We start from the raw sequence: 60948 nt of genomic DNA, 5'->3' as shown, positions 1-60948 counted from the left end.
TCGAGGCAAATTCCGAGAAGATTCAGGCCCTGCTCAACATGAACTCACCGAAGACGATCAAAGACATCTAGAGACTGACTAGAAGAGTTGTTGCGCTCAACCGTTTCATGTCCCGAGCCATAGATAAATGCCTCTCCTTCTTTAAGTAGTTGAAGGGTCGACAAATGGTAAACTGAACAGAGGAATGCGAAGCAGCCCTCCAGTAGCTAAAAAAATTTAGGATCGCTGCCCTTGCTCTCTAAGCTCAAGTCAGGCGAGATGCTACTGATCTACTTAGCATTATCTGACGCAGTAGTAAGCTCGACCCTAATTCGCGAACACAAAGGAAAATAATTCCTAGTTTATTACGTTAGCAAAGCCCTCATTCCAACAGAAATGAGGTATCTAACCTTAGAAAAAATGATCGTAGCGCTAGTCATCTCTTTTCGATGCCGGCGGCCATACTTCCAGGCTCATTCGATCATCGTCCTGGTCGACCAACCACTGCGACAAATACTACAAAAACTGGAAGCGTCAGGATACCTCACTAAATGGGCGATCGAACTAAGCGAGTTCGACATCCAGTACAAGTCCAGAGCGATGATCAAAGGCCAAGCTGGGGCCAATTTCATCATTGAAGTCACACAGCAATCTGAGCTAGTCATATTCAACTCACCCGGAGAGTTAGGTCATTCACAAAATCAAGAAAAATCTGAGCTCGCTTCACTTCTCGCCCTACCTTGCTGGTGCCTTAATGTCAATGACTCATCCAACTCTACAACAAGCGGGGCAGGGGTCGTCCTAGAAACATCTGATCACACCTACATATAGTATGCATTGAGATCTGGATTTCAAGCCTCTAATAACATGGTAGAATATAAAACATTACTCCTCGGGCTTCGCTTGACAGCCAGTTTTGGAGTCACTCACCTCGACGTATAAGTGATTCACAGTCGAGCGTTGATGAGACCGACTCCATGGCCGTGCTCCCCATTGACTTGGGACCTACGTGGGTCGATCCTATCATTCGGTATATCGAGACTGGCGAGCTGCCTGAGTATCGAGCAAAAGCCCGATGATTGAAAATTTAAGCCGCTTGGTACACTATGCTCAATGGAATATTATACAAGAAAGGATTCTTTGCACCCCTCCTAAGATGTTTGTAACCCGACGAAGCTGAATATGTCCTAAGGGAGATTCACAAAGGTATCTGTGGAAACCACTCTAGAGGGCAATCCCTAGCTCATAAGGTGGTACGAAAAGGCTATTACTAGCCGACCATCTAGCATGATGCACGAAAGCTTATCCTGAGCTATGACAAATGCCAAAGGTTCATAACTATTCCTCGGCAACTACCAGAGGAGCTTACCCCTATGGCTGGCCCATGGCCCTTTGCGCAATGGGGATTGACATCATCGGACCTCTCCCCACAGGGAAAGGTCAATGGGGATTGACATCATCGAACCTCTCCCCATCCAGCATGATGCACGAAAGCTTGTCCTGAGCTGTGACAAATGCCAAAGGTTCACAACCATTCCTCGGCAACTACCAGAGGAGCTTACCCCTATGGCTGGCCCATAGCCCTTTGCGTAATGGAGATTGACATCATCGGACCTCTCCCCACAGGGAAAGGTCAGACCAAGTTCACCATCGTCGCTGTAGACTACTTCACCAAATAGGCTGAGGTCGAGCCATTGGTCAAGATAACCAAGCAAAAAATTACAGACTTTATTTGGAAGAATATTATCTGCCGTTTTGGGATGCCTCGGACTATCATCTCTGACAATGAGAAGTAGTTCGACAGCAAGCAATACCAAGAGATGTGCAAAAATCTTGGGATAAAAAATGTATACTCGTCTCCGTGCCATCCCCAGGTAAACGGACAAGTTGAGGCAGTCAATAAAATCATTAAGAAACATCTTCAAACCAAACTCGACAGAGTAAAAGGAGCTTGGGATGAGGAATTCCCCAAGGTTTTATGGGCTTACCGAACCATAGCCCAGACTGTGATAGGAGAAATCCCGTTCTCTCTAGCGTATGGATCGGAGGCAATCACCCCTGTGGAGATCAGATTGTCGACCGCCCGAGTAAGCTCATTCGACGAGAAAGACAACTAGGAGCTATTGGTGCCCAGCCTCAACCTTATAGAAGAACAGAAAGAACAAACTCGGCTCTGAACGATCGTCCGTCAGCAGCAAGTGTCTCGATTCTACAATGCTCGAGTCAAAGTAAGAAGATTCTGAGTGGGGGACTTAGTCCTCCGGAAGACATTTCAAAATACCAATGAGGTTAGCTGATATAGAGCAGGTCGCGAACAGTTACATGACCAAGATGGATCAGAAAAGTCCCAGTTGACGACAGAAGTGATCCAGACCATCGGACCTTAAATCGGGCGTATTTCGCAATCCGGAATGAGTTATCTGACATAAAATATATGATTTTGGGGTACTTTAGTCAATCAACTCTGCTACACCGGGTTACCCAAGATGGATTTGCAAAATACCACCAGATCGACGGTCGTTTCCCTATTTTAATTTCGTTTTTACTATAAATAGTAAGTGTTAGTTTGATTATAACTCTTCATCTGTTGGGCATTATGAGTTGCGTCCAACATAAAAAGAGCTTAGAAAAAAATTAAGAGAATAGCTTGGTAAAACCAAATAGGACACTTACTATTTTTGGCTGAAAACCTTGCGCATTAGTAGACATCACGACCGTCTATAAATAGTAAGTTTACTATTTATAGTAAGTCGCGAATTCTAGGAGTTTTAGTTGTAATTTGATTCTGATTTCTTTCCCATTGCTTGGTACCCCTATTTAAAGGGTTGTGAACTCGTTTTTATTTATTTCATTAATCAATTTTGAATTTATTAGACTTTATTTATATTTTCTGCTTCTTTTCTTGTGGATTCGAGAAGTCTCTGTGAGGAGTCCAGAGAAGTTCCGTGGATTCGAAATAGTTATCCTCTTGAGGAAGATGGTGCTTAACCTCACGTCCTTCCCTGCGTCATCGGCGCAGGTACATTAGGGCCCAACTGGGAAGGACCCTACGTGATAGCAAGCACCGTTCGACCTAATACATATCAATTGAAAGATCTAACCGGCCAACTATTGCCTCATCCTTGGAATGCCAAACATCTCAAAATCTACTATCCCTAAGTAGGCCGACGGACGATCACTGCACAACTTTCATAGATAAACATGCGCGGATAACTATGTAAATTAGACAATTGAATGCGAAAATTTCTTTAGGAATATGTTTTCATTGATCAGATTGAAAAGTTACATCAGCATTTACATTGATATTAAATTGACAAAAACAACAAAAGTACATAATGTCGAGGGTGGACGACGCTCGCTTCTACAGATGCTCTCGAGCTCGGCACTTGGCATGCTTGAAATGCCTGAAGTAGATGTGGGGAGTAAAAAGAAATTTTACACCACAAAGCTAACTTCAAGGCTCGGCCACCTCATCAAGAGCTAGCTCAGGAGCAACCGAAGAAGCCACCTTAGGAGTCACCTCGACAGCCTCCTCGTCGCCGGAACTGTCAGATCCCGACTCACTCTCGTTGAAGCAGGAAAGGTCGAACTTGGGAAAGCTCTCCTTCATCGCCTTCACGCACTCGGCATAACCTTGACGAAAGAGAGTATTCCTCTTGTCCTTGAATGCTTAGGACGATTGATATTTCGTCACAGCATCCCTCTGTGCGATGACAAGAGCAGCCTTGGTCTCCGCCCTTATCCGATTGGCCTTGTCACATGTTTTGACAAGCTCTGCCTGACATTTATTATATGCCGCTCTAACCTCTTCTAATCGCGAGGCTAGGCGGGCTCGCTCTATTGCAGACTCCTTGACGGCGACCCTTGTTGCCTCTAGCTTGACCTCCGAAGAAGCAGCCCTAGCCTCAGCTAACGGCAACCGAGCTTCAGCCTCTGTAGCCCATCTATTAACTTTGGCAAGCTTGACATGGGCCCTCAGCGTGCATGGCGTGAACTGCATAAGAAAAAAGAAAGATCAACATTAAGGAGATAGGGGCCGAATGAATAAAATATAAATATGGTCACTATCTTACTTCAAGGAGCATCGTCATTATCTTGGCGAGCGTCTGCTTCATGGGAGATCCGAAGAGGCCGACGAATTCCTCCTCAACCCCCTGACGACTCACCCAGGGGAGAATCCCTTCGACATAACGACGGAAGATCCCCCTCTCTTCCTTAGCTGCCTCCCTTCTTGGAGGCTCCTCTTCTTTCTTCCTCTGGGGGACCTGCTCTGCAATAGGTCCTAGCTTGGAAACCTCACGAGGCTTAGGAGGAACTGCCTTCACCACCTCCGTACCCTTGTCCACGACCTCTATGACGGTCGGGTACGGAGGGGCAGCCTTCCCCTTACTCTTGGAGGACGTCTTCTGCCTCTTTGAAGCCCGAGAGTCATCCCAAGGAGGAGCTCTAACCTTGGAGGACGGAAGACAGGCCGAGATTCAGACATCTCTGCATTAAAAGATATAACAGCATTAGCGACCAAAGAAAAAATTCTCTCAAGTTCAGATCGTCAGTCATGAGTCGTACCTGTCAAAGCTATGTCCAGGCCCGACTGAAGGAGACGCTCCAGTTGGAGAAGCCTTCTCCAAGATCTTCTCTCCGGGCTCAGAGCTCTCAAGTCTCTAATTTGAGCTAAAGAGTTAGAGCCGAGCTTCGCCGGTTGCTTTGGGACAACTGAAAAAGACGATGTTCAAACTGTCAGAAGACGTAAAAAGAAGACTTAGCTGACCGACGCGACGAAGAAATTAGTGTTAAGTCACCTGGCTGGGAGAAGGCTCGGGGGACGAAAGGCATGAATGGCCTTGGCTCGGCCATCTCCTAGCTTCCACAAGCCTAAAACCACCGATCGCTACAGTTTTTTTTGGAGGAAGGAGGGTTAGTTAGCAGCGCCCCGCCAGTATTCCGCCAAGAGTAGACATAGTACTAGTCGGGTTGCTAAGGATTCAGCCATACTTGGTACAGATGGAGGAGCTCGTCCATGGTCAGCTCGGGCTATTCCGTCTTAGCCTATAGAACCACGCAGCCGAACAAGTCCCTCCACCCGTTTGGGGTAATTTGCCTCAGGGCTAGGTCGAGGCTACCCAGGAGATGTCGAGTGTTGAGGGTCAAATATTGCATATCAGACCCAGTTATTACATGAATTTACAAGCATGATACCGTTTAAATAGCCTGATTTAATCGTGTTTGTGATGCAGAGTGTATTTACAAGCATGAACTGAAAATTGGTGCTCAAACTATGGATTTAACGCTCTGATGACACCCAAGGTAAGGGACGGACTCCAGGGGACCAAGATCGATGGAATTACACACTAGGGATCCGAGGAAATCAAGCCATTCACGTTAAAGAGGCCCGAAATTGGTGAAAAATGCAAGATCACATAGTTCTCATCATCTGATTGGCTCAAAACTTTATACATGGCCTGAGGGCCATAAATTAACCATACATATCAAATTTCAGCCCTCGGATCACTATGAAAGTGCCCCAACTGACAGATCAGCCCATAAACTGTTGATTCTGGGCCCACCTGATATCTGGAACTGTCTCAACTTTGGTCTCGGCGGTTTAAATAAGATGAGGAAACAAATGGATGGATCGGATCTTGCATATACATTACAGTGGGCCCCGTATAACCAGCGTGTGTACATGAGGTACACACGTGCCGAGCCGCACCAAACCACGTAAGGCGGGTCAGCGCTGCTGACCCGCATCTTCTTCCCAAAAACGGCAACTGCCGTTTCACGCTATATAACAGACGGACGCTGTTCATTTTTGCGGACGCTGGTGGGCCTCACAGAGAGTACGTACGGACAATCCAAACCGTCCATCGTGTAGAGGGCCTCGACTACTACAAAACCTTGCTGAACTTTTAGACCCATGCAAGCACACGTGCGCGATACAAAGGCCACAAACAGGCGGTCCTGCGACGTTCAAAATAATTTTTGGGGTGATTTCTTCTCTGGGCCGCGTCAATGGACGTTCAAAACCACCCATTCTTGACCGAAATTTCATCCTGAATCCAATGGACGGGGTGAATTTCTTAGAAAATACCTCTGTGGGGCCCACCGATCACGTCAGCGCCGGACGTGCGAAAGGCTACGCACGTCTACGAAATCGGATTTTCCAGGCAGTTGTGGCCCACCATCTTTGATTATATGGCAGATCTGAACCGTCCATCGTGTAGGCCAGCCAAAATACTTCCAAGAGACGCTGATTTTATAGGATAACGCAAGGAACACAAGAGTTATGAAGTCCCGAACTTGGCTGCGAAAAGGCTTTCGCTGCGCGTGCGATAACTTCCCAAATCCGATTTCCACCACTCCAAAAGCTATAAAAAGAGTTCCAAACGTGGAGAAGAGGGTATGCTTGAATAGGGGACGTCAGATAGAGAAAGAGAGGCGGAGAGAGAAGTGTTTAAAATTTTTATGTATTTTTTCTTTATTTTTTTTCTTTTTCCTATGATTATGTTAGGCTAAATCTCTTAGCTAGGGCTAAGAGGTGAAGCTTGTGGCATGATGGGAGCTTCTACAGGTTTGATTTAAACTGAACTGATTGACTCTGTTTTGATTTAAGAAATTCTTTTAGTCATTAATGGTTTGTTGTGATTTAAATTACAGTAGATCTGTGATGGCTTGAATAATTCCTTTCCTTTTATTTTGATGTTCGGAAACTCTGTTGTTCGCCATCATCTCATAGACATGGTTGGATGATGGAATCCTTCTTAACACTCATACATCTTTTAGTTGGTTATGGATTGGTCTAAGTTCTGTTGTTTACCTTGTCTCTTAGGCATGGATTTGTGATGGAATCATACCTAATTCTTATACCTTTCATCTCTTGAAAACTGTATCAAGTAAGTTCAGTATAATATCCATGAAGCAGGCATAAGATCTCCCTGATCTCTACAAGTGGATCCTCTGAATCCTTAGTTCCCTTTCTCTGAATTCTTTAAGTTTAGATTAATATTTTACCATTATTTCTCAAATCACAATTGGTTTAAATTTCATCTTAGCCTAGTTCTAGATCTGGTTATTTTCAGATAACGTACAGGTTTCAGTCCCTGTGGATTCGACCTCGGTCTTATCGAGTTTATTACTACATCACAACCCTGCACTTGGGGTGTGAATAAGTTTTTGGGTCGAGTGACTACCTGAAGTGGTAGACGAAGGTTGCATTGCATCGCGACCTAAAATATTGCAACTGCCCCATGAGGGGATTGCCGGGCAATTCGCTCGGCAGGGGAAGATGCAGGATGACGGAGTCATGAATGTGATACCCAAACCAGATTCGGACCAAGTCTTCCCCGAATAAGATCGAGGGCACTGGCCCCTTGGGTTCGTCCTCCGCCTCGACCTCATCGGCCTCGCCCTCGGCAGGAGAGTCATCCTTGCCCAGAGTAATTTCCATCACGGTCTCCCACCTGGAAAATGGATTCGACGCCCTGACGGGTGCCGCTGGCCTCTGTGCCAGAAATTCCATCACCCTTTGCAAATGCTGAAATGCGGCATCTGCATTCACTGCCATTGCTGCCAACAGCAAAGGTGAGCTCGAAGGCTGCTCGCCCCATCTTCGTCACCAGAAACTCCCTCCCGAGAGCTTTTGGAACCAAACATTGTTAAAATTACAAAAAAGGGAGGGAGAGAGGGCTCACCGAAGCTAGCGCAGGTGCCGAAAACCAACCCAGAGAGCAGAGAAGCAGAAGTAAAGAGAGCATAGGGCAGAGGAGAAGAGAAGATGCGGAAATGGAAAGGGAAAAGAGGTTAGGGCAACCCCTGTTATAGCAGTGCCACGTGGCACCTACATTTAAGAGGAAGCCAAACTAGCGCCCCCTTGGTCGCCTCGGCATGACATGTGGCAGCATGCCATGTGTTGCTCAGATTAGCCATCAAGTACCTTGCCATGCGTCCTCCTCCCATTCACCCCGCCTCTGCAACGGCGGCTCCCAGCCCATGTGATCTCGGGCGTCGAACCGATGCCTGTTGAAATGAGGTGGCGTGCTCCGGTATGCACACTGACCGTCGTACTTGCAATAAATGCTTCATCATAAGCTCGGTCTAGACACGATCCGACAAAACTTCAATCTACTCCTCAACCTTCTTGAGTCGGCACAAGGAGTAAGGGGGCTCACTGTTGGGGAGAAAATCTAAGTCAATAAGTCGGCTTATGAAATGAACCAATTCTACTGACAAGGCCCGGACTCACTAGGCATCGAGCCTAACCGAGGCCCACATGTCCCGATCCAAAAAGCAAGACCTCCAAGGAGGTCGATGCACCTTTAAGGACACTCAAAGAAACCATCAGGGGTCATTTCATACTGATCTAATCCCTAGGTCGGTTGTAGATCATGTATGGGCTGACCAGACCTTAGCCCGACCCAAAGCCGACCTACCCTCTCGGTCAGTTATCGGTTGGCATTCGGTCAGCAATAAGTTGATTACGGATCAACCATGTCCTACTTAAATAACTGGTTTAGGGCTGGCCATCCTTAGTTGGCCATAACATGGTGAGCGTCGGAATCGGTCAACATGAGCCATCCGGATATACCAACACTACATGGTCGGTTGACAATCGGGAAGTGAATTCTGACCCTTCCAAACCAAGCTTCGTCGGGTACACCTTTCTGAATATTTGCCATTAGAGCTAAGTCAGAACCGAGCTAGAAACTTGGCTCGATATTGAAAATCCACCTTCCGATATCCTCGGAAGATAACCTCCAATCTCGAAAATCTAGGAGATCAAAGGTCTTGGGATCTTCTCGGATGATGATCAATCCCCTCCAAGGAAGATCTTACAATCACGGGATCACATCTCCTCTATAAATAGGAGACGCCCAACGGTGAAAGGTACACAGACATCCTCACCCCTAAACCTCTAATACTATTCTTAGACCTAGATTTCAGGCTTGACTTAAGCATCGGAGGGTCCCCTGTATTAGCCAGGGTCTCCTGTTAAGGGACAAATATTGCATATTAGACCCCAGTTATTACCTGGATCTACAGGCATAATACTGTTTAATAGCTGATTTAATCGTGTTTGTGATGCAGAGTGTACTTACGAGCTTAGACTGAAAAAAAGGATGATAAAGCATAGATTTAACGCGCTGATGATACCAAGGGCAAGGGACGGACTCCAGGGGACCAAGATCAACGAAATTTCACACTAGAGGTTCACGAAAATTGAGAAACTGAAGCTCAAGCGGCTTGAAAGTTAGTCAAAATACAAGATCACTGGGTTTCCATCATCTGTTTGGCTCAAAAATTCATACATGGCTTGAGGGCCATAAATTAACCGTACACGTAAAATTTCAGCCATTGGATGCCTCTAGAAGTGGCACAACTGACAGATCAGTCACCAAAATAGCGATATGGGGCCCTCCTGATCTCTGGATACGCTTCAGTTTTGGACTCAACGTCTTAAATTAAAAGGGGAAGAAGATGGACGGAGAGGATTATACAGATACATCACGAGTGGACCCCATTGACATCGCCAATGCACAGTGCACAAGTGCACTCGATGTGCATTGAATCGAGACAATCGGTCAGCGCCGCTGACCCGATCCATCTCGCACATGGAGATAGCGGACGGACGCTGTCCGTCCATTTTTGTGTAGTGGGCCCCAACCATCAGCGATCTGGACAGTCCATTCGTCCTGTGGGGCGGAAAAATCCCATTCCTAGATGGTATAATTTCAAAATATTACGTAGATCGATTTTTCATTGTTCAAACGCAATTCGGACGGCAGTCTAAAAAGCTTAGTATGCCACACCAAATCTAGTAAAAAACTATCCATTTTCATCTAATTTTTCGAGCTGAATACAATGAACGAGGTGGATTCTTCCAAAAACATCTCTGTGGGGCCCACCGAACACGTCAGCGTGCTCTGTTTTTCGTAGGCCCTGCGTTCGTGAAAAACGGATGCTGTGGGCCGTTCTGTGATCAAGGGCACGGTCGGATCCATGATCCGGACCGTCCACACGCTCGATCAGGTGGTCCTGACCCCAGTCATGAAGTCAGAATGGAAGATGGGATGACCACCATCCTGAAAATTCAAACCAAACGCAATGAGTTTGCATTTTTCGCTGGCTGCTGCGTAACTTACTGACTGCATAAACCCCGTACATCGACTCCAGCCGACCGACTTCCACTCCTATAAAAGGAGAAGAGAAGAGAGAGAGAAGAGAGGATCAGTGCAGCTTTGGAGGCAAGGTAAACGTGAAGTGGGAAAGCAAGAGAGAAGAAGAATAGCGTGGAGAGGTTGGCCATCAATAAGATCTTCTTTCCTTTGCTTAATTTTTATTTATGATTTGTTTTTACTGAGATTTTAGCTAGATCATGTCTGGCTAAGCCTCTTAGCTAGGGCTAAGAGGTGAAGCTTGTAGTCTGATGAGAGAGACTTTGCTTGTGCCTCTTGTTTAGACTGACTGATGTTAATTTTAGTTCAATTAAAAGGAATACTTTCAGTTTTTTTTCAATGGTTTGTTGTGACTAAAATTACAATAAGTCTGCGATGATTTTGAGTATTTCTTCCTCCTTTTGATATTCCTAACAGTCAGGAAGCCCTGTTGTTCACCATCATCTCATGGGCATGGTTGGATGACGGTATCCTTCCTAACTTTTATGCATTATTGATTGGTTGGTAATTAGTTTAATTCTGTCATTTACTTTGTCTCCTGGGCATGGTTTGGTGATGGAATCCATCTAATTCATATACCTTTCATCTCATGAAAACTAGATCAAGTAAGTTCAGTTTAATTTTCATGATTCTTGATGTAGGCATAAGATCTCCCTGATCTCTACAAGTGGATCCTCTGAATCCCTAGTTTCCTTTCCTCTAAATTCATTAAGTTTTAGCTTAGTATTTCACAATTATTCCTCAAAAATCATTCGATTTAGATTTCATCTTAATCTGGTTCTCATTCTACTTAGTTTCAGATAACGTACAGGTATCAGTCCCTTGGGATTCGACCTCGGTCTCACTGACTTTATTACTACATCATAACCCTATACTTGGGGAGTGAACAAGTTTTTGGCGCCACTGCCGGGGACTTACGGTTGCGATTCTCTAAAATTAATTAGGTTTAGAATTAGTTTAAGATTAGAATTTGATTAACTTTAGTTTTAAGTTTTTATTTGATTTCTAGAACTAACTTGTTTTCCTATTTTGTAGGATTGTGACATAAGTTTCTAAATTAGTAATTCCTTCCTAATTTCTTTACTTTTTCTACTTTTAAAATTAGGGTTTAAATTTTAGAAATTTTCTAATTATAATATTCTCCTATTTGTAGGAAATAGTTTTTTTTTTTAAAACTTTCCTCTTTTGTTTTCAGAAACTTTCTAATTTTAACTCTTTTAGAATCTAACTTTGTTTCCTAATTTATTTTTAGAAATTTTCTACTTGTAGAATTTTTGTTTAGAAACTAACTTTCCTATTGTGTAGGCTTTTTAAGGTAGAAATTTCTAATTCGGTAAGCTTTCTCTCTACTTTCTATTTTTCAGTTCTCTTTTAATAATTTACTTTCTTTTAGGAATTCCTTCTTTTAGAAATCAGTTTACTGCTATCTTTCTTTTTAAAGGATTTTTCTTCTCTTTTTAGAATCTAACTTATTTTGTTTTATTTTACAGGTTTTTAACTTAGGGACTCCAATTTGGTAACTTCTTTCCAACCCTCTCTTTCTTTTTAAATTTTCTTTTTCTTTCTTAGGATTAGGTTTCGAATTTGATTGAGGGCTGCCAGTGTTTCATGCCCAAGTGGGCTCGTGACAACACTCGACGTCTCTTGACTGAAGGAGGATTGGTTGAGGGGTTGACTATCCATCGCAGGACTAGACACCACTCAAAATCCCCTGAGTTAATTGAAGTGATGGCTGAAAACCAACCTCTTCTACCCCAACCTAAGGTGGAGGACATTCAGGATGAAAATGAGGTGTATCAAGCACCCCCGCCACGTACTTTACGTGATTATTTACAACCAGCGGGGGTGAGTACGCCCTCATGCATGATTTTTTCTGAAAATACAGGACATATGGACATCAAGCCAAGGGTTATCCAACTCCTTCCTAAGTTCCACGGGCTTGAATCTGAAGAACCATACCTATATTTAAAAGAGTTTGATGAGATCAGAGCCACCTTAGCCACCTTATATTTTCAAAATGTGTCTGAGGACACAGTCAGGCTGAGACTCTTTCCTTTTTCCTTAAAAGAGAAGGCTAAGACGTGGTTACATTCACTGCGTCCTAGATCCATTGGCACATGGAATGATATGCAAAGGGAATTTATAAAGAAATTCTTTCCACATTATAAAACGATTATCCTTAGAAAAGCAATCATGAACTTCACCCAAAAGGAGGATGAAACATTTTACCAATGTTGGGAAAGGTTCAAGGATTTGGTCTGTTCATGCCCACAACACGGCTTTGAAACGTGGTGTATTACAAATTTTTTCTATGATGGACTGACATCTTCCATGCGTCAAATGGTTGAGACAATGTGTAATGGAGAATTTATTAATAAAAATGTTGACGAGGTATGAGATTACCTCGATAGTCTTGCGGAAAAAACACAATCATGGGACTATTACCCAAAGTCGAACACCACGTCTAGGTCGACTCAATTAAAGGAGAAAAGTGGATTGTATCTCTTGAAAGAAGAGGATGATCTCAAGTGTAAAGTGACTACGCTCATAAGGAAAGTTAAGGCCATGGAAGGAAAAAATGATAAGGTTAATGAAAGTGTTTGCGGCATCTGTGATTGCAATATTCATACAACTGAAAATTGCCCTACAATACCCGCCTTTCGAGAAGTATTGAATGAACAATCCAATGCCGTAAATAATTATCAAAGACCTTTCAATGGACCAACCTCTAATATGTACAATCCTGGTTGGAAAAATCATCCAAACTTTAGTTGGAGAAATGGACAAACGGCTACCCCTCAAGGTTTCTTCAATCAAAATCCAAATAAGGGGAAACCTCAAGAAGAACCGGTTTAAAATTCCATGCAAGAGCTGACCCATGCAATGCGAGACTTTATGCAAAAGATGGATTCACGTATGACGGCTATAGAAAAGGGGATGCTTCCTGCACAACTGCTCCCTAATCCTAAACCGCAATACGAGACAAGTGATCCCAGCTCTTCAAATCAAATGGGGCACGCTAAATCCATCATCACTCTTAGGAGTGGGAAGATCATTGATAAAACCCTTCCGGTTAGGCCCGAAAAGCCTCAAGAACTAGAAGAGGACAATGATAATGGATCTAGTGAGGCCCCACAAAAATTAGAACCGGAACTTCTAAAAAAGCCAGTTGCTCCATTTCCCCAATGGTTGGTCGTACCAAAACCTCTCTCTAACTCTCAGGATATCCTAGAGGTGTTGAAACAAGTGAAAGTCAACATTCCTTTACTTGATGTTGTAAAACAGATACCTTCATATGCCAAATTTCTGAAAGACTTGTGCACGACCAAACGACGGCAGAGTATTCAAAAGAAGATCTTCTTGACCGAGAAAGTGAGTGTCATCCTAAAGCAAGATGTGCCACAGAAATTTAAAGATCCCAGTAGCCCAACCATATCATGTGTAATCGGGGACCATTGAATTGATCATGCACTTCTTGACTTAGGAGCGAGCGTCAATCTGATTCCCTACTCGGTATACAAACAGTTAGGTTTGGGTGAATTAAAACCTACCCTAACCACACTACAACTTGCTGATCGCTCTGTTCGTGTACCAAGAGGGATAATTGAGGATGTGTTGGTCCAAGTTGATAGATTTTATTACCCTGTAGATTTTATCATCCTGGACACCGAACCCATCAATAACATGAGCACTCAGATCCCCGTCATTCTTGGTTGCCCATTCCTTACCACTTCAAACGCAATTATCAATTGCAGGAACGGTGTCATGACTATGTCTTTTAGGAATATGACATTGGAGTCAAACATTTTTTTCAATAACGGCAGAAACTTAGAGGATGATGACAATTTTCACGACATTAACATGATTGACTCTTTAGTGGAAGATACGACACCTCTGACCTTATCCTCTGACCCTCTAGAGAGGTGCCTGGCTCACTCCCATAATTTTGATGATGACATGATTAAGGAGACATGTGCCTTGCTTGATACTGCACCGATACTTGAAGTTAACCGGTGGAGGCCACAATTTGAAGAGTTGCCCCAACCTGATGTAGTGCCTCTACCGTCTAACCTCAAGCCGCCAAAGCTTGACCTAAAACCTTTGCCCTCTGATTTGAAATATGTCTATTTAGGTCAAGATGAGACATACCCGGTGGTGATTTCTGCCCACTTGGAGAAAGAACAAGAGAGTATGCTCATATCTACTCTTATTCAGCATAAGGGAGCCCTTGGATAGACGATAGCGGACCTCAAGGGAATCAACCCATCGATTTATACTCACCGCATTTATCTTGAGGATAACCACTCGGCAATCACAACGTAGACTAAATCCAAACATGAGGGAAGTGGTTAAGGCTGAGGTTCTTAAACTATTAGATGTGGGTATCATATACCTCATATCCGATAGTCAATGGGTGAGTCCAACTCAGGTGGTTCCTAAGAAGTCTGGGATCACCATCGTAGCCAATGCCAATAATGAATTCGTGCCAACTAGAGTTACTACTGGTTGGAGAATGTGCATTGACTATAGGAAACTGAATACTGTCACGAGGAAGGACCACTTTCCTTTGCCCTTCATTGATCGAATCTTGGAAAGGCTAGCTGGTCATTCCTATTACTGTTTCCTTGACGGGTATTCGGGCTACAATCAGATTGAAATCGCCCCTGAGTACCAGAAAAAGACTACATTTACATGTCCCTATGGCACCTTTGCCTACAGAAGGATGCCATTCGGATTATGTAATGCCCCTGCCACATTTCAACGATGTATGATGAGTATCTTTTCTGACATGGTGGGGAAATATTTAGAGGTCTTCATGGACGATTTCTCTATTTTCGGTTCATCTTTCAGTGAGTGCTCAGAAAGTCTTAAATGTGTGCTGAAAAGATGTGAAGAGAAGAACTTGGTACTTAATTGGGAGAAGTGCCATTTCATGGTTCATAAGGAAATTGTCCTTGTATATATTATCTCGTCCAAAGGAATCGAGGTGGATAAGGTAAAAATCGATCTTATCTCTAACCTACCTCCACCCAAGAACATCAGAGATGTGCGATCCTTTTTAGGACACGCAGGGTTTTATAAACGATTCGTAAAGGACTTTAGTCTCCTCTCTCGTCCCTTATGTAATCTTCTGCAAAAGGACACACCATACGAGTGGACTGAGCAATGTCAGGAAGCTTTCACCAAGCTTAAGGGCATGTTAACCATTGCACCTATCATGCAACCACCCGATTGGAGCCTTCCTTTTGAGCTTATGTGCGACGCTTCTAATTATGCTCTTGGAGCGGTTCTAGGCCAGAGAAAAGATAAGAGGCCCTACGTCATTCATTACGCAAGTAGAACTTTAAATTCTGCCCAAGTGAACTACTCGACTACGGAAAAAGAACTCCTAGCCGTAGTGTTCGCTTTGGATAAATTTAGGTCCTACTTGATCGAATCCAAGATCATTATCTACACGGATCATGCGACACTTAAGTATCTTCTTTCTAAGAATGATTCTAAGCCCCGCCTGATACGATGGATCCTTCTACTCCAAGAATTTGATTTGTAAATTAAAGATAAAAAGGGAGTAGAGAACGTAGTGGCCGATCATCTGTCTCACCTTAATACCTCTGATTCCCCTGAGACGACCCATATCAATGACATGTTCCCTGATGAACAATTATTCAGAGTCTCCCATTTACCTTGGTTCGCTGATATTGCTAATTATCTTACCACAGGTTCCATACCTACACATTGGATTGCGCAAGATAAGAAGAAATTTTTCACCAAGGTACGTAACTTTTTCTGGGATAATCCTTATTTGTTTAAATATTGCCCAGACCAAATCCTGAGGAGATGTGTGCTAGACGATGAGCATAAGAGTGTCATCTCCTTTTGTTACTCACAGGCCTGTGGTGGTCACTTTTCTGCTAAAAAGACCACGACTAAGATTTTACAGTGTGGCTTTTACTAGCCCACTATGTTCAGGGACACTCATGAGTTTTGCAAAGCTTGTGAGCGTTGTCAAAAATTGAGAGCATTATCCCGTCGAAATATGATGCCTTTGAATCCTATCCTTATTATAGAAGCATTTGACTGCTGGGGCATCGATTTCATGGGACCATTCCCCCAATCATTTGAAAATTTGTATATTTTGCTCGCCGTAGATTATGTTACTAAATGGGTCGAAGCAATTTCGTGTCGAAATAATGACCATTGCACGGTTATTAAATTTGTAAAAGAGAACATCCTTTCGCGGTTCGGGTTGCCTCGAGCCATCATTAGTGATGGGGGCTCACACTTTTCTAATAGACCATTCGAAAGCTTAATGAAGAAATACGGTATCTCTCATAAGGTGAACACCCCATACCATCCACAGACAAGTGGACAAGCTGAGATTTCCAATAGGGAGATCAAACATATCATAGAGAAAACGGTTAACCCTGATCGTAAGGATTGGTCAATCCGATTGACCGATGCCTTATGGGCATACCGTACTGCTTTTAAAACCCCTATTGGAACGTCTCCCTTTAGACTTGTCTATGGGAAAGCTTGTCATTTGCCTGTGGAGTTAGAACATAAAGCGTACTGGGCGATCAAAAATCTGAATTTCAATCTAGACAAGCTGGCTCGCTACGTAAACTTCAATTAAATGAACTTGAAGAAATCCAGAACGATGCGTACGAGAACTCAAGAATTTACAAAGACAAAATGAAGGCGTTTCATGACCAACGTATTCTACGAAAATTATTCACACCTGGTCAGAAAGTCCTTTTGTATAATTCTCGATTACATCTCTTTCCAAGTAAGCTTCGATCTCGTTGGACTGGCCCTGCCCTTACATTGTGGTCACTGCGTATCCTCATGGGGCCGTTGAGATAAGAGATCCTGACAATGGCAAGGAGTTTAAAGTAAATGGACATCGCTTAAAGCTATTTGTCGAGAAATTTGATTCAGAGGACATGTCTATACCTCTGACTGATCCTGTTTACCATGATTGATCTCCTAGTCTGATGGAGGTATAGGTAGGTTTCCTGTTTTCATAGGACTAGGGTAGTTTCCTTTATGCTGTTTTAGGATAGACAGTAAACTTAGCGCTCCTGGGAGCCAACCCAGCTTTTCATTCTGTTTCATTTTCCTAGTTCGTTAGTTCAATGTTTGTGGTTAACATTGCTGCAAACTCTCACGAGACTACAACTCGTCCACTAGGGGCAACCTAGGGGTTTAAAGGCTTGTTGCATACGCTAAATGCAATCGAGAGCACCTGCGAAAGTGGTGTAGGTAGGATTTTATTTTTGTTATTTCTATTTTGCTTCTGTTGGTTTCTCTCTTGTGCTGACCCGCTCTTACGTAGATATTTTTAGAAAGCTTCTTGATTTTTTTGCCCAGGTACTATCTTTCCATCACTCTTATATTTTCGTTGTCCCATGTATATTGTATGCTTATTTCTTTTACATTAAGGACAATGTAGATTTTAGGTTGGGGGTGGGAGATTAGGTTTACTAATCAGTGTTTCCTTGGTCTTGAGCAAAAATTATGAAAATTTTTAATTTTTTGTGAATTCCTTGTGAATTTCAAGATAAGTGATGTTGGTAATTTATGACTCTTTGATTCAGTATCTTTTAAAAGTTGTAAACATTGATTGAGTCATGATTTCACAAAACGCATCTCGCTTACACATTAAGAATTCAATTCGATATTAAAGGATTAACTTGGTAATCACTAAACATGAAAGGAACCAACTTGAAAAATTGAATGGATCGGGCGAACAGTCTTTACCATAGGTTTCCTCCTTATAGGTGAGGATTCGATTCCCCATAGATGATATTTGAAAAAAAGTGGGTGTGAAGTCTTTACCTTAGGTTTGCTCCCTATAGGTGAGGATTTGATTCCCCTTCTTGGCGTTACTTTTAATGAAAAAATCAAAAATTTAAAAAAAAGAAAAGAAAAAGATAATGTGTGAGACAAGTATGGGTTATTGTGAATTCTCTTATTGGTTAACAATGATATCCTTAAATAGATAGGTGAATCTTAATGTTAATAAGTCGAGATCAGACTATACATCCATGGAATTCAATGTTTAGAATTGTTCTAATTAACAGGTTAATATTTTGAACTTAATTATGAAGTTACCATGTGCTTGAGTCTAGGAAAGAATTATACCCAACATTCATGAATATTAGAATTTTCACATCTCGACTATGTGTTCACAAGTCACTCGGGTTTACAGGAATTGTTTTTTAGTTTTGAAAGTAATTTTTCACATATTTTGCTCGGGACTAGCAAAATGCTGGTTGGGGGTTATGTTGAGGGTCAAATATTGCATATTAGACCCCAGTTATTACCTGGATCTACAGGCATAATACTGTTTAATGGCTGATTTAATCGTGTTTGTGATTCAGAGTGTACTTACGAGCTTAGACTGAAAAAAGGATGATAAAGCATAGATTTAACGCACTGATGATACCAAGGGTAAGGGACGGACTCCAGGGGACCAAGATCAACGGAATTTCATACCAGGGGTCCGCGAAAATTGAGAAACTGAAGCTCAAGCGGCTTGAAAGTCAGCCAAAATGCAAGATCACTGGGTTTCCATCATCTGTTTGGCTCAAAAATTCATACATGGCTTGAGGACCATAAATTAACGGTACACGTAAAATTTCAGCCATTGGATGCCTCTAGAAGTGGCACAACTGACAGATCAGTCACCAAAATAGTGATATGGGGCTCACCTGATCTCTGGATACACTTCAATTTTGGACTCAACGTCTTAAATTAAAAGGGGAAGAAGATGGACGGAGAGGATTATACAGATACATCACGAGTGGACCCCATTGACATCGCCAGTGCACAGTGCACAAGTGCACTTGATGTGCACTGAATCGAGACAATCGGTCAGCGCCGCTGACCCGATCCATCTCGCACACGGAGACAGCGGACGGACGCTGTCTGTCCATTTTTGTGTAGTGGGCCCCACCCATCACCCGTATCAACGATCTGGACCGTCCATTTGTCCCGTGGGGCGGAAAAATTCCATTCCTAGGTAGTATAATTTCAAAATATTGCGTAGATCGGTTTTTTATTGTTCAAACGCAATTCGGATGGCGGTCTAAAAAGCTCAGTATGCCACACCAAATCCAGTAAAAAACTATCCGTTTTCATCTAATTTTTCGAGCTGAATACAATGAACGGGGTGGATTCTTCCAAAAACATCTCTGTGGGGCCCACCGAATACGTCAGCATGCTCTGTTTTTCGTAGGCCCTGTGTTCGTGAAAACCGGACGCTGTGGGCCGTTCTGTGATCAAGGGCACGGTCGGATCCATGATCCGGACCGTCCACATGCTCGATCAGGTGGTTCTGACCCCAGCCATGAAGTCAGAATGGAAGATGGGATGACCACCATCCTGAAAATTCAAACCAAACACAATGAGTTTGCGTTTTTCGCTGGTTACTGCGTAACTTACTGACTGCGTAAACCCCGTACACCGACTCTAGCCGACCGACTTCCACTCCTATAAAAGGAGAAGAGAAGAGAGAGAGAAGAGAGGATCAGTGCAGCCTTGGAGGCAAGGTAGACGTGAAGGGGGAAAGCAAGAGAGAAGAAGAATAGCGTGGAGAGGCTGGCCATCAATAAGATCTTCTTTCCTTTGCTTAATTTTTATTTATGATTTGTTTTTACTGAGATTTTAGCTAGATCATGTCTGGCTAAGCCTCTTAGCTAGGGCTAAGAGGTGAAGCTTGTAGTCTGATGGGAGAGACTTTGCTTGTGCTTCTTGTTTAGACTGACTGATGTTAATTTTAGTTCAATTAAAAGGAATACTTTTAGTTTTTTTTTCAATGGTTTGTTGTGACTGAAATTACAATAGATCTGCGATGATTTTGAGTATTTCTTCCTCCTTTTAATATTCCTGATAGTCAAGAAGCCCTGTTGTTCACCATCGTCTCATGAGTATGGTTGGATAACGGTATCCTTCCTAACTTTCATGCATTGTTGATTGGTTGGTAATTAGTTTAATTCTATCGTTTGCTTTGTCTCCTGGGCATGGTTTGGTGATGGAATCCATTCTAATTCATATACCTTTCATCTCATGAAAACTGATCAAGTAAGTTCAGTTTAATTTCCATGATTCTTAATGCAGGTATAAGATCTCCCTGATCTCTACAAGTGGATCCTCTGAATCCCTAGTTTCCTTTCCTCTAAATTCATTAAGTTTTAGCTTAGTATTTCACTATTATTCCTCAAAAATCATTTGATTTAGATTTCATCTTAATCTGGTTCTCATTCTATTTAGTTTCAGATAACGTACAGGTATCAGTCCCTTGGGATTCGACCTCGGTCTCATCGAGTTTATTACTACATCACAACCCTATACTTGGGGAGTGAACATCTCCTTTGTCCTCTTCCTGTGCAGGTATTCAAGCAGCAAAGGGGGTGAACCGGAAACACCATCAACACTGAGTAATGGACTTTGTGTGATGCATGGGAGAGTGTAAAATGATAAAGAAGAAAATCATCATTTTCCCCAGGTAGTAAAGTATTTGAATCTCACAAGGTTAGTTCCTAATTTTAAGAGAAAAAAGAGGAAATTTTTGAATAATTTTATTTAATAATGGTTTAAGATTGCGCAATTAAATTATTTATATGGAAGAACCAAAAATCTAATTTAAAATTATCCAAAATATCAACGAAATCTCTTAAAAGATAAAATTTATCAAAGAAAGAACGTCAAATAAAATTTATTAGAGCATTCCTACATTATTAAAAGTAAATTCTAAAAAAATTGAAAATATTAAAATTACAATAAAAATGAAAATTACCAAAAGTAATATATATATATATATATATATATATATATATATATATATATATATATATATATATATATATATATATATATATATTATTTTCTTCTACAGTATTGGTTTTGACCTTCAGAACGAGCTTTTCTAGCAAAACGGAAGTCCTTAGCTTGCTATAGGTCGGTTGACTCCAGAGCCTCAGAGCCATCATTACATGTTGATAGATTGTGTTTCATGACTATGCCTATATTAAAGTTATAATTGTTTTATGGTCAACTCATTAAATGATAATTTCTCTGTATTAGGAAAGAATCATTGGATCCAATTACATCATACCTTACAAGGACTACTACTTTCATTTGGGTTTCTTTTCGTCTAACCATGATACATCACTATGATCTAATAAAAGCATGGGCGGCAGTCTAGACATATCAAGAACAAGAACTTACTCTTGTTTGGTTATCTAACTATTCGATTAGTGGACAATAATTGAACGGTTAAAGGTGAAAACCGTCCAATGTTCTTACTCCACAGGCCAACTGTCCACAAATAAGATGTCAGGATCATTCAACCAATCCTATTTTTACAATGTAACATAGTGACAGTGGGTTCTACAATTAGTCTGTTTAATTAGTAAATGACACGTGTGCCACGTCTAAATACCTGCATATCAAGTGTCATAGCAGCCAGGGTACAAAAATCAACACCCCCGCATCATAGTGAATCTGATCACTTGATATAGACAGGCCGATAGACGCGTCAGGTGGACAGTAAAAATCAACCAACAGCCGACAGTCCGACCCAACGTACTGGTCTTGCATCCCCCATGAATGCATTGGCCTGATTTTCATGTCAGGTGGTCTTTACGATGGCCCACCTTTTTGCATCGTATTGAATCTGCCGTATTTATTACATATTTTAGGTTTGGCCTTACGTCACGAATGGATCAACCAACATGTCATATTTTGGCAAATCTCTCGACCTTTGAAGTCCTAAAGATGCAAGATATTGTGAGTGCCTGATCTCTATTTATATGATCATTTCATCCAATGCCATCCAAAAATGCCACTGCCGTATAGCCATTCATGTAATACATTTTCTCCCCTTCCCAGTTCGTCTTGATACATGAAAACCCTTTTCGGATTCCCAATAAAAAAAACATAGTCAAGTGTGGGAGCAGAGAAGTGTCTCTTTCAAAATGCTGGCAGGCAGGGGGTGGAACAACTACTACCCTTAAGCAACACCACGGTATGTGGGGCCGATGTAATGTGTGCACAGCATCCAATTAGTCAATCATGCACATCCAAAACTCAGGTGGATGCTAACACTCCCCCTGCGATTCATTAGAGTGTGGGGTCGAACTCTGCACCAAAACATGAGAAAGGGAGGGATACTCACAACATAAGCACGTGGAACTCTGCACCGGAAGAATATATCAGGGAGTCATATTTGCTGTTTTTGAAATTCAAACATGACTTTCTACTCTGGTACTATGTCAGACAGTCACTTTTTCTTAAAGCCCGAGCTACTAGAGGATGGTGCATCGATATATATTGAAGGACTCTAACAGTAAACTCATGCCCAAAGCCTCTAAAACTGTGGCACATAGCATACTTAAATTTTGGAATGGGCGGATTTTTGAGTTATCCATACATCCCAGGAGCACCTCTTCTGAATGGATTGGATGGCATATACAAAACAGGGTGGGCCACAAACAGAATCTGTAGTTAAGATTTCTAACAGTGGGCATTCGACTGAGGTTGTTAAGGCCTAACTGGAGATCTACATTCCAATTGCTAGGAGGCATCGAAATGAGTACCGCCTCAGCCTAGAGTGTCTCTATCGTCTAATCCTTTTGTGCCAATGACATGTTCATCTTTCGATCGTGCGTGCAATGTTCCAAGAGGTAGCACTTACCATAGAGTCCTTGAGCTCATCACTTCTTGCAATTCTCAGTAGCTCATTGGCAAATCTCGAAACTGCAATAAGATCAAACAATTAGCAGAAATCGTCATAAGATTTGAAAATTAACATGAACTTCAACTGAAATTTCTGACCCAAACTAAATTGTAGATTGTATTGATAATAAATGCTAAGAAATGACAAGCCAACTGAAGTCCCAAGGTACAATGGTATTCTGATCAATGGAGAGAGACATAGGAAGAGGATCATTATGCAATGATACTTGGATCCTTTGGAAAAACTGGCGTAAAAGAGTTCGACTTGACTGAGGAATTATGCTTTTAGTGTTCTCAGCGCATTGGGGCAGTTGGGTGGCAACCAATTGAACTTTTGAATCCACCAAACGTGATCCTTGCCGTGCATAGATCCTGGATCAAGACTTCTACCTTCATGTGTCTTTGTAGCTCCTTTGAATTTTAGCCTAGTTCTTCTTGATCTGCATTTCCAAATAAGAGGAGCAAGTACCACGAACAAAATTCAATCAATATAAAGTGGATCGGCAAAAAGAAAACACATGCTACACAGCCATTTCTAGTTGTGTTTGAACAGAACCTTTCCCCATTAGCATTTTTCACAGCTTCCATTGGACTTGGGAGAAGAGAAATGAAAACATCTCTTCATGACTTATAACATATGAATTTATACAACGAGATGGAACCAATTCGGCAAGCAAATGAGGAACTAAATCGATAAAAAGCTCTCTCAGATCTTTTTAAAAAAAAGCATGGCACTAGTTTTAAAATCCCTCCATCAAACTTCAATTTTAAATGCATCCACTGGCAGATAAAGTTAAAAAATCATGAAAAATCAGTGACCAGAACCAAAACAGAACAGGAAACGAAGCCTACCAAAAGCCTAAGAAAATGAGATAGAAACTAGTTCTTGTGATATTCATGCAGGCATTTTCGTTGCCACCTTAAAAAAATGAGTTTTTCTCATTTTTAGTCAATCATAATCATATGATTACAATGAACTCATAAAAATGATTTCATCGCATTTTCGGAAATTGTAGTCATGTGATGACAATTAATTAAAATGAGATGAACTCGTTTTAAGTGGAACCTGAACCACCGCTGTCACTTTTATGTTGCACCAACCTACTAAAATCTTCCTAACTAAGAACCTTGGGTGGCAATTGGATGGGTTTGGGCTGGGCCTGGTCCAACATTTAAGATCATGGCCTGATCTAAGACCAAAACCGGCATGGGCCTACCCAAAAAATTGGTTGGCCTCGGACCCAACCTGACATGACCTGGCCCAACTGAAAAAATTGACAAAATTACTATTTCCAACAAGATCAAGCGTGCCACATAGAAATAGATATTTTAGAGAAATGAGATCATGATTCTAAATTCAAGATAAATGGGTCGTCTAACTGAGGATTGAAATGACATATTTATAGGATATAACACATGTACATATAAAGGTGTGGTGATGACTTCACTTCCAGCCCAAGCCCGACCCAGAAAATTTATCAAGTCATGCATGTGAAGCCCAAACCCAACCCATGGGTTAAGATACTAGGTCTAAGTCCGTTAGAGTGGGCTACCCAGTATGACCGTTGAATGCCATCCAATCCGTTCATAAGGTTATCCCCACCGTGGTGTAGGGAAAACGCAAATATCATCTTGATCGAATGCAAATATCATCTTGATCGAATCAGGTTTCAATGGTGGGCGTTCGATCCCCGCTGTTTTCTGTGGTGTGGCTCATTTCAGTTTTGGATCTGTCTCATTTTAGAGCTCATATCATAATATGATTGGGAAAAACTGATGAACGGATTGGATATCATATGGACATCTTGTGGGCCCACCGGGCTTTGGGTTACATGGGCACCGTGTAAACAGGGTTTCCAAGAAACTTCTGTCGAAAAAGACGTGTATAAATGCCAAGGTCGGCCCCACGTATCAGAAGACCAACGGCCAGGATTGCGGAGACTCCTGAATACTTCTTCTCCCTCGGAAGTTCAATTCAAACTACTCTCTGCTCTTCTGCCCTTCCAACACCTAACCGTCTTCCCTGGTTGGTAGTTGAAGAATGGAAAACAGCTCTCTCTCTCTCTCTCTCTCTCTCTCTCTCTCTACCATTACTGTTTCCCTTCTTATCCTTCACATTTACAGAATATCCCCGCAATGCCCTCTGCAATTCCTTTCCTCATTCTCTCTTCCCTACTCCTGCCAATTTCTCATCGACCCACCAATGGAATTCAATAAAATCTCCAACTCCTTTGGTTCTTCCAGCGTCGACCACCCATCGGCAGGTGCCATCCGCGAAAATCTCTTGAAGAAACATGGCCCTAGTCACCGAATCCCGAAAAGGGGATTCGCGGATTGCGTTCTGGATTGCTTGGGAAAGCTCATTTCAAGAAGTACCCATTTCTTTCCTTCTCCTCATTTCTCTGTTTTCTTCTGTCTTTTCCTTCATTTTTCTGAGATGGGTTTCATCTGCTTTTGATTTTTATAGAAAAGGTTGATAGGGGAATGCGGTCTGAAGAGGAAGAGAAGGTTGATGCTTGGTTGCATGCCTTGGCTCAGTCTGAAAAGGACTTGGTTTTCGAATATGTGAGGTCGACAGAAAGAGGTGTGCACGTTTTTAGTGATGCTTTGTTGTTGTGGATTAGTATGAATTTTTGAATTGAAGGAGCGGATTTTGATTCAATTCAACCCTTCCCTTCTTTGTTGTTCTCATATTTGTTGATGGGGTTGTTTGATTTGTAAACAAAAAGTTTTCATATGATTTAGATGATGAAATACTAGCAAAAGAGGTATCAAAGTACAATTCAAACTGATGTAGATTGGTTGATGAAATCCTAATTATGATATATGACCTTCTATCTGTTACACACGAGAGAGACTACACCGTGGAAACTTTAATATATTTTATTTCATTGAGAATACAAGAATATATAGAAGATGTGGGAGATCTGTAGATCTTAATAGATAGAAGTGAATTCATCAACATAACTATTTAGATATTATTTACAACTGTAAATGAGCGGCTGTACATATGTATACTTTAACACTAGCAATGAAATTCTTTTGTCATCAGCTATTACGTTGGTTTTTAGTTGTCCACTTCTCTACTGTCACGTAATGCCATGTTTCACTGCATAATACATGGGTCCGCCCATCACAAGCAAACGAACCATTGGATCATCACCATTGCCTTTCACAGGTCCTCTTTTGGGGTCAGCTTTATGAATCCTGTTTTCCCCCATTCATCCTTCTAAACAGGAATTCTCAAGATTAGTTTGGCAATAGTTTTACAACCAGCTGCCCACCTTACATCAACTGTCCTTTAACCGTGCTTGGGACTGGCTGATGCATTCCTTCCAGGCAGTGTTCACATGGGCCATTGGATAAACCATCATATGAGTTTCACAACCAATCAAAGATTTTGATGGTGTCTGGGGCTTTACCACCCCCTCCATTTGCTTGTATTCCTTTTGGAGAAACTGATTTATTTGATGGGCTGAAACCCATGTTTTTTAGAAAACTTTTCTTTGAACATTGGCGTTATCTTATCTCACTTTGTGCAAAATTTTGGATTCTAAGCATCTACCAAGTCGAGTGAAAACCATCTCTCACAAGAGGACTTTTCAGACTTGATTTTCTCACATTAATTTCAAATTTAGGTTTATATCAAAATGTACATAGAGGCATGCGGAACAAAATGCAGTTGGAAAGATATGTTCGTTCATCGATGCGAAATGGTAGCCATAGGGACATCTCGATATTTATATGTAATATGTACTTGATTGTGTTAAATATGCCTAATGTTCACCATAAACGAATGCATATTTGAACAAATTACAGTTTCTTCTATTGCTTGAGAAAAATGTGACGTATAACTTTTGCCGAGTTTACTCTGAGATTTCTGGTTATTTCAATCATTGAAATATAGAAAGTACGTTATAGAAAGTACGTTAAATGTTTATGAAGACCACATGGTATAGTGCTATTTATGACATTTTCTTATTCCATTTCCAAGAAAGGAGGCTTGCTTGCAATATAACTAGTTCTCTGAATACTAGGGTCATGTTTGGAAGCTCTATTGATCTGAATTGCAATAACTAGTTCATTAATGTAGCAACAGCCAAATTGCAATTTTGCATTCCATAGTATCCATACTGAGAGTCTAGGCTCCAATTGCAATTATACATTCCTCAGTATTCATAGTGAGAGTCTAGGCTCCAAATTGCAATTACATTCATTGCAAGTTGGGCTTGAAAGGAATGTAACTGCAATTTGAGGGTTGCCCCTCTTGATTAAAATGAATTCTTGCAATTCAATTCAGTTGTGCATGCAAACTCATCCTTTTTCCTACTACAGAATTCTGATTAGATAACTCTTCAATTTTGGACTGTGTAGCTACAGCGTAAATAAATGATGGATTGCTTGAAAATGCTCCTTTCATTACATTTATGCTAAAAGGTTTGATTTCAGCAGGCTTTAAGCTCTGTCTTGTGCAGGCCTGAGCTTTAGGGAGGCAGAGAGGAGACTGCAAGAAAGTGGCCCAAATGTTCCTCTTGATCATACCTACCCGAGATGGTGGCAAATGCTATGGGATGCTTTCATTCACCCATTCAATATCATTCTGATTGTCTTAGCAGCTCTGTCATACATATCGTACGATTATGCTAATGGAAGCATTATGTTCATACTGGTGTTCATCAGTGTTGGACTCCGATTTCACCAGGTAATTCAATTTTCACAACACTGAAGATTTCAACCTGTGGTTAAAAGACTCAGTGACTCAACCCGGCTCATTTGGCCCTGAGTCAAGTCGCGACTAGCCCAAGCCAGGGCTGAATCAGTCGAAGATGGCTGGGGGATCACTCATGCTATCGAACAGGATTGGGTCTAACTGAGTCCGAGTTGACTTGGACGAGTTGCATCAGACTCATCTGAGTCCTAAAACCATGGTTCAACCCCCCCTCTTCAGGACATTTGTATAACGATGCTAGTTCCATGAAGCAGGTTTTGTTATTGTTATTATTATTATTATCACAACAAGTTATTTATTTCTTTAATTAATTATTTATTCTTGTAACATAATGTTTCTATAGTGATAGTGATGTTTTAGAACCATTTTGGATGATGCAAAATCAAGGTGTATTAGTTTGCATTTTTTCTCGGACACCAAAATTGGTGTTTGCTTTCATACTTAAAACTTTGGGTAGAAATCCAAAATATGGGTATTTGGGCTATCAGTCCCGGGTTTTGAAACCTTCTTTGAAAGAGTAGTAGCTTCAAGAAAATCTCGAAAAAAAACACACCACAACCAAATTCCTGCAAAAATCCGCCATCCACAGTGACCCGTAATTAAAAGGTTCCTATGCATTTCAGGAGTTTACAAGTTCAAAAGCCACCATGAATGTTTGCTTTTGTACTTAAAACTTTGGGTAGGAATCCAAAATATGGGTATTTGGGCTATCACTCCTGGGTTTTGAAACCTTCTTTGAAAGAGTAGTAATTTCAAGAAAATCTCGAAAAAATAAAAACACCACAACCAAATTCCTGCAAAAATCTGCCATCCACAGTGACCCATAATTTAAAGGTTCCTATGCATTTCAGGAGTTTACAAGTTCAAAAGCGGCCATGAAGCTGTCAGAGCTTTTAAAATCGCCTGTTAAAGTTCAGAGGTGCGCCGGTAGATTTGTTCAGACAGAACTGATCGTTCAAATTGATCAAAAGGATATTGTGGCTGGTGACATTGTCCATTTCAGTCCTGGGGATCTGTTTCCTGGTGATGTGCGGCTATTGACCTCAAAAGACCTTGTTGTAAGGTATGGTGCTAGATCAAACACTCACTCCACTTGTCATATGAGGAAGCACTGAAGACATTCATTCCTTTCTCTACAGCCAATTATAGAACGCATGACCACCATACTGCTTCTTGAACAGTCAGTCTTCATTAACAGGCGAGTCTGGGACGCTTGAGAAAATTGCAGAGATCAAAGAAGATCCACGGACTCCTTTGCTTGAGCTTAGGAATATATGTTTCATGGCAAGTTTTTTCTCATATCTAACTTTTTGATGGCAGGTGCTAGACTACCATTTGTGCCTTCCACCATTTCTAAACAGCAATTACTCATCTGCTGACTCATAGCAAGAATTTATGTCAATCCAGACTATCAAAATCCGGACCTGGGGAACATTGTGGGTGGAGCATACCCCAAAAATCACACAAATAAGGCAATCTTAACCATCCACTTCATAGCCATCAAATGGACAAATATAAAGAAATGTTCAGCAGTCCAAATACATTGTCTGATATTAGATGGTTAGATTTGCCCAATCACTAAGATTTCGGGATGTGCACCATGATTGACATACATGTATTCCAATTGCAAGATGATAAGTCACCACCATTTAAAGAAATGGTGGAAAGTACATTGCATTCTATCCCTTTGAATGCAAAGAAATTTTTTTTTTTTTTTTTTTTTCCTTTTTTTGCATCAATATTAATTTCAAATGTTAACTATCTGTGTTTCAGGGAACAAGTGTGGTATCTGGTTGTGGCACTGGGTTAGTCATTTCAACTGGATCTAAGACTTACATGAGTACCATATTTGCCACATTAGGAAAAGAAAAACCGCCTGACGCCTTTGCCTCTGGTGTGCGGCGTGTTTCTTATGCACTTATTTGCGTTATGCTTGTCATAGTCCCCATTATCGTCTTCTTGGATTACAATACATCACAAAACTGGAGTGAGAGTATTCTATTTGGGATCTCTGTTGCAGTTGGTCTTACTCCTCAGATGCTTCCTCTCATTGTGAATACTAATCTTGCAAAAGGAGCCCTTGCAATGGCCAGAGACCGATGCATAGTCAGAAGCTTAGTTGCTATACAAAACATGGGAGCCATGTAAGTTTGCGTTTATCCTTGAATATTCTAGGCGTGATGAAAATTCCTCTCTCTGTGAGTACTGATGCATGTGTGTTCCTATATCTATCTGCCTATATCACATGCACGCACGCACCCGTATGATCTTTGGATCGTGAGAGATATATGTGCATCGACTCTCAGTGCAATCCATTTTTCCTGTATGTATGTTTGGATGTACATTCATGGTTGTCAAGGCCAGAACCTGATATGGAGACTAGTGTCATCGCTGAAGTGCTTCTCCTAAGCTTAGATTGTGTGCCACTTGACTCAAACCCCTTTTGTGGATGAGTCAGCCAACCAACAAAATGCTAACCAAGCTAACTTGAAGAGGAGAGATCACAAGAGAGTTTGAAGGTTGTATTGCACCAATGCTCAAGATGAGGGGCATTCCCCCTTATATAGACCTAAGAAGCTCTCCGTCTCCTAACATGGATGGCTAGGATGATGCCAAATGACAATCATCCAATGGTTAGGAATAGTACTAGAAGGCACTAGAGAACTCTAAAATTGAGATCTCTACACACATCTAATCTTTTCTAGAATTCTCTAAATTCAATGTACAAAATTTCTAGTGAACAAGTAGTGCCAAAATGGCCAAGTCCACGAGATGGGACATTGAGATGTCTGCCATGACAATTCTACAGATTGGACATCAATCTCTGAGATGGCTGCTAGTGGACCATTGGTCACTTCAAAGACCTAGACCCATTTTGATGCAGGACAATTAACCACTTGCTCTAAAAGCTCGAACTGTTAGAGTATGGCAAATTAATCCCTTTATCTCATAGCCCAGGCCCCACATCTCTTGGGTTAGGACCTCAGCCGAACCCTTTTCGTGGGCCCCAAATCACATGGGCTGCCCACCCCGAGTGTGTCCCTGCATCCCACGGGCTACCCCACTTGAGCCCGGTGTGAAATGCGCATTAATCACCCTTGGTGAGGAGTCTCAAACACGAGACCTCCTCCTTGGGCCGCACCCACCCCGAGTGTGCCCTTGCATCTCACAAGCTACCCCACTCGAGCCCAGTGTGAAAATGCCCCTGCATTACATTTCCTGATATTTCAAATGATTATAAGTGTTCAAATAGTGAGATGATATTAGTTATTGCATTGTTCTACTCTAAGAAATATAGGTTTCAACCATTTTGTGAAATATATTTTTTAAATTTTGCAGGGATATCCTATGCCTTGATAAGACTGGAACTCTGACCATGGACCAGATTATAATGCTACATCACCTTGATAGCTGGGGCTTACCCAAAGAGCGGGTTTTGCAGTTCGCATTCCTTAATGCTTACTTCAAGGCTGAATTGAGGAATCCGGTGGACGATGCAATTTTGGCGTATGTTTATACTAGTGGATACAGGTTTGAGGCATCCAAGTGGAGAAAGATAGATGAGATACCTTTTGATTTTTCACGGAGAAGAGTGTCTATAATCATGGAAACATATCTGAAAAATATGCATGACAGAAATGGGCCTTGTCCTGATATTAGTAGATTCATGGTTACAAAAGGAGCACTCGAGGAAGTACTAGATATTTCTAGTTTCGTTGAGCATATCGATGGCGGCTTTACCTCTCCTCTCTCTTTGGAAGACCGTCAGAGAATCCTACATATGGGTGAAGAACTAAGTAATGATGGATTACGGGTTGTGGGGTTGGCAATAAGAAGGATAAAAATGGTATGTTTCCATCTCCTTTGGTGTTTGTATGTTGTTGTCTTGAGTTTGATGCATATCCGTGTTTCCTCAATAGTTTCTTTCCCATGTTAGAGATCATTCAATAGATTCTTCGTTTCAATAGTTTAGAGTATTACAAATATATCGTGGTCCACAATATTACCCCACAGAATACATTTATGACTGCACAGCCAACCTCCAGTTGTAAATGCCCCATTAGACCACTGGATGCATGCTCTCCTAGATTTTTATTCAATTGGTCCTTTTCATCTGATGATTTCGACAATTCGCTTGAGGATACATTGAGAGCCAATTGGAATGCGAACATGGCACACAGATGTGGAATCAGGGCCTCTCATCAGGTGGTGGCAGCTGTGAATATAAACCGAGAAAGGTCCCACTGAGATCATTGAATGCTGTCCAACCATCAATCTAATTCTGTTTTGCTGCATTTATTTTAGGGTTATGTGCATCTACATCCCTTCTTTTATATGACAATTAGACGTACCAAACCCATCATTAGGTATTAGAGGAATCCATACCAAATGACCAAAATACCCCCTTTTCAGTTGAAGTAAAAATGTCCACTCATCAGAGGATAGAATAATGCAACCAATCTGATTTTGAATCTCTGTACCATCTATGGTAGTGCCCATGATTTGAAGGCAGGCTGTATATAGTAGACTTGTATGAGGGCAGTTTTGTCCTAACATTAATTTGAAAATGAATACAACGGTGCTAATAGATGGTGGTTTCTTGCCTAGGGTAATCTGCAATGAATATGTGAAACAGAACCCTTTGTTTTATACAAAACATATTTTAACAATCTTCTAATTCAATGATCTTTTACTTTTTTTAAGCATCTTCCTGTCACATTGTTGCAGGAAACCGTTGGTGGGAGAGCTGTTGATGATGACACAATTGAATCCAATATGGTTTTCCTCGGTCTACTCACCTTTTTTGATCCCCCCAAAGATTCTGCAAAGCAAGCTCTACGGCGTCTGGCAGAGAAGGGTGTAAAGGCGAAGGTCTTAACCGGCGACTCCCTTTCCTTAGCCATTAAGGTCTGCAAAGAAGTGGGCATCAGAACCACCCACGTGATAACCGGCCCTGATCTTGAGCTCCTCGACCAGGCCACCTTCCATGATACTGTGAAGAGAGTCACGGTACTGGCCCGCCTCACTCCGACCCAAAAGGTCCATGTGGTTCAGTCTTTGCAAACTGCCGGAAACCACGTCGTTGGGTTCTTGGGCGATGGAATAAACGATGCCCTTGCATTGGACGCTGCCGATGTCGGGATCTCGGTTGACTCAGGCGCGTCAGTGGCTAAGGATCTTGCCGACATTATCCTTCTCGAGAAGGACCTTAATGTCCTTGTTGCAGGTGTAGAACGTGGTAGGATCACGTATGGAAACACCATGAAGTATCTAAAAATGTCAGTTGTCGCTAACATAGGCAGCATTATATCACTCCTTGTCGCGACCACATGCTTGCCGTTCGAGCCGTTGACACCAATGCAGCTTCTTACACAGAACTTCTTATACAATCTAGGTCAGATTGCAATCCCATGGGACAAAATGGAGGAAGAGTACGCAAGGAACCCACAGCATTGGTCCCACAAAGGACTGCTATTATTCATGTTGTGGAATGGGCCAGTCTGCTCTATATGCGATATCGCTGCCTTTGTGTTTCTTTGGTTCTATTACAATGCTTACCTGCCTTCTCAATACAAGTTCTTCCATTCAGCTTGGTTTGTTGAGGGCTTACTAATGCAGACACTCATCATCCACATGATCAGGACAGAGAAAATTCCATTCATCCAGGAGGTGGCATCGTGGCCTGTGATCTTTTCTACAGTCGTGGTTTCTGCGGTTGGGATCGCAATCCCATTCACTCCTGTTGGAAAGGTTATGGGACTGACTGATCTTCCACTATCCTATTTTGGGTTTTTGGTCTTGCTTTTTCTTGGGTATTTTTTACTTGGGCAGGTGATCAAGAGGGCTTATATCATGTTCTATAGGAGATGGCTTTAATCGACGAATGCATTCGAGGAAGCAAATGGATTGGATCTTTTGCATGTGTATAAAGATCATGGTACGTTAACAGTATACAATGGAGATAAATGTAGGATTGGAGCCTTAGGCAGTGTTTGGATGCACAACTGAATCGAATTGTGAACTGTTAGTTTTATGAGGAGGAGATGACAAAAGATTAATGACCCCCTTTCATTCACAGTGAGGAATTAACCCTCAAATTACAGTTTCCCTCGAATACCAGCTTGAAAGTAACATGCTTGCAACTTACAGGTAATGCCCTCAATGAGAACTGATCACCTACAGCAGGCTGCATGATTTACCATGCAGCCCCACCTAGTATTCATATATATATTTTTAAAGTTGGGTCTGTCGTTGTTGAATTTAAGGTCATTTTGAAAGGATCCAGACTGTTTATATGATGGGCTTCATCACAGAGGGGGTAGCTGACAAAAAAAATAAAAATAAAATCTCAGATTGGAATATTTCAAACTTTTGAATATTTAACTATCTTCGTTTGAAAATGGACCATCTTCTTTAAACTTACTTTTTGTGGGCCATCTCATCAACCATCCTTTGTGTAGCCCACCATATAAACAGTGGATTATTTCGAAATGGCTCCTTATCCAAGGGCTGTATTCTTCAAGTTAAAAATAGCAATGAGCTGTATCAGGGCCGAATATGAACTCAGGCCCCATTTAGTGGGTTTAACTTAGAGAGTAAAATCCAAGTCATCATTTCACTGTAAACAAAGCAAAATCCCAATCAAAGGTGGAGAAACACATAGTAGATTACGTAAATACTCTTTGATTTGGCTAAAAACCTTTCACATGTCCTCAAACAGTGGAAAAATAGAGGATAGATAATTTTGAGGCATGGTGTAATCCACAATAAAACACAACGAACCAGTGGTGTATGAACTACAGATCGTAACATGTTCAAAGATATGGGCCATCCATTCTGTAATTCCTCTTCATGAGACATTTTGTATTATTCATGATGCAAATGAAAGAGTGCACGTACCCATGGTTTTATGGCTTCGATGGGCCCAGCCAGCTCAGATTCAGTAGCACCCGACCTCGGTCTATAGAACAAGTGTGATACGACTCGCCCAAATTGGCCTGACTTGGGTGAGTCTCAACTTGATTCAGGATTGAACAAGTCGGTCCAAGTTGTGAAGTCTTTTGATGGGTATGGAAACGGGGTGAGGAAAGCATCAGCCCATGTCTCCAAGCTGGTTTATTAACGGACCTCAAAATCAAGCCCTTGCCACCTGTAATGAGCCTGTATTTGAGCTTGGGCTAGTGCCCAATACAAAGTAATTGTCACTCGTGAGCCCAAGCGACTATGTGTGCTCTTTCATTTGCATGGTTGTTGGGCCCAGAAGATTGATTGTCCATCCTTGCATATTGCACAAACCATTGCTTGGGCACTTGCTTGATAATGCCGCAGCATGAACTAATCTTGGACACAGCCCTCTGAGTTCTTGAATTTTGAATTTGGAATTCTCTGCATTAGGGGTGGCAATGGCCTATACTTGCCCCACGGCAGGGCCCAGGCTTGAAGTCCAAGACCGGTGCTTGAGTGGGCCAGGCTTCCATCCAATGATGAATGGCCCAGCCCAGCCCGGGCACTGAGACGTGCGCCATGATGCACACAAGTGCAAGATCCGGTTTGTCCATATCGAGGGTACCTCTGTGTTGATGCCTTGGCCCAAAGTCATCCCTGCTCACTCCAAAGGTGGGCCATAGTGTCAGAAACCAATCCACAACTAAGAAAAACCTGGTGAATTTGTTCTTGGCCGTCCATTTATTTTTTTTTAAAAATGTGGTTCACCTGATTTTTGTGAATTGGCATGATTTTTTGGGCAAGGCATCTACACTATGGATCCACCTAAGGGACGGCTAGGATTATTCACCCATATGGAACCCACTTTTTTTTTTTTTTTAATTCCCTCTCTTCCCATACAGGGCCAATTGGAGTTTGGATGGGCAAGTGATCGGAACTGCTAACAGTCCGTTTGAAAAAAGAAGAAAAAAAAGACCAGACTGTTATTAAGATTGGACGGCCGCAGTGAGAGCCGTCCGGTCCCGTATCACCTAACTCTTAAATGGGCCAGATTCCAAAGATAACATCAATATAACGATTTAATTGCAAAATTTATATAGAATTTTTGTGGACCACAAATAGTGATGAAAATGTTGGCATTGGATGGGTGGGCATGGTATGCTTTAACCTAATGCACTCATATTTATGTGATTGTGTGGATCGGTTGGATAGGCCTGTACTAAGATATTTCTATCGTTTTCTTAGATTAGAAGTCTTTAATTACTAGTTCATTTATTTCTATCATCAATCATATTACAACCTAATATAATCTTAAATTTATATAAAGAAATATCAAAATCCACATATAAAGTCTAAAAAAATCAAACATTTTTATCAATTAATGTCACTTTGGTGACTAGCACAACTAATTCCAACCTTTGAATATTTGATTACTCCATAGTCTTGCTCTTAATGAACCACTCTAAAGAAGTTTGATTTAACCCACAACATAGCTAATATTAATTAATGATAAGTTGGAAGCATTTTGAATATAACAAATGGTTGAATTTATTCTTTCTTTTCTCACAACCAACAATGCATATCAACTCCTGAAGTATGGGGAAGGGTCCAAACGTTTTTAGCCTAATCAAGACTTAATATAGGAATGTGAAATGATGGGCAATCATTTTTTTATTTTTTATTTTTTAAAATTTTATTAAAGAAAAAGGAAGGATACTGTGGGTATGTTCATAATTATTTTAATGGACTACTTTGATAAAATTTCCATGACTGGGCTATCCTTTAGTCAAGTAAGGGCGTGTTTGGATCGCAGGCCCGTACTATATTGTTTTATTTTAAAATAATACATTAACTTATGTTTGAATCGGATTTGAAATTCAATATACACTCGCCGCCCATGTACGTCTCCGAACCAGAAACGGATGGGCACGCAACTCTGCTCTGACGTCTACTCATATCAAGCAGCGCAATTGATTTCTTTGCATTGCAAAGGGTTGGAAGGAAAAAACCCATTTTCCTCTATGGTGTCTTGAGAGACCATTAAGTGAGTGTATATCTTCTTCCCTCTTCTCCGTTCGTCTACCATACTGCGAAAGAGGAGATCGTTCCTCTCCATTTGAATCTGGGACGTTAGCTGGGATGTACGCCCATCCGTCTTCAGCTACAACGAAGATGTAATGAACTTTTAAGCTGCTTCATCGTGAGAAAAATCAATATTCTTCTCTCCTATACTTATCATTCTCATAGACTCTGAAAGACCAGGTAATGTATTTTCTAAGGTGACAATTGATTGAGCACTGCATCCTAGACAGTTTAGATGAAACACATACATCGTGTTGGTGCCCCTCAGAGCATCGAACACCATCCATTGGGTGGTGTCAAGTTTTAGTAGCCAATCCGTGATCCATAGCAACTATAGATGTGGCCTGTGTTATGAAATTTTCGCACTAGGGAGTCCGTTCCTTGAACAAACATTGAATTCGGTATATCCGCTGATTACATTGATAAACCGACAAATGTTTTTAGAATGCGCTAATAGAGCTAGAAGGCAAATTTCAGCCCAATTTATCTTGAATGAATCAATCCGTTGAAAACACCCTATAAATTGCCACAATTAGGATCTCTTTAATTAGAAGAGCGAGCCAGGAAGGCGCCTGTCTTGTAAGATGATTTTCAGAAGGAAAATAGGCGCCGTGTCAATCAACCTATGAAAATAGGCTCGCGCTCGTCCGAGAAAAGAGCCCACAGGGATAGGGAGATGTAATCATTTAGAGGGTGGTGATTCTCAACAGAAAGGGAAGTGAGGTCACTTGAAGAGCATATGGAGAACATCATTAATACCAAATTTCATCTCATTCTGACCGGTGGATCATGAGATCAAGCTTACTTTTTACTATCCGATAATTTCACGATCCAAATTCTCATTTAAATGAGTGGCCACTCATTTCAAATCTCTCAACGAGCCAAACAATATGAATGGGTTAGATCTCCAAAAAAGAATGTGAAAAGTGGGCAAAAGGGCCCACAATCATTGACATCACTGGGACTACATATGGGCATGTGCACACCTATTTTTTTTGGGCTACATATGGTGATCCAGCAATCCAATGGCTATGGGGCTCGATCCTCGGTAAGACAAGGGTGGACCTCATATTCCAAGTCGTATGATCAATTCCATACACGGATTATTATATTTGAACATAAACATCATACACACAATATGAATACATTGAATAGTGTGGATTGCATAGGGAGATGTGGGCCTTTAGATTTAGAAGTTTTTATAAAATTTTGGATTCCCCAAACCCTAATTACTGAATTTTGGTGTTTTAATTATTATAGGATTTTAGAAAAATAGAAAAAATAAAATAAAAACCTATTTGATTAAGTCAACCAAGCGATGAGAGAGAAAACCTGAAAGGAAAGAGGGTGATGACGTCACCTCTCCCTCTCATGCCTAATGGCAAACAAGCCTTTTACCATAAGGATGGAAACATTGATGTGTTACAAAGGCCCAACATGGCCTGCGGTTGGATGATATGAATCGTTTATTATTCTCATTTTCTCATGAACTTTCCAACAAGTACTCCCATATGTATATGTATGTGATTTCTGAATAGCGTTCATGAACCAATTTCAGTAATTTGGAATGCATTCACTAAATCTACATCATATATCAATATTTCAGTAAATCTGGATGGTTCAATTCAAAAGGTAAGATGAGATCAACAATTGGACAAGCGGTTTCAGAGAACACAACTAAGAATGACTTAAAATCAATCACTTCTTCTAAGCTGTATAATTATGTGATAAACATGGAATTATTAAAACATCATCAATCAAGACTACAAATTAAATCAATACATCACTTATCAAACAAACACAAGTAAAGAATATTTAATGGAAAAGAATGTCTTAAATCAACCTACACGCCAAAAATAACATGTCTTTCAATTTATACCATCAATAACATGGTGAAATTGAGATGGCGGCATCTCTTAATCTATGAATTCATTTCATTTTTTATTTTTTATTTTTCTGATTGATTCTTGTTTAAAGTACTATCATTATGATGATTTGAATATCTAACAGACATCAATCACATTGCTGAAAAATTATAAAAATATATAGTTATCACGAAACGGGGTTGCTTTAATACCATGTTGGATTTTTAAATCTAATGTGGCAAAACAAAAGGGGTTTTTCGAAAATCCAATTCAATACATTGAGCCAAGGACCTTGTTGCAGTAACTTCAAATCTCACACTTAATCTAATGAAAATCCAATCCAATACATTGAACTAAAGATTCTTTTTGCGATAATCTCATATTTCACACTTAACCTAAATCACATACTTGAATGGGAAACTATTCTTGTTAATGCCAATACTGTACTTTGATCTTTCATACTTTCCACCCTTCTAGAAACTTGAGAGAGAGCGATAGAATTTCTTATACGTGTGAGTGTACCAAATCCTATATTTATAGAAAACCAATAAGATTTCTTTTACGTGTGGGTGAGAGACCAAGACCTATATTCATGAAAAAGAAATCTTGAGTATTTCAACCTATCATGATTATTCCTCCAAGAGTCTCCACACTATAAAAGTTTACGTCTTTGTAAGAGTTCATGTTTAACTAAAATACTCTAGAGCTTATGTCTATCTAAAGTACGTCAAATACATAACAAAGTCCAAGCATACAAATATTTGAATTGATCATAACTACTATGGGTCCACCGGTATACTCAATCCAAATATTTAATAGTCAATTGATTTGATTTGAGCCATTGATCAGGTAGGTTCACCTGACAAAAGTCTTACTCTAACCACCTTAGGACAACTTTAATCAATTTTTCATTTTTACCTATGCTGAAGTTTGCCAAATGTGGACGGGCTTGCATAAAAAACTGCCGCCTATTTGTTAGTTAGTGCTGAAAATTACGTATAAGCATGATCTGCAAGCATGAAAATTGACCTGTGCGATGCTAATGATAGCCGCATACAGGCTTGGACCTATTAGCCCGGCCTCCCATGATCTTGCACCCATAGCTATTCCAAAATGGATTTATAATCACATCAATGGACTTTTGCTCATAACTCGAGCCTACATTAAGAAATAAAAAGGCACTCTGAAAAAAAGTCCAGTACAAGACCATATAAAAAAATGTGTCAATCACAAAACATATATTGTGCCATTTTCACCTGATTTTTATATTTTTAGGCTTTTATCCATTATCAACTTCTTCGCATTTCAGTCCATCATCTTCTTCTCTTGAGCTGTCTTCACACACAATGCTTATGAGTGACAGTCGTCCACCTACTTCTCAATTTACTAAAAGTCCATCGAATATGGTGAAAAGATTGTGTTCACATAGTGCAGACCTAGTATAGGTGCCTGCGCATGTCCTGCCGCTTAGGGGCGGTGGTGGGCGGCAAGACCACCATCCACCATCCAACCATGTCGGGGAATGCATGTGCATTGGATAGAGTCCCGTCTAAATCAGTCCCCACAAATGATGTCATTTTGATAGAGAAAATCTAAGTGAAATATCGTGTCAAGCATGGAACTTTGCATGGTTCATGCACATAACCTTTATTTGGCCTGAACATGTCATTCAAAACCATTACAGCCAGAATCATTATTTTAATGAACTTCCAAGACTTCTCTCGTGTAAGCCAAATTCTGAGATCCATGACAATTGAGTCTATCTGGCCGTTGACTCAGTTGAGCTTTGAGAAGTTTCTATGCCGTTAGCAACACGATTCTTGAGTAATGCTTTGTGGTGGCATCCACAGTCTACATGATGGTAATGTGCCATTAAAAATTAGAAAGACCTGTTGATTTGATGCGATTCTACAGCCTTTAATTCACAAAATCGTGGCCACGTGATCATGGTCCCACTCGACTGGTCCATCCACACTGCAGCAGCAACAACAACAACAATTCCATCGTTTGTTGAGCGAAACATGAAAAGAAATTATTTGGATTTGATTTGGACAAATATCATTGAAAATGTAGAATTTCAACGTTGAGTAGTTGAAAATGTTCACATTTTCTACAGAATTTTCATTACAAAGAGGAACCCTTCTCGATAGGGCAGTAAATGATTACCGAGACCTGCGGGTACCCAATGGACCTGACCTGATTTTTAAAGGATCTGGGTCCCATTTCTTGGATCCAGAATCAGGTTGGATATGAGTCCAGCCTTTTGGAACCGGTTAAAATTTGGATCCGATCTGGTTCGGTTTGGATCCACAAACTTGGACCCAGTTAAAATCTAGTCAACTCGGGTCCAGCTATGGTCCAGTTTATTTCAATAGGTTTATCATATATAATAAACATATATTGATTATTTAAGAACAAAATGAGGTTTTCTAAGGTACACGTGTAAGAGGGTTTGCTTACACATCATGAATGTATCGAGGTGGCACGTGTATGCAATTTAATTCGACCATCAAGTGGGCCTCACCACATGGATGCTCTTATTTGTCCTAAACCCAATTCAGAACTTATATTCAAAGACCTAATGGGTGCTAGATAGGTACCTAAACCTGATAACCTGGACCCCTTCGGGACCCTACTTGTCGATGTATCATTGTCAACCTTACTTGGGCCGCAAATTAAAAATTATTAGACAGGGATTGAAACAATCTTCACGAATCATGGTTAGTAATTACTAAATGGCTGATGTATATTGGTCGCCGTATCAACAATTGCCAACATGCCTCTGATGTGAAGGTTTGCTACAATATGTCCCAACTAATCGTGGTCAGTAATTACTAAGTTGCTGATGTATCTTCATTGCAGTATCAACGATTGCCAACATGCATCTCTGAATTCCCCAGCGAGATACCACTAATCCACGAGGAAAAGAAGTAAAAGAAAATAATTTTTAGAAATTCCAAATAAATTTATTGATTGTCTAATGTGTGTCCATGTTACACCATTAATATAGAAAAATAAATAAATAAAAAAAATTCGTAATTACCAAAAATAGCAAAATTCTAATTCTAATAAAAATCTTAATTTTAATAAAACTCTTATAAAGTCTAATTTTTAAAAATAAAATTTCCAAATAAACTTTTAAGAGAAGAGACCTATCATAATTATAAGTTATTTCTAAAAATAAGAAAATCTACAACTTTAAAAATAAGAAAATATTACAAAAAATGGAATTATTAAAAATAATAATTTTTTCTTAAATTTTTGTTTTTGAGGTAAAAGCATCCATTTTCTGGCGAAATGGACGGATTTACCCACTTTTGGGTCGGTTCACCTTGGATGGCCCATTTCATTAAAGATTGATAGGTTATGCGCCCCATAATAATACCTGGATCAAAAGTTATGATCAATTTACGGTCCATGTTTTTTTGGTCCAACTATGCTAGGAATGTATCGGTGCCACGTGCTACATCAAGATTTAAAAGATCTTCAAATTTTTTCATTTATTAGGCTGTTTGGATGTTTGTAAGTTTGTAAGTTGTAACTCAGTGTAAGTCATAAAGAAGTGACTTCTCACCCCAATCTCAAGAAATTTCTTGATAGTTTTACATGTAAGTGACTTTTAGATTATAAATAATTGGTGAATTTTCTCCCCTAGACGCCATTGGCTAGTAATTGAACTATTAAGTTACTTCTCATTGATGAAACTTACAGGCATCCAAATTTCTCATAAGTTCTCTTTGGTGCGCTATCCATTCATGGTGATGCTGGTTGAGAGAACCGCAGAAGCACACATAGATGAATTTATGATAGTGTCGACACCCCACCCAGGCTAGCATTTCGAGAAGACTAGAACAATCCGGAAACCCTAATCATATCTTAAACCAAACCCTAATCCCAGCCTAAAACCCTAACTATAACCTCGGCGTAAACCGTAAACCCAACCTGACCCTAGCTTAAACCCTAATCCAAAACCCTAAACCATCACCCAAGCCCGAGTGAATGTGAAAATCAGTATAAACCTCAAAAGTACACTCGACCATTTGAGCCTAAAATTTCGAAATAAGACTTTGACCCGAACCAGAACACCGAAGAAAGCCCACCGACCAGAGCCCGGACCAAACCTAGCCCGAGTAGTAGTCGGACTACTGTAAGCGATAATCCAACTGCCGCCCCTCATTCAACAGGTGTCCCCTCTGGGCACACAGCTGTCACCCGTCCCAAAGTCAACTTTCATATAGAATTACCTATATAATTCACCTTATTTACCCTTTCACCTACTCCCAAGAGCCCATAAGAGCATGTCACATGACACTTCTCTTTCATCAATCAATCCCAAGTTGCCATGTCGGCTTTTACCCTTCGCAAACTCAGCAATTACTACAATGTCATCCTAAAAGGCTATAAATAGCCATCTTCTCTTCGCATTTTACACAACACAACAACAACAATCTAAGAGAGAGAGGGAGCGAGGGAGAGAAAGGAAGAAAGTGAGGGTGAGAAGGAAGCTCCAACCCTCCAAGATCAGAATTTTCAGCTACCCCTTTAGCATCTTCTCTACCATCTCAACCCCATAGTCTAGCCTGGATTGATCATGGTGTAGTCCATGTTCTAGCCAACTTAAGATCAAACCAAAGATCATATCGTTTTCTATTCAAGCATTCATCATAACATTTCCACCCTCCTCAACCCCCTTGCTTCTCTAAATCACTTATGAATGTATGCTCTGTGACTTGTCGTACATCGGATTCTATTACATCAGAAACTCCTAGTTCTATTCCATTTTCTTTACATTTACATAAGCATCATCACATTCGCCTCTAGACACATCCTTGGATATATGCTTTATGGCTTGCTAGAATAACATATTTTGCCGCATCAGAAATCCGCATGTGCCTAGTCCTACTCAGACTATATCATTCATCTCTTGAGATTACTTACCATACCAAAGTAGAGACCGTACATTTGTATGGGTAAAAAGGGTGCCTAACACCTTCCCTTTTTGAAAATGAAGTCCCTTACTCGGAATCTCGGTTCATAGACCACGAATCAATCTAAGGTAAGAGAATCTTCAGATTTCTTTAAGCCTTACATATTCCGCAGGTTCTTGCCGACTGCGGGATTTTGAGATTAAGTGGTTAGTGGTGATTCCAAACTTACAATCAAGATCACACCCCCCACACAGAAGACAAAAAATCATATTGCCTAAAGCATGGGTGCCGATCTCCCAGCGTCCATAGATGATAATCTAATAACACCAAGCAAACACAAAGAGAACACAATGATTTAACGTAGAAAAACCCTTTTAGGAAAAAAAAACCACAGCACAAAGCGATAGTTGATCACTATGAAAGCAAAAATTATAAAGGGAAAGAGTTTATCTGATTGAAACAATCTCGAATCTCACCCTTTCTACACCCTTTGAAACCCTTTGACAATTTACAAACCCTTAGAGTTACCTCATAATATTGTTTATAACCATATCTATAGCCTTGGAAAGAATCTCAAACAAAATTGAAAACAAATATTGCAATGTCACAGTTTTGTAAAAATCTGCGCAGAATCTATTGATCAATGGCATCGACAAACCCAATAACAAATTCGATTTAAGCCATCTATTATAACAATGCCCAATGCATAAATGGTTTGGATCATTGAAATGTGACCCCAAATCCAACAAATATAGTTGAGAAATACCAATGAACATAATCCATCATAATAAATAAATAAATAAGTTGTAAGGCTACAGGACACATTTTAGATGACACCACCAAAACCCTGTCCTATGGCCGTCTGCACACTCTTACAAAAAAAAAAAAAAAAAAAAAAGAAGGAAAGAAACTTTTTTGCGCAAGGATGCGTAATGCTTGGGAGTCTTACCTACAAATTTAGATGATCCAGTACTGCCTTACGTACCATCCTACATTTTTATTCCGGCCAAAGTACTGCCTTACCATCCTACATTTTTATTCAGGCCAATGCGTCATATGTGAAGGACATCCAAGGCATGCCATAGTTCTGGCCCACGCTACTTGAAAATCAGCTCATCAGGCATCATGCAAGGTGCCTGATTTTCAAATCAGATGATTTCATGATGGGCTAGCCCTAGGTAACGGCTCAGATGTCCCACACATCCGAATATGTGACACATTGGCCGGAAAAAGAGAAGAAGGGTAACTACGTTACAATACCTAGAAATATATTATATTGGGCCCCACACTAATCCTGGAGGCTTTGGAAAGATTGTCCATTGTTTTCGATGCGGTAGATAAGGATCGGCTTGATTTTTTAAGAATGCCCACCTGATGATTTGACCAGCCTATTAGATCGGTTGGATCGATGGCGTACACACATATGTACGCCCACAACAAATCTATGTACGCCCACAACAAATCGTCTCCATGTGATTATTCCAGTTGATTAAACATGCAGGTCTCCTTTTCAAAAAAAGGGATAGTTGCGAATGCCTCCCTGGTTTCTAACAATTGTAAATACTTCCCCCGTTGTTTTGATAGTTGCAAGCAACCCTCCTTTGCTAGAGAGGTTGGAGGAATCTACACCAAATGACAAAAAATATCTCTATCGTTGGTGTTTATGTTTCCAGCATGTGCCTACCATTATGTATAAATGATATTCAAACCATGCATGTAGAAGGGTCCTTCCACCGTAAATATTGGACACCAAAAAAAAAGAAGAGATAATCCAATCACCAAGTGGGTCACTCCTGAGAGCGAGATAGCTTCTTTTTGTCAGTCTTTTTCTAACGATAGGTGGGTCCTTCTCTCTTTTTGTCCATGGGCCCACCGAAATCTCTCTTGTAACTATTTCAGATTAATAAATAGAGTTTATTATAAAAAAAAAAAAAAAAAAAGTGGGTCGACTCTCCCATAAAAAACCTAAAAATTTACTTAGTGGGCCACTTGATGGTTGGATCAACCTTGTTTTGTTTATATGGAATTTTCAATTTTTATGGTGGAGTAATCACGTTAGGCTAGGCAACGGACAAGCACTTTGGTAGACCCATCCGTATACAAAAATTACCTATCAGATTGGTAAAACGGTCGAATGTTCCTAAGATTACCCACACGGAATCCATAAACCAGAGGGGAGGTACTTGCAATAAAATAACAATAATAATAATAATAAAACATAAGGGAGGTATTTGCAATTGTTAGAACTAGAGGGGAAGCGTTTATTTTTGTACAGCTGGTTAAGGCTACCTAAATTGCCAAAATTTCCTTTCGCATTATTATTTTATTATGGATCTTTTTCTTTTTGGTAATTACAACCCTAAAAACATCTCTCATGATTCTGGAGCTTGTTTTTTACCTAAGCACCAAATGCTCCTTCCGTTATATTTTCTTGACTAACCATCTTATCTATAAATTTTAAATCCACCGAACTCTCTTAGCAAAATTCTCTTTTTACTCTTCTTTCTTTAATTTTTTATTAATCTTTAGTCAATTTTATCATCTATTCATTAAAAAAAAAAAAACAAAACAAGCAAACGTATCACAACATTCTTCTTCACTATTTCCAAGTTTAATATTCTATAAGAAGAAACCAAATATGATAAAGCCATCATTGTCTGTGTTATAGGTACTCCATTTATCCATAGTGCTAGCTCATGTTAAGACATGATCTAAAAGATCAGGAAAATTAAAAACTCATGTTTGCCACACCACAAGAAACAATAGAAATTTAAAGTTTAGCAGTGAAACTTTCCTAACCCCACAAAATTTTTGAATCAAGCTGATACTAGTGATTAATTTCCCTTCATCCTGATGGTAATCACCCAATGAACGGATTGGATGACACATAGACATCACAATGGGCCCTAAAAAGGTTTACGGTGGCGTTTCCAACCATACTATTTCTTGAGGTGTGGCCCACCTAAGTTTTGGATCTGCCTTAGTTTTTTGCTAATGTCCTAGCACGAGCTAGTGAAGCTGATGGATAGATTGAACGTCACGCGTAAAACCACAGTGGGCCACATAAAGCCTTTGGTTACAGGGGCTCAGTTAATGGTGGCAAGAAATTCACGTCCAGATTAAACTCACCGTATTTTAGTTGGGGTTTGATATGGTATGGTACCTTAATACTATACAGAGAGAGTTTTCATCCAAATTGCATCTTAGATGGTGATTATGAACGATTTAAACTTTACTGTTCAATGTTCCAAATTCATCTTTATATACAAGCATCCACCAACAAATGTTTCTCAGGATAGCTCATGTAACATGGAATCCATAACACGAACGGTTTAAATCATCAGCTAAAATGCAATCCTGGTGAAAAACCCACCCCATACGGTAGCTGTATGGTACGTGGGCACCATTTTATCTAAATTCAATTCCAATTCATCTAGGTCAGCCATATCATCTCTTCGTGTAACGGTGTAAGAGGACCGGAATCCACCACCACACCTGTTTTACACAGTGCGTTCAAACACCCATGCTTGTGGGGCCAACCATATTGTAAACGTAAGATCCACTCTGACCATCAGGTTCTATCTTTGATTCTAGAAGATGGGGTAAAAAATCAGCAAGGTCAACATCTCAGGTGGGCCACAACGAATGGAACAATGGGAGATCTGATGTCAACCATAGGTTTGTGCGTGGGCGACCATGGTGTGTATCTTTCGTGGAAACCAGTAATCAAGTGTAACATATGAGGATGAAGTAAAGATACAAAAATCAGCACAGTCCAAATACCAGACGAGATCACACACTGATTTTAGAAAACTCTTTCATTGTTCCCATTGGTGTGGCCCATCAAAACTTTTATCAGGCTGATATTTTGTATGCATGGTTCAAACAATAATGATCACCTTATGGATAAATTAGATTTATATATAAAGAATGGCAGACCCACGGAGCTAGGGTACATGTTATAGACGACTCTGGTACCCTGCAGGAGGCTAGTCACTACGCCAAAACTGCGAAAAAAGGATGGTCCAAAACTGTCTCAAATGACCAAAAAGGACGGTCATGGACCGTCGCAAGGGCCGTCAAATTTTGACGTGTCGTATTACTTAAAGGACGGTCGAGAACCGTCATTTTTATTGACGAAAAAAAGACGGTCATGGACCGTCCTAAAAAAGGACGGTCTCGGACCGTCTCTTAAAAGCCTTCGAAGGACGACCATCGACCGTCCTTTAAAAGAACGTTCATGGACTGTCCTTAAAAAAGACTGTCGTACACCGTCTTTGATAAGCCTTCAAAGGACGGCCATAGACCGTCTTTTTAAAAGAAGGGTCATGGGCCGTCCTTAAAAAAGGACTGTCATTGACCGTCTCTTATGGGCCTTTAAAGGACGGTCATGGACTGTCCTTTATAAGAGGGTCAATATACACCTATTACAATATATTTCATCGTATTCTTCCTAATATTCACCTGTTATATAATATATTTCATCATATTCACATTCACATCCATTTAAACAACCCAAACTACATAAATCCAACATAAACTACATTCATCCAAACATAAACTACATCCAACCAAACACAAGCAATCTTATCCACATTACATTCATCCACACATAAATACATATATGTTTAACATCATAAATAAAAAAAGAAAAAAAATCAGCAACAATTTTCTTTTTGTCTTTCACCTGAAAAAAAAAATATTAAACCAACAAAATATGATAATTCAGAATCATGAAGAATTGTATAAACTTCTTCAAAAAAAGTAGGCACTTTTTAAAAATAAAACTGATCATTAAAATAGGTTTCGGTTTAGGTTTTAAGTTTTAGGTTTAGGTTTAGGTTTAAGATTAGGTTTTAGGTTATAGGTTATAAGTTTAGGTTATATGTTATAGGTTATAGGTTAAGGTTTAGGTTATAGGTTTTGGTTTAGGTTTAGGTTAAGGTTTAGGCTTAGGTTATAGGTTTAAGTTAAGGTTTAGGTTTTAGTTATAGGTTATAGTATATAGGTTATAGCTTTAGAGAATTGAAAATAGGTTAAGGTTAAAGTTTATGTTTAGGAAATCGGGTCCGAGTTCGGGATCAGGTTTAGGTTTGGGTTATTAAGTTTAGGTTAGGAAGTTGAGATTAGGATTAGGTGTAGGTTTATGTTCAAGGATTTGAGAATACATTTCGATTTTAGGTTTAGGTTTAGGTTTTAGGCTTATGTTTAGGTTATAGGTTTAGGTTATAAGTGCAGGTAATAGGTTTAGGTTTATATTAAGTTATAGGTTAAGGTTTAGGTTTAGAAAATTGGGTTCGGGTTCAGGATCGGGTTTAGGTTTGGGTTTTCAAGTTTAGGTTTAGGTTTAGGTTAGGGAGTTGAGATTAGGATTAGGTGTAGGTTTAGGTTTCGGGATTTGAGAATAAATTTTGATTTTAGATTTAGGTTTAGGTTTTAGGCTTATGTTTAGGTTATAGGTTTAAGTTTTAGGTTTTAGGTTTAGGTTTAGGAAATCGGGTTCTGGTTCGGGATCGGGTTTAGGTTTGGGTTTTAAGTTTAGGTTTAGGTTTAGGTTAAGGAGTTGAGATTAGGATTAGGTGTAGGTTTAGGTTTAGAGATTTGATAATACATTTATGTTTTAGGTTTAGGTTTAGGTTATAGGTTATAGGTTTAGGTTTAGGTTTAGGTTAAGCTTTAGGTTTGGGTCATAAGCTATAGGTTTAGGGAATTGAGAATATGTTAATGTTTAGGTTTAGTAAATTGGGTATAGGTTCGGGATCGGGTTTAGGTTTGAGTTTTCAAGTTTAGGTTTAGGTTTAGGTTAAGGAGTTGAGATTAGTATTAGGTGTAGGTTTATGTTTAGGGATTTGAGAATACATTTAGGTTTTAGGTTTAGGTTTAGGTTTAGGTTTAAGTTATAGGTTATTGGTTCAGGTTAAAGTTTAAGTTTAGGTTTAGGTTTAGGTTTAGGGAATTGAGAATATGTTAAGGTTTAGGTTTAGGAAATCGGGTTCGAGTTCGGGATCGGGTTTAGGTTTGGATTTTCAAGTTTAGGTTTAGGTTTAGGTTAGGGAGTTGAGATTAGGATTGGGTGTAGGTTTAGGTTTAGGAATTTAAGAATATATTAGGTTTTAGGTTTAGGTTTATGTTATATGTTATAGGTTTAGGTATAGGTTATAAGCTATAGGTTTAGGGAATTGAGAATAGGTTAAGGTTTAGGTTTAGAAAATCGGGTTCGGGTTCGAGATCGGGTTTAGGTTTGGGTTTTCAAGTTTAGGTTTAGGTTAGGGAGTTGAGATTAGGATTAGGTGTAGGTTTAGGTTTAGGGATTTGAGAATACATTTAGGTTTTAGGTTTAGGTTTAGGTTATAAGTTACAGGTTTAGGTTTAGGTTTAGGTTAAGGTTATAGGTTATAGGTTTAGGTTATAAGCTATAGGTTTAGGGAATTGAGAATAGGTTAAGGTTTAGGATTAGGAAATCGGGTTCGGGTTTTAGTTTGGGTTTTCAAGTTTAAGTTTAGGTTTAGGTTAGGGAGTTGAGATTAGGATTATGTGTTGGTTTAGGTTTAGGAATTTGAGAATACATTTAGGTTTACGTTTAAAAAATTAGGTTCGGGTTCGGGATCGGGTTTAGGTTTGAGTTTTCAAGTTTAGGTTTAGGTTTAGGTTAGGAAGTTGAGATTAGGATTATGTGTAGGTTTAGGTTTAGAGATTTCAGAATACATTAAAGTTTTAGGTTTATGTTTAAGTTATATGTTATAGGTTTAAGTTTAGGTTTAGGTTAAGGTATAGGTTTAGGTTTTGGTTTAGGTTATAAGCAATAGGTTTAGGGAATTGAGAATAGGTTAAGGTTTAGGTTTAGGAAATCGGGTTCGGGTTCGGGATCGGGTTTAGGTTTAGGTTAGGGAGTTGAGATTAGGATTAGGTGTAGGTTTAGGTTTAGGGATTTGAGAATACATTTAGGTTTTAGGTTTAGGTTACAGGTTTATGTTTAGGTTTAGATTTAGGTTAAGGTTTAGGTTTAGGTTACAAGCTATAGGTTTAGGGAATTGAGAATAGGTTAAGGTTTAGGTTTAGGAAATCGGGTTGGGGTTCAGAATCGGGTTTAGGTTTTGGTTTTCAAGTTTAGGTTTAGGTTTAGGTTTAGGTTAGGGAGTTAAGATTAGGATTAGGTGTAGGTTTAAGTTTAGGGATTTCAGAATACATTTAGGTTTTAGGTTTAGGTTTAGGTTTAGGTTATAGGTTATAGGTTTAGGTTTAGGTTTAGGTTTAGGTTAAGGTTTAGGTTTAGGCTTAGGTTTAGGTTATAAGATATAGGTTAGGGAATAGAGAAAAGGTTAAGGTTTAAGTTTAGGAAATCGGGTTCGGGTTCGGGATCGGGTTTAGGTTTGGGTTTTCAAGTTTAAGTTTAGGTTTACGTTACGGAGTTGAGATTAGGATTAGGTGTAGGTTTAGGTTTAAAGATTTGAGAATACATTTAGGTTTTAGGTTTAGGTTTAGGTTATAGCTTACAAGTTTAGGTTTAGGTTTAGGTTAAAGTTATAGGTTATAAGTTTAGGTTTAGGTTTAGGTTTAGGTTAAGGTTTAGGTTGTAAGATATAGATTTAGGGAATTGAGAATAGGTTAATGTTTAGGTTTAGAAAATCGGATTCGGGTTCGGAATCGGGTTTTCAAGTTTAGGTTTAGGTTTAGGTTAGGGAGTTGAGATTAGGATTAGGTGTAGGTTTAGGTTTAAGGATTTGAAAATCACTTCGGTTTTAGGTTTAGGTTTAGGTTATAGATTTAGGTATAGGTTAGGTTATAGGTTAAGGTTTAGGTTTAGGAAATCGGGTTCCGGTTCAGGATCGGGTTTAGGTTTGGGTTATCAAGTTTAAGTTTAGGTTTAGGTTTAGGTTAGGAAATTGAGATTAGGATTAGGTGTAGGTTTAGGTTTAGGTATTTGAGAATACATTTAGATTTTAGGTTTATGTTTAGGTTATAGGTTATAGGTTTAGGTTTAGGTTTAGGTTTAGGTATAGATTTAGGTTTCGGTTTAGGTTATAAGATACAGGTTTAGGGAATTGAGAACATGTTAAGGTTTAGGTTTAGAAAATCGGGTTCGGGTTCGGGATCGGGTTTAGGTTTTGGTTTTCAAGTTTAGGTTTAGGTTTAGGTTAGGGAGTTGAGATTAGGATTATGTGTAGGTTTAGGTTTAAGGATTTGAGAATACATTTAGGTTTTAGGTTTAGGTTTAGGTTATAGGTTACAGGTTTAGGTTTAGGTTTAGGTCAAGGTTATATGTTATAGGTTTAGGTTAAGGTTTAGGTTTAGTTATAGGTTATAAGATATAGGTTTAGGGAGTTGAAAATAGGTTAATGTTTAGGTTTAGGAAATCGGGTTCGGGTTCGGGATCGAGTTTAGGTTTGGGTTTTCAAATTTAGGTTTAAGTTTAGGTTAAGGAGTTGAGATTAGGATTAGGTGTAGGTTTAGGGAATTGAGAATAGGTTAATGTTTAGGTTTAGAAAATCGGGATCGGGTTTGGGATCGGGTTTAGGTTTAGGTTAAGGAGTTGAGATTAAGATTAGGTGTAGGTTTAGGTTTAAGGATTTGAGAATACACTTAGGTTATAGGTTTAGGTTTAGGTTATAGATTTAGGTTTAGGTTAAGTTATAGGTTAAGGTTTAGGGAATTGAGAATAGGTTGAGGTTTAGGTTTAGGAAATCGGGTTCGGGTTCAGGATCAGGTTTAGGTTTGGGTTTTCAAGTTTAGGTTTAGGTTTAGGTTAGGGAGTTGAGATTAGGATTAGGTGTAGGTTTGGGTTTAGGGATTTGAGAATACATTTAAGTTTTAGGTTTATGTTTAGGTTATAGGTTATAGGATTAGGTTTAGGTATAGGTTTAGGTTTTGGTTTAGGTTATAAGCTATAGGTTTAGGGAATTGAGAATAGGTTAAGGTTTAGGTTTAGGTTTAGGAAATCGGGTTCGGGTTCGGGATCGTGTTTAGGTTTGGGTTTTCAAGTTTAGGTTTAGGTTTAGGTTAGGGAGTTGAGATTAGAAATAGGTGTAGGTTTAGGTTTAGGGATTTGAGAATACATTTAGGTTTTAGGTTTAGGTTTAGGTTATAGGTTACAGGGTTTAAGTTTAGGTTTAGGTTAAGGTTATAGGTTATAGGTTTAGGTTTAGGTTTAGGTTATAAGATATAAGTTTAGGGAATTGAGAATAGGTTAATGTTTAGGTTTAGGAAATCGGGACCGGGTTTAGGTTTAGGTTAAGGAGTTGAGATTAGGATTAGGTGTAGGTTTAGGTTTAAGGATTTGAGAATACACTTAGGTTATAGGTTTAAGTTTAGGTTATAGATTTAGGTTTAGGTTAGGTTATAGGTTAAGGTTTAGGGAATTGAGAATAGGTTTAGGTTTAGGTTTAGGAAATCGGGTTCGGGTTTAGGATCAGGTTTAGGTTTGGGTTTTCAAGTTTAGGTTCATGTTTCGGTTAGGGAGTTGAGATTAGGATTAGGTGTAGGTTTAGGTTTAAGGATTTGAGAATACATTTAGGTTTTAGGTTTATGTTTAGGTTATAGATTATAGGTTTAGGTTTAGGTATAGGTATAGGTTTCGGTTTAGGTTATAAGCTATAGGTTTAGGGAATTGAGAATAGGTTAAGGTTTAGGTTTAGGAAATCGGGTTCGGGTTCGGGATCGGGTTTAGGTTTGGGTTTTCAAGTTTAGGTTTAGGTTTAGGTTAGGGAGTTGAGATTAGGATTAGGTGTAGGTTTAGGTTTAGGGATTTGAGAATACATTTAGGTTTTAGGTTTAGGTTTAGGTTTAGGTTATAGGTTATAGGTTTAAGTTTAGGTTTAGGTTAAGGTTATAGGTTATAGGTTTAGTTTTAGGTTATGGTTTAGGTTATAAGATATAGGTTTAGGGAATTGAGAATAGGTTAATATTTAGGTTTAGGAAATCGGGATCGGGTTCGGGATCGGGTTTAGGTTTAGGTTAAGGAGTTGAGATTAGGATTAGGTGTAGGTTTAGGTTTAAGGATTTGAGAATACACTTAGGTTATAGGTTTAGGTTTAGGTTATAGATTTAGGTTTAAGTTAGGTTATAGTTTAAGGTTTAGGAAATTGAGAATAGGTTGAGGTTTATGTTTAGGAAATCGGGTTCGGGTTCAGGATCAGGTTTAGGTTTGGGTTTTCAAGTTTAGGTTTAGGTTTAGGTTAGGGAGTTGAGATTAAGATTAGGTGTAGGTTTAGGTTTAGGGATTTGAGAATACATTTAGGTTTTAGGTTTATGTTTAGGTTATAGGTTATAGGTTTAGGTTTAGGTATAGGTTTAGGTTTCGGTTTAGGTTATAAGCTATAGGTTTAGGGAATTGAGAATAGGTTAAGGTTTTGGTTTAGGAAATCGGGTTCGGGTTCGGGATCGGGTTTAGGTTTGGGTTTTCAAGTTTAGGTTTAGGTTTAGATTAGGGAGTTGAGATTAGGATTAGGTGTAGGTTTAGGTTTATGGATTTGAGAATACCTTTAGGTTTTAGGTTTAGGTTTAGGTTATAGGTTACAGGTTTAAGTTTAGGTTTAGGTTAAGGTTATAGGTTATAGGTTTAGGTTTAGGTTTAGGTTATGATTTAGGTTTAGGTTTAGGTTATAAGATATAGGTTTAGGGAATTGAGAATAGGTTAATGTTTAGGTTTAGAAAATCGGGATCGGGTTTAGGTTTAGGTTTAGGAGTTGAGATTAGGATTAGGTGTAGGTTTAGGTTTAAGGATTTGAGAATACACTTAGGTTATAGGTTTAGGTTTTGGTTAGATTATAGGTTAAGGTTTAGGGAATTGAGAATAGGTTGAGGTTTAGGTTTAGGAATTCGGGTTCGGGTTCAGGATCAGGTTTAGGTTTAGGTTTAAGTTTAGGTTAGGGAGTTGAGATTAGGATTAGGTATAGGTTTAGGTTTAGGAATTTGAGAATACATTTAGGTTTTAGGTTTATGTTTAGGTTATAGGTTATATGTTTAGGTTTAGGTATAGGTTTAGGTTTCGGTTTAGGTTATAAGCTATAGGTTTAGGGAATTGAGAATAGGTTAAGGTTTAGGTTTAGGAAATCGGGTTCGGGTTTGGGATCGGGTTTAGGTTTGGGTTTTCAAGTTTAGGTTTAGGTTTAGGTTAGGGAGTTGAGATTAGGATTAAGTGTAGGTTTAAGTTTAGGGATTTGAGAATACATTTAAGTTTTAGGTTTAGGTTTAGGTTATAGGTTACAGGTTTAAGTTTAGGTTTAGGTTATGGTTTAGGTTATAAGATATAGGTTTAGGGAATTGAGAATAGGTTAATGTTTAGGTTTAGGAAATCGGGATCGGGTTCGGGTTCGGGTTTAGGTTATAGGTTTTGGTTTTGGTTTAGGTTATAGGTTTTGGGATTTGAGAATGGGTTCGGGTATAGGTTATAAGTTTTGATTTTGGCTTAGGTTTAGGTTATAGGTTTTTGAATTTGAGAATGGGTTATGGTTTAGGTTTAGGAAATCGGGTTCAAGTTCGGGATTGGGTTTAAGTTTGAGTTTTCAAGTTTATTTTTAGGTTTAGGTTAGGGAGTTGAGATTAGGATTAGGTGTAGGTTTAGCTTTAGGGAATTGAGTATAGCTTATAGGTTTAGGGAAAGCTTAGGTTTAGGTTATAGGTTTTGGGATTTGGAAATAGTTTTAAGTTATAAGTATAGGTTTCGGTTAGGTTATAGGTTAAGGTTTAGGGATTTGAGTTTAGGCTATAGGTTTAGGTTTAGGTCTAGGTTTAGGTTTAGGGAATTGAGTTTAGGTTATAGGTTTAGGGAAAGGTTAGGTATAGGTTATAGGTTTTGGGATTTGAGAATAGTTTTAGGTTATAAGTATAGGTTTAGGTTAGGTTATAAGTTAAGGTTTAGGGATTTGAGTTTAAGTTATAGGATTAGGTTTAGGTTTAGGTTTAGTGATTTGAGTTTAGGTTATAGGTTTAGGGAAAGGTTAGGTATAGGTTATAGGTTTTGGGATTTGAGAATAGTTTTAGGTTATAAGTATAGGTTTAGGTTAGGTTATAAGTTAAGGTTTAGGGATTTGAGTTTAAGTTATAGGATTAGGTTTGGATTTAGGTTTAGGGATTTGAGTTTAGGTTATAAGTTTAGGTTTAGGTTTTAGGTTTAGGTTTAATTTTAGGTTTGGGTTTTGGGATTTGGTTTTGATTATATGTTTTGATTTAGGTTATAGATTATAGGTTTAGGTTATAGGTTTTGGTTTTAGGTTTAAGTTTGGTTTAGGTTATAGGTTTTGATTTAGGTTATAGGTTAACGGTTTAGGTTATAGGTTTTTAGATTTGAGAATGGGTTCGGGTTTAGGCTATAGGTTTTGTCTTTGGTTTAGGTTATAGGTTTTAGTTTTGGTTATAGGTTATAGGTTTAGGTTTAGGTTTAGGTTTAGGTTTAGGTTTAGATTATGGGTTATAGGATTTGAGAATGCGTTTGGGTTTAGGATATAGGTTTTGGTTATATATTTTGATTTAGGTTTAGGTTATAAGTTTAGGTTTTAGGTTAAGGTTATAGGTTTAGGTTAAGGTTAAGGTTAATGTTAAGGTTAAGGTTTAGGTATAAGTTAAGGTTATAGGTATAGGTTAAGGTTTAGGTTTAGGTTTAGGTTTAGTTTATAAGATATAGGTTCAGGGAATTGAGAATAAGTTAAGGTTAAGGTTTAAGTTCGGGATTGGGTTTATGTTTGGATTTTCAAGTTTAGGTATAGGTTTAGGTTAGGGAGTTAAGATTAGGATTATATGTAGGTTTAGGTTTAGGGATTTGAGAATACATTTAGGTTTTAGGTTTAGGTTAAGGTTGAGGTTTAAGTTATAGGTTAAGGTTTTAGGTCATAGGTTTTGGTTTAGGTTAAGGGTATGGTCCCTGCAAATACAGATATCAACACGACCATTCAGCACAAATGACCAGGCCCTTCCAATGCTGTCCATAAAAAATGGACAGCTTCATCATGATCATAATAGCGGTTCCCTGTTTCCAGGGAACCCCGCTCTTCCGAATAGCTCTGACGCACAACCGGGTCTGCTCCATTAATTTCGATCAAATACATAAACACGGCATGTCCAAATGGTCAGGCCCCTCCAATGTTGTCCATAGAAAATAGACAGCTTCATCTAGTCATAACAGCGGTTCCCACCTTCCAGGGACCCCCGCTCAACATCTGGATAGCTCCAACGCACATCCGGGTCTGCTCCATCAATTTCGAGCTAATACATTTAAAAATAACATAATTATATCTAAAAGCATCTGGATACCTGGAGAAGTCCTCCCATATTCGTATTGTTGGTTACTCATCCCTTTGTCTATAAGCTACAATCGACCAACACTTTCTATTGTTACCTGTACTTTGAAACCAACACAAATATAACTGGGAAACAATATAAGGAATAAGAAAAAATAAATTTACTTGTACATATCATTAAATGTTTCCCTATAAGGAAGTGATATTATATCTTTGATAGTCACAACCTGTATAACAGAGAAAAATGCAACCGATACATTTGGAATATAACTGAGAAACAATATAAGGAATAAGAAAAAATGAATTTACCTGTGCATATCATTAAATGTTTCCCTATAAGGAGGGGATATTATATCTTTGATAGCCACAACCTATATGACAGAGAAAAATGCAACCGATACAGTTTGTTACAATTCAAAGGAGAAAAAAGTTGTAACTGCATGGCTTACATACCATAAGTTTGTTATAACTTTAACTTACAACATAAACACAATACACATCAATGCATACCATAAGTTTGTTATAACTTTAACTTACAACATAAACACAATACACATCAATGCATACCATAAGTTTGTTACAACTTTAACTTACAACATAAACACAATACACATCAATGCATAACTGACACATTAATCATGTTTACCAAGTTAGGGAATTTGTGCAACTGCATGGCCTACAAAGCTTGCCGGTAAATCTTGAGATACTCATAAGGAGAATGATTGTCCCATTAAGATTGATCATCCATTTCAATGCATCAACACATCTAATCTGATACATATACCCATGTTGATACATGGAGAGGTGTGCTCACTAAGTGACACTCTTACCTAATGGACCATTCCTGCCTAACAATTCCAAGCAACTTACTCACTATATGTACTTTCTATTTACTCATCTGTATTAACAAAGCTACCTATTTCTGTTCAAGTATTGCCCTGTCTTTCTTACCTTGTTTGTGTACTTTGGTGTCTTTTAGTGCCAGTACTGCAAGTAGAAGACTATCTAGTACCTTAGGGATAAACGCATGCATCAATGTGGGGCCCATATGTGTAGTGGATTTCAAAACAACACTTAACGCGCTAAGTGCACCGCCTCCTTTTGCATGGCCATCCATTTTAGTAACAATCACAGCACCAACCGCGGCACTTTGTTTAAAAGCTTGAGCTTGGTCAAATGCTGCTTGGCCAATACTGCTATCCATAACGAATATAATAAGATCTGGTTTCTACAACATCAAGGAACTTAAATTAGATATAAACAGCATGTTGGCAACCAACATAAATGAATAAGAGTGATAAACCTTTAGAATAAGAAAATGAATACCGTTGCTTCAGATACTTGGTGCATTTCTTCAAACAGAGCCGCTTCCTGTTTGTGGTGTCCACTTGTGTCTACAATTATCAGATCACAATTTTCCTTCTTAAACCGTTATACACCTTCTGTTGCAATTTTTACAGGGTCTGACTCCATGTAGCTGTGGATACAGCACAAATGATTTTTTATGTGAAAATGTTGGGGAAAGCACAGAATGAAACAAGCAGTGTTATGTAGACATAAACATATTTTATCTGACCAAAAGACAAGCAGCACTGGCAGCATTAACAAATTTGGAACTCATTCAGATATTCCAGGACCTAAATCGGGTTTCACTGTGATGACCCATTCTCCATGGTTGCTTTTGAACTCATACCTATGATTCAAAATTTTTGAGGCATCAGCACCGAAAAAAAAAATCACATTCAATTTTTATAAGGGAGTCATGATAATAAATAATAATACCACACTGCCACTGCTGTGTATATTTCATGAAACAAAATAGATACACCTAGATAGAGGATGGCCCTAACTAATCCCTCAATACAAAGCTATATAATGAAAAAAATAGACCTCTATGCACAACCGCAACACTTGGATCCCCAAAAAATCAAACATCAAAGGATCAAGAGAATTGCAGCTTTACAAGGCCTACCCTATCAAGCGGAAGTCATGATAACATACTTGCATACCAATCAAGCAACAACAATTAAAATTTTATGATTACAAATGCTACTCAAGAATCCTCAATAATGCAACTCAATTATTTCAAATACATGCACACACACACACACACACACACACACACACACACACACACAGAGTAAAAGATTAGATCAGTGATATAGGAACATGCATTTGAAGGAGAACTGGGCATTTTGTAGATCTTGGCAAGCATGGACCTACACAAAGTATCAAAGAACATATTACCAAAATGGTAAAAAAAAGAAAAACAATAAGTATAACAACCAAATTGGAACTCGACTAGTGGTATTCTCCATTGTTTTATAGAAGATTTCCCTAAACCAAGTGAGTCATGGTACGAAGCTGCTAAACTGGTCCATGGAATGAAACCAAGGATCCAACCAAAGGGGAACAATATCTAGAGCATCATGTATCTAAAACATGCCAGAGGCGGTAATCAGCTATTTAAAAAAAAAAAGGCACCGGCAAAAAGGCCTTATTAATGTTGGTATCTTCAAAATTTGACTGAAGTTTTTCTTAAGACATGCAGTCAACATCTTTTTTTGATGGATGATTAGAGTCAACAATATTATATTGGCTTTCGACCTCACACCTCTCTCAAACTTCTAGGAAACAAAGCAAAATGGAAACTAACACGAATATGGAATGACTCAGATAAGATCCAGACATTGTACCTTCCATAAAAAGGAATCTTAGCTTTAGTTGCATTCTGCTTCAACTGATCAAAAGCACCAGCTCTAATTTTTGGGATAAAGCCCTAAAATAATCTATAAAAATGGATGAATGGCATGGATAAAATATATACATCATGGTGGGGCCATAGATCATGGTGGTGCTGCAGACGAAATCGGATTGCATATTGAGTTACTCAGTACGCTCTTATTGTACCGAGTAAACTCAGTAGGGCCCACCTTAATCCCTAAATCCCCATATCCCAAAATCCCTAAATCCCCAATCCCCAAATTTCTAAATCCCCAAATCGTTTCAATCGGTATTGAGATTGAGAGAGAGAGAGAGATACCTCATGTGCATGCACGAGAGAGAGAGCACCGAGAGAGACAGAAACAGAGAGAGGGCGCGGTGGAGAGCGGACCGAGAGAGAGAGAGAGAGAGAGAGAGAGAGAGAGAGGATGCGCGTGAGTGAGAGAGGGTGGCGAGGGAGGGAGGGAGGGCGGTGAGAGAGAGAGAGAGAGCCCTCGCCGAGAGAGGGCAGGGGTGAGAGAGAGAGAGAGAGATAGAGAGAGAAGAGGGAAGGTGCTTGGGCGCGCGCGGCTCTTTTAAGCGCGCGCCTAATTTTGGGAGAGATTGGACGGTGCTCTGTGGGCCCCACCATGATGTATGATTTTCATCCATGCCGTCCATCCATTTTTACAAATCATATTAGGGCTTTATGCCGAAAATTAAAGGGAAATAAATCTCAGGTGGTCCACACCACATGAGAAAATAGTGATTGGATATCCACCATTAAAATCCTCCTAAGGTCCACTGTACTTTTTATTTGACATCAAATCTGTTGATTTGGTCATCCAGGACCAGATGAAGGGAAAAAAAAAAAAAAAGCTTGATCCAAAACTTTTATGCCTATTGATCATATTTTTAATGGTCGACGCTCATTCAACACGTTTCCTGTAATGTGGTCCACTTGAGATTTGCATATATCTCATTTTTGGTCTCATATTGTAAAATTATCTGTAAAAATATATGGACAGCATGGATGAAACACATACATCGTGGTGAGAGCCATAGAGCACTGAACACTAGTCATTGGTTAGTGTCAGGGGAGTAGTCAATCCGTTCTCAAGCGTATAGAGTAAATCCTATGGGGGCCACCATAATTTATTCATTTTATCCACTCCATTCATCCATTTTAACATATAATTTTATTACATAAGTTCAAAAATGAAGCCTATAAAAATCTGAAGTGGACCACATCATAGGAAATAGTATAAACTGAACGTCTACCATTAAAATAATTTGTAAGGCCACTGAAGTTTTGGATCAAGTTGATACTTTAGTTTTCCCTTCATCCATGTATTTGTGATCTATTGAACAGGTTGGATGACAAATAAAAATCATTGTAGGCCATAGAAAGATTTCAATGGTGGAAATCATTATTCCTAATGTGTTCCTGTGGTATGGTCCATTATGTCCACGTCGTCCATCTGAGAGAGAGAGAGAGAGAGAGAGAGAGAGCGAGAGAGTAAGAGAGGGCGCGAGAGTAAGAGTGAGAGAGGACAGAGAGCGAGTCTCTCTTAC

The 60948-nt window shown here is 39.5% G+C and overlaps 1 protein-coding gene and 1 non-coding gene across 3 annotated transcripts; one reads left to right on the top strand and one right to left on the bottom strand.

Annotated features, from left to right (window-relative positions):
- Positions 1 to 12323: 12323 nt before the first annotated feature.
- On the bottom strand, positions 12324 to 12430 carry LOC131244818 (small nucleolar RNA R71). The gene has a single exon (XR_009170591.1). It is a non-coding gene; the product is annotated as a small nucleolar RNA R71 (small nucleolar RNA).
- Positions 12431 to 24898: 12468 nt separating this feature from the next.
- On the top strand, positions 24899 to 33680 carry LOC131242378 (uncharacterized). Of its 2 annotated transcripts, XM_058240971.1 has the most exons (9): positions 24899 to 25261; positions 25357 to 25473; positions 27365 to 27591; positions 28470 to 28681; positions 28800 to 28902; positions 29392 to 29512; positions 29639 to 29762; positions 30958 to 31465; positions 32347 to 33680. In XM_058240971.1, exons 1-9 carry the CDS (start codon positions 24931 to 24933, stop codon positions 33493 to 33495), a joined length of 2892 nt encoding a protein of 963 aa, XP_058096954.1. In that variant the 5' UTR covers positions 24899 to 24930; the 3' UTR covers positions 33496 to 33680. The 2 variants fall into 2 exon arrangements, with proteins under 2 accessions (XP_058096954.1, XP_058096953.1); XM_058240970.1 differs by having other exon boundaries at positions 24900 to 25261; positions 29392 to 29762.
- The last annotated feature ends 27268 nt before the right edge of the window (positions 33681 to 60948 follow it).

Source organism: Magnolia sinica, chromosome 4 (assembly GCF_029962835.1).
Source record: "Magnolia sinica isolate HGM2019 chromosome 4, MsV1, whole genome shotgun sequence".
Taxonomy (NCBI): domain Eukaryota; kingdom Viridiplantae; phylum Streptophyta; class Magnoliopsida; order Magnoliales; family Magnoliaceae; genus Magnolia; species Magnolia sinica.
Note: the sequence above shows the minus strand (reverse complement) of the source record. Positions and strands in the feature narration are given on the sequence as shown.

Excerpts from the sequence above, each read along its gene's own strand:
- LOC131242378 (XM_058240970.1), top strand. The coding sequence starts at position 24,931 with ATGGAAAACAGCTCTCTCTCTCTCTCTCTCTCTCTCTCTCTCTCTACC. Across the intron at positions 25,474-27,364 it reads TGTGAGGTCGACAGAAAGAG|GCCTGAGCTTTAGGGAGGCA; the intron begins GTGTGCACGTTT and ends TGTCTTGTGCAG. Across the intron at positions 27,592-28,469 it reads TTGGACTCCGATTTCACCAG|GAGTTTACAAGTTCAAAAGC; the intron begins GTAATTCAATTT and ends TATGCATTTCAG.